The sequence below is a fragment of the Nymphalis io genome, chromosome 13, assembly GCF_905147045.1.
Source record: "Nymphalis io chromosome 13, ilAglIoxx1.1, whole genome shotgun sequence".
Classification (NCBI taxonomy): Eukaryota; Metazoa; Arthropoda; class Insecta; order Lepidoptera; family Nymphalidae; genus Nymphalis; species Nymphalis io.
The window spans coordinates 12,807,993-12,880,081 of record NC_065900.1 but is presented as its reverse complement, the minus strand read 5'-3'; the positions used below and the strand labels follow the sequence as shown (position 1 = coordinate 12,880,081).

Sequence of the window (72,089 nt, the reverse complement as noted above, 5' to 3'; positions counted from 1 at the left end):
AATTGGTTATAGAGGTATTACGTTGACTCATTGATAAATAAAGTTAAAACAACAACCGATCCAGAAAAGTTAATACACAAAAAAAACATAAGGGTTTATTGAAGCCCTGATATATTTTTTATAAATTCGTGTGAAACTACTGTATTTAAATCATGAATTGAGTATGAGATATCTTACACAATTTAATTAGAACCAATTATTCATAATACTTAATACAAGAGATATATATTACTAGCTAACCCTTGCCTACTTCGTTAGGCGGTAAAAATTTTTACTGGTGATGAAATTATGATTGTGGTTCGGATAGTACTGAGTGCTATGATTTAAAAAGTCACCATTTTCCCCTCTTACCTCCCTCTGTGGCACACCGCTGATGATACAAAGCAAAATCGCCATGCTGGGGATGGACGTTCGCTGCGACCTTAGTCCAAGGGATTACATCGAGGCTATTATAAAAACAGCTTCGCGGAAACTCGGAGTTCTGAACAAGGTGCGGCGTTTTTTCACGCCACAACAACTGTGCCTGTTATACAAAACACAGGTACGGTCTTGCGTTGAATATTGCTCGCACCTTTGGGATGGCTCCGCTAAGTACCTACTGGAGGCCTTGGACCGGTTGCAGCGACGTGCAGTTCGCATTATTGGCGACGTAAAGGTCACAAACACCCTTGAACCTTTACAATTGCATCGCGAGATAGCAGCACTAAGCGCTTTCTATCGACTGTATCACGGCGAGTGCTCTGAGGAATTATTCTCTCTAATTCCTTCTTCCCCCTTCCTTCTTAAGTCCACGCGAGCTGGTTCTCGATGTCACCGCCTAACTGTGACATCAATTCCATCGCGCACAAAGAAATTTGGCAACTCTTTTCTTTGTCGCACTACCAAAAAATGGAATTCCTTACCAGCTCACGTGTTCCCCTCCTCTTACAACCCGGGTTCCTTCAAACGAGGCGTGAAGAGGCATCTTGCGGGCCGGCAAGGCGGGGACGGCTAGTACAGAACATTCTTCCCGACTGTACTGGCCGTCGTCACGTTTGGACTCTACTACCCTTACCATCAGGTGCAGTAGAGTCATTTGCCATCCCGGCGCACATAAAAAAAAAAAAAAAAATTATTTCCTGACAAAAGTCACGTTGGCTACGACATTCGACTACCACGAAAACATCTTTTTATTTTTCGGGTTAAAATATTATCTATGACACTCACAAATAATGTGGCTTTCTATCGGTAAAAGAATTTTCTAAATTGGTTCAGTATTTCCAGAGATCACCCCCTACAACCCCACAAACTTATTAATATTAGTATAAATATTGAGTTGAATTTTTATGGTGATAGATTATACTTTTCCTACATAAAAAATGTAAAACTCTAAAACACGTACAGAAAATACCTTCACAGGTAGATTTATTGTTTGTTACGCTTTCACAACTCGACGGATCATCATGAAGTTTGACATACATATTCCCAGGGATACAGATCCCCCTCATATGCGGGCAAATCCGGGGGCGTACTAAGTATTAATTTATTTCTATTGAAACTAAAATTAAAATCGATATATCTAACATATTTCAAATCAAAGAAACGGTCCCTCAATCCTTTATTTTTATCAAATGACAGCTTAATATCTGTTAAATACCACTAAAGTATTATAAACATGTTATTTATGGCATTTTAACTATAAAAAAATGACCACTTTATAAATAACCGAGAAATTCGGGAGTCGTTAAAAAGGCACGGCTTATTTCTTATTAAATGTCTTTCATTTGTCAGCCATAACGAAATTGATACGAACGACATAATTATGCTAATGTCGCATTGTAAACGAATATTTAGGATTATATTTAATTACGTGTTCTGTGGAAAGAATATTTAGTTCTTAAGCGAAGATCGCAGGTTCACTCCAATAGTACATATTTGACAATCAAAAATCAAGCGTGTGTCACTTATATACGAGTATATATGGTAGACTTTGACTTCGAAATTCAAGAAAATGCTATTAAGTTTCTTGGTATTAACATAATTTGCATTATTAATGGCACACGGCAACAATATAAACACATTTGACGAGCCGGTTGGCGTAGTTGGTAGATACTTGCCTTTCACGCCGAAGGTTGTCGGTTCGATTCCCACCCAGTACAGACATTTGTGTGCATGAACATGTCTGTTTGTCCTGAGTCTGGGTGTAATTATCTATATAAGTATGTATTTACAAAAAGAAAAATAGTATATGTAATATATCAGTTGTCTGTTTTCCTTAACACAAGCTTTGTGCAAGCTTAATTTGGGATCAGATGGCCGTATGTGAAAAATGTCACAGGATATTATTATTGTTATTATTATATGTACATAATAGGTCTTATTCTAACAGTTGTCATACTTACAGGTAACTCGACGTCCATAGACAGATACACTGAGCACAAAAATATCATGAATTATTCAATTTAATTTATTTATGTTACTTGTGCCTAAAGTTTCACTGGCCAGAACACAGCAATACTAAGTACTGCCGTTTGACAATAGAATACGTGATGAGTGGGTTGTATTTACCCAGACGGGCTTGCCAAAGCCTTACCACCAAGTAATAACACTATGGTTTTTAGCGCATTGAAAAATATTGCTATTATAAATACCGTAACCGTAACCGTAACAGCCTGTGAATGTCCCACTGCTGGGCTAAAGGCCTCCTCTCCTCTTTTTGAGGAGAAGGTTTGGAGCTTATTCCACCACGCTGCTCCAATGCGGGTTGGTGGAATACACATGTGGCAGAATTTCAGTGAAATTAGACACATGCAGGTTTCCTCACGATGTTTTCCTTCACCGTAAAGCACGAGATGAATTATAATCACAAATTAAGCACATGAAAATTCAGTGGTGCTTGCCCGGGTTTGAACCCACGATCATCGGTTAAGATTCACGCGTTCTTACCACTGGGCATTATAAATACATCATAAAATATTTATAAACACAGACGACTGTTTGTATATATATAATTGTAAGACCTAACTTTTTGTAAAATCTATAATTGTTATATTCATGATAAAAAGTACTCGCTGAGTTTCCTTCGACGGTTCTCCTTAGGTCTAAAGTATTTATTTCAGGAGATTAACACTACTATATTGAATAATGCCTTAGAATTTACTTAGCATATCTATTTTCATAATACTATATTATCTGTATGAAAGCGTCCCATACGTCTCTGTCGGAGACAATTCTACATAATAAATGCAAGAAAACAAAAGTGCAAATTAGAAATCCCGTGTGAAATAAATATGATAACATCAATGCGATGGGTTTGGATTTACGAGATCAAGATGAGTGTGGACGGTCGCGCGCAACGTTTCAATGATATGAAGATTATGGCGACACAGATATGACACATTTGGTAAGTGTTTTAAAATCATTAAATAGATCTATGTTCCTCAATCCTCTATCTAGATCCAGTCGTTTTGGCTCTGTGTTGATCATCAGGGATCAACGACCAACGACTTTATATGTCAGACTAGTAAATATATAATTACTATTTGGCGGTAGAATGAAATTATGAGAAATATAAGCCCTTTCCTGGCCACTATTTTATGTCTCGTTCATGTGTGTTCATGAGTGTTCCTCAAACAGTCAGTATATATCCCATAGCCAGACAAGGGGCTCTCCATTCGAGATAAATACTTGAGGTCGCTGTATTGACGTTGAAGCATACACGTTCGGCAGGCTTACTCATTATATTTTCCTTCAAGCAAGCCTGTCTGGGTAGGTACCACATTTGCATCAAATATTCTACCGCTAAGCAGTAATAATTGTTGTGTTTCGGTTGAAGGGTGAGTTAGCCTAGTCAGTATAACTACAAGCACAAGAGACATAACATCTTAGTTCGTAAGGTTGGTGACGCATTGGCGATGATGAATGATTAATATTTCTTATATCGCCAAAGTCTATATGTGCGGTGGTGATCACTAACCCATCGTGGTAGCCCATTTGTTCGTCCGCCTAGCTATAAAATAAACACAAAATATTATTTACCACCAACATAAGCCATTAAATAATTTATTACGAATATATAAGCAACGCTTAATATACATATAGAAAAGACCTCATAGCAGTTATTTTGTATCAATGTTAGTGTGTTACGTTGAGGTGTCCAGATCTACATTACTAACTCTATGACGGGCCCGCGCCTCTCATCACTGTATTATTTTCGTATAAATCAAAAGTTTTTGTCCGCGACTTTACCGACGACAAATATAAAACTGTCAACCGTTGCCGCAGAATAAAAGATGTCCATATTTAAAAAGCCGTTTGAATCATTTCGAATAAAATATACCTCGGTTTTCAAATTCGGAATAAATTTCGTGTCACCTGCGCCGGCGCAACCGGAAGAAGTGCGCGGTTCCATCTCTGTCGCTCGTATTGCTCTGTCCTGCTCGCACGGGGAGCTCCTTATGTTTTATTGTTTGTTTCGCCCTGGCTCCCGATGAAGATTATTATGGAGATAACTTTTATGCTTCTTTTAAATGCGATAAATTACTATTGGTTATGTTCTCATAGATCTTTACGTTGATATCGACTGGCAATTTGTATCAAGAGACGTGACAGGTGATCTAGGCGCGGGCTGCTGACTAAACCTACTGCATGCAATTAAAAAATAACTGCCCGCACATATCCCACTGCTGGGAAAGAGCGTTGTATCATCTGACGGAGGAGGTGAACATATGTGGCAACATTTCGTCTGAAACGTACATCTTTGCGATGTTTCCCTTCACGAGATAGAGTATATAAACAAATAATTAAGCTTATAAAGATATAATGTTAAACTCCGTCAGAGATTGAACCTGTTACATTTGATTAAGACGTTCTATTGACTAGATCATCTCGACTAGAATCTATTTTATTCAAATATGTTTTGTTTTATGTCTTCGTCTTTCGAATGGCAAATCAGTTATGACAGAAAGAGCGAAATCAGTGTTGACTGAACAGCTGCTAAGCAACGTGTATAAGAAAGGCCTGTAGTGTATTTCCATATTTTGTCAAAGAAGTATACTTCTACGACTTACCCTGGAAACTAAAGGAGTCCTTCTTGTGTCATTTTTCTTTTTTTATATCGATTTAAAGACTAGTATTTTAAAGATTTTATATTAAGAAATATATAATAAATAAAATCTTCACTCATGAAGCACTAATCCGAGCCAAGACGAGGAGCTGGACCCACTTTACGTGATACCCTAAGCACTTGGGTGTTAATAAAGCTAACTTCGAAACTCCAAGATGTTACTAACAATTTATCCACAGAAATAAATAGTTTTTATTGGCCTCATTTGACAGCCCAGTTGACAAACTAATAAGGTTATCATTTTATGTATTTCTCCAACATCTACTCTCAAACCAAACATTTTTTTAAATTATTATTTTATTAATTAGTAAACAAGATAATTCAGCTGTTTCAATTTTTTTTTGTTATAGGTAAGCGGACGAGCAAATGTGCCACCTGATGATAAATGATCACCACTGACAATAGACATTGACGAGGTAAGAAATAATAACCATACCTTACATCGCCAATGCGCCACCAACCTTGGGAACTGAGATGTTATGTCCCTTGTGCCTGTAGTTACACTGGCTTACACTATTTCAACCGGAACGCAACAATACTAAGTATAGCTGCTTAGCGGCAGAATATCTGATAAGTAGGTGGTACCCACCCAGACGGGCCTGCACAATCATCAAAAGGGTATCATCAAAGCCTAGAATGCAAATCATATGTTTATCTTAACACGGTGGTTTTATTAAAACATCAGCATCATCCGTTCTGGTACCAAATACTAAATGAACTAATTGTCTTTTATGACTTATTGATACGAAATAATTTCTACTATAATAAGGAAATAATTTTACTAGTAATTAAGTGGGTTTGATATTAATCTCATTTTAATTTTTTTACGGGAACTTAGTTTTTTAAACTTTGTTTATTAATGGAGAGGACCACGCCTCAATGAACTTGTTTTTATTAATTATAATAACTTTATCATAATTCATTTCGACTACCGAATGGGTGGTGCTGTGACGTCATTATTTATTTTTTTAATTGATCCACAGGGAGAAGTTCCGCTATCGATGTTTGTAATATGTTTATTTTGGATTTAACGATTTGTATTTTTAACAGTTACTATGTATAACAGAATATGTTATTATATTATAAGCTTTCAAAAGAGAACGATTGAAAATTTTAAATTCACAACCTATGTATATATGTATAGGTACATATTATTAATTGTTATTTATAGTTTGATTCTTTCTTGAAATAAGCAAATATTACTATCTTAATATAATTAATTAACCATTTAATTATATTTGAAGTATTCCTTAGATTAGCTTTCTTTGTTTTTTTTAAAACAAGATGGCCTAGTGGTTAGAATACGTGAATCTTAACCGATGATCGTGGGTTGAAACCCGGGCGAGCACCACTGAATTTTCATGTGCTAAATTGTGATTAATATAATTCATCTCGAGCTTGAAGGTAAAGGAAAACATCGTGAGGAAACCTGCATGTGTCTAATTGAAATTCTGCCACACGTGTATTCTACCAACCCGCATTGGAGCAGCGTGGTGGAATAAGCTCCAAACCTTCTCCTCAAAAGGGAGAGGAGGCTTTAGCCCAGCAATGGGACATTAACAGGCTGTTACTATTTTTTTTCCAGTTTTTCCGGTAGAATATTCATTCTGAACTAGTGGTAAAATATAAAATATCAAGAAAATAATTTTAAATATTCGGTAAATTTATGTATAACATGATAAAAAATAATTCAACATATATATATTACGTTCCGTTTGAGACATAGTCACTAATATATAATTACTGTAGAAGTCTTTATTATATTGTTTTATCTGGGAATGCATTACCTTTGCTCCCAGCCGAATCAGTCAAAATAACTCCCAAACAATTTCGATCTAATTTCAACTTTTACTTGCTATAGTTTAGCCGACAGGGTAATTGCGACACATCCTGCCCGTCTGTCCGTCTTTGCGTCTGTAACTCGTGAACTCAAGATTAACTTTAATTTCGTTCGACCTTCCAAACGTAATTGTCTTACAATCGACCCTTATAAATTATTTCGTCTTAGTAATTACTTCGGTATTCAAATATGTACATTTAATCGTGAGCTTATAGCTTAGAATATACACTGTAACTACATGTACACTAAGCTCCTCTCGCTAGTATCATTGGTGCCAATGGTGGGCGGTACCACAATCTTTGGGTTTTAAAGGAACCAGCTTCACTACAACCACAATGACATTATAGAAAGGTGGACTGGAATATGGGACACGGATTCCGAAGACAAAATAAATTCAATTAGAAAACAATTAAATCTGAATGCGTTTCATTATCAAGGTTGTTATTATCTTAATTAAATGTTAAGCTATCATCAGTTTACAATGTAGATTACTAAGAAGAACCGACAAGAAACTTAGTAGTTACTCTTGTTCACAAATGAAATACATAATCAATACCAAACAATATATATATAAACAATTGACATATATATATATATATATATATATATATATATATATATATATATATATATATAATTAATAAATGAACAATATATATAAAACAATATGTATATAGTAGATGAACCTCTTTTTATACAGATGACGCATTGGCGATGATAAGCAATGGTTAACATTTTTTACAATGCCAATGTCAATGGGCGTTGGTCATCACTTACTATCAGGTGGCCCATATGCTCATCCACCTACCTATATTATAAAAAAACCCTTACCATGTACCTAACTATATAGTAGTTCTTAGTTTAAATAATATCAGACAGAAAGACTGCCTACGTCACAATCGTCAGAGTGACAGTACAATCAGTCAGAGCTATGCTAATTTCGCAGATGTCCTCCCCTCACCAATATTTACCCACCCTGTTATAAAACTCCTGGTTTTTTAACTTCAACCTTGTTCCCAAACAATAAGATCTTTTAGTTTTTTTAAATAAAATTTGTACGTTTTAGAGTTGAAACCAACTATTTCCTGTCTGATGCGCCTTTATTTCTTACATTGACTACTTATGTGTAAATGAAAAAAAAAACTTTTCGAAAAGTCCGTTGAAAGTGGACATTTACTAGACTTTTATTGGACATGATCATTAATAAGAATAAAAAATGCTTCATCCATCACAAGCCTGGAGTTGCAGATACAAAGTTGTAACTAAATATTAAAATTAGATAATTGTACTGAAAAACATTTATTAAATAAAAATTGAAACCACATGTGTTTTATAAAATAGAAAAGGGACCCGGCAGATTGGACATTTGGTGGTAAATTTTACCCATAACTTATAGTAATTGGCGCTGTAAGAAATATTAACCATTCTTTACATTGCTAATGCGCTACAAACTTTTGGAAATGGAACACAACTAATGTACAACAATATACTAAATATTTGGTTTAATATCAGATGAGAGAGTGGTATCTTCCCAGAGGAGTTGCACAAAGCCCTACCACTCAGAAAACGCACATAGGTACTCTTTGTGGCTAAGCCGGGGAATATTATTGCTTACTAAACCTCAGAAAATTGTGATACACTCGGAACAACCGAATTCTAGAAATAATTACTAGGACCCCTTTTATTTAATGGGATCCAAGATATTTTACAAAAGTAAAATGTTTAGTCTGTAAATGTCCCAATGCTAACCAATTGAAAAAGATAATTTAATAATCCTTTCTATTTGACACTGTTTCTTAATTAATTGATAGTTTAACCCGAGGCTTCACCCGCGGGGTGAGGCGAGGGTTAGGGGTAGGGCAGGTGTTAGGTACCCTATATCTTTTTTGGTACCACAAACAACATGTATGCAAAATTTAATAACGATCGGTTGAGTAGTTGAGCCTTCAAAATTTAACAAAAAAACAAAGTCACTTTTTCATTTCTAATATCAGTTATGTATTATTATAAATTTGAAGTCGAAAAGAAGTCCAGGGCATTTTTATGCTAAAATCGTTTCCAACTACCTAATTGTTCTTGCCTTCATTAATATTAACAAAGTTAATAATCCACTTTTCTAACAATTTTAGTAAAAATTTAAGATATCATAATTTATATTAAAAAATGGTTATTAACACCACCGTCCGTGTCCCGCTATATAATTAAAGCTCGATACGTGCGAACTTAATCAACGGTTCCGTATCGCGCCTCACGTCTTAATGCTGCGACTCTGACAGCTGTCAAGATTGAGAACTGTCAGGAGTGACAGCTGTCAAATCCGACGAGTCATACGCGATACTTGGTGTTTTTGATACGTTATTATTAGGATTGTCGTTTGCATTGTGAAATGCCGGTGGATGTCGAATTTTTTGCATGATAAGCACATTTCATCAGCGATGTGAATTGTTAAGAGTATCTTGTTAGCGCATCAGTTCACACTCTTTTTAATTCGAGAAAGTATTTATTTATTACTTTTTTATATATAATACATATAATAAAGCATGTGTTACGATGTTTATATAAATTGGTATCTAAATATGGAGAGTAACTGGATTTTTTTAAAACAAGGTTAAGCACATAGACATCTTATATTATTGTTTGATATAATAGATTATATAATTGACAAAAACATTTTTAATATACATAATATGTACGTATATTTACAATATAAATATAAAAACATTCAATATTTTATATACAACATCAAAAAGTTATATATTATACCATTCCAAATATAAACTAAAATATTTTTTGCAGTGATGACAATTTCTCAAAGCCATTATTATAAAGATCATTGTTCCTTTAGAACCCACTAAAGAAATAAAGCCCGCGGATCTTCAAAAAAAAAATGACATGTAATTGAGTACCTATTCAATGACTCTTTGCGCATGCTTAACTATCGAGTACTGGATTGGTGGACGAACGACCAATAAGCGTCGAGGCATAACGCACGCGCACTGTACATAGTGAATAATAGATTCATAGAGCTATAGATACGATTATTGTTGTTTTTTCAGAGAAAGTTTTCGAATAATACAAAGCCTATTTTCCAAAGTTTTATTTAGTACAGAATGTTTAAATTACTCTCAGCTTAAATTACATTAATTAAGAACTTTTGAATGTCAAAGATGATAAGGGTCTATTATTAACGCGTTATAAAACACTTTTTTGGATTCGATTGTTTTAAAAATAAAAATTTTTTTTCTACTTAACTCATAAAAGACAATAATATCTACTTACACATATTAGATAAGACGTACTAAGTTATAGCTATTTAAGTAATAACATTATTTTACTCGTTTATATGTAGATATATACAGAACTTGACTGCCTCGTTGGTCTAGTGGCTTCATGTAAGGCCGCAGACCCGGAGGTCCTGGGTTCAATTCCCAGGTCGAGCGAATAAAAGATTATTGGGTTTTTCTGTCAGAAAATTCTCAGTAGCAGTCTGAAATTTGGAAGTGTGTTCACTCCCGTACCTCGAAAAGCACGTAAAGCCTAAGATGAGATTATGAGAGTTAGGGAATAGAGTGCACCTGTGTTTGCGGCACACACTTATGTACACTATAATATCTCCTGCGTAGTGGGCTAATCTCTCTCATGATTGGCTGCCGTGGCCGAAATCAGTCTGGGGGACATTATTATTATTATTATATACAAAACTATGTTTATTGCTTTTTAGTTCTTTTTATATAATGTATTATATATATATATTATATACATCATAAAAAAGGCTTTAGACTGACTGCCTATTTAAAGCGTTTTTAAACGTATACATTATCATCAGTTTATGGTAAGCAAACACAAATGCGACGTAGGCTATATCTCACTCTCATAACTTCAGGAGTTTTACGTGCTTTACGAGGTACGGGATAGTAAACCCGCACTTATCCAACCTCCGAACTGCTATTTGGAATTTCTCGTGACATAATTTTTTTTTCGGCCTGACCCTGGCTATAACCTTAGATCTAGGGGTATTCAGTATTTTAAATCCAAAGACTAATATATAATTTCAGACATCGTACTAGTTAGCTTATCTCGATAATATTTATCAAGGACCAAGCTCCCAGGTATACATGACCGTTTAGGTTAACCCGTAATTATCTCACACGATACTTGGATTGGGTATGGATGTGTGGGTGTATGTTACAATTTATTTTTAACGCTATAACACTACCGATTTAAAAAGTAGATTATCAATAGAAGACATAGCTAAAAACCCAAAATTTGCTATTATTTGAATTGCGAGTATATTATGCATAGTATACTATACATACTATATAATTTAGTGTTATATTGTTTTATATATTTAGTAGATATATATTTCAAATTAATTCGGGTAAGCACCGTTGTATAGGCACGTACTTAAATTGTACTTATATATATTTTTTTTAATATAACGAGGCACTTATTATTTATCTTAAGCTCCAGTATAACTTACTTGTTGGAGTATTATAATAACAATAACAATAAATTCAAGTAAATAATAAAGAAATGGAATGGTTGGCGTTCTATGAGGGCTTTCGTCCAGCAGTGGACGGCAAAAGGCTGAAAAAAATAAATAAATAAATAAAGAAATGTCTGCAAATAAAACGAGAATGTGTGTGAATGTACTCAAAAAATAGAATTAAGTAAAAAGCGATACTTTAATATTTACTATTTAAATTATAAACCTATATCTAACTGGATAAACTTTTAACTTAATTTTAATTTCATACCTACTTATTATTAATTAATTATACTTATTTTTAATAAAAATACCTTTCTATAATACAATTAAAAATCGAATTTAAGTTTTTATCATTATTTACTACTTATAATTATTTAAATAAATAAATAAGTTATTAATTAAAAATGTGTGATGGTATTGGTAAAGGATAAGTATAGCCAAGGGGATAAGAATCGAATCTGCGAATACTACTTATGCTTCCGAGGCATGATAACCTTGTTAAAAACTTACTACCAATTTTATTTTTGAACATCTTTGTAAATCTTTTTATAATGAAACTATATATTTTTGTACATGTTAAAATGCAATATTATTTAATTTATTTGATTTGGTAATGATATATAATTTGAAATACCATAATTACTACTGATTAAAAATATATATAAACTTTAAGATACCTTATTTGAAATATTATTTACTTATAATTTTTTTATTGCATATTGTTGTTATATATTCATGTTTATAAGGAATGATATATATAAAGCATTACTAATACTTAACAAGAAGCTGTAATACCAAAATGTAATATTTGTAAAAAGTTTTTTTTTTTTATAATGCTTCATGCAATTATGAATAAAATGGCAACATTTATTTAAACATTCTTTTATTTACAAAACATTTTAATACAATAAACTGTATACTATCTAATAGTGTAATTTACATTTATTTACTAAAACTATATCGATACATATTTATCTATCGTAATGTACATAATACTTAATCGGCAAGATGCTTTAACTTAACAGAATAACAGACTCATTAAGTAATGTTTCATGTTATGTTACTCAAGCTAATAAATATTAGTACTTGAAATTAAAAAAAAAAAAAACTAAATAAATATATCGGTAGGACGGATTACATTAACTAATAATTAAGATTAACCGATTGCAAGGTCAATTTAAGCGTAAAAATTTTAAACACGATACGCGAAATAATTAAACTTAATCGACAAACGAAGTTATACCTACATGGTAACGAGCGCGGTACTTAAATATAGATAATAAATATCCCTGTACGTCACTAAATTCTAGAACAGATAAAAAATTTGGCAATATACCTAACTTAATGAATCTCTTTCGGCAGCTGAAATTATTGTTCAATAAATAACTCGTCATACATTGATCACTAAACATACCGCGTTACTATTGCAATAGTTCGTATAACGCAGCGATGTACGTCTGGGCCATTTGAAGGGTCTCGTATTTGGAGAGCTGGCGATCAGCTCCGAGGGAGGGCAGATGACCGCGCAGTCTGTCGAATGCTTTATTCAAATTCTGCATACGTCTCCTTTCCCTGGCGTTCGCTGCCAGACGTCGTCTTCTTAAAACCGCCGCACTAGTCGCCCGGCCTCGTCTCTTTCCAGAACCTTCCAGGTCCAAATCCTCTGAACTGTCCTCCAAGCCCAAATCGCTTGGCAATCCTCTGTACGCAATGTGAGTCGGTGACTCCTGGTTGCTGCCATCCATGGACGGCGTCGGCTCCAAGCTCGAACGCCCCGAGTCGGGTGACCTCGGCCAGGTCAAATAGCATTCCTCCGTAGAATATTCCAACATGACATCATTGGGAAACATGTCCTTCTCTGAATACAATACACGATGTCCGTAAGTTTCGGCTGCCATGTTGACGCGAGCGATATACAGGTGCGTTCACAACGGTATCCCGAAGGGTTCTGACGTTCCCGTTTACCTGGCCCCCTTATATATTTTCCAGGTTTATTAGAGTGAGTCGGGTGCATCTTTGTGCGGGGGTGGGAGAGAGATAGGTGTACGCTTCGAGAGGGTAATTTAAGGCCAATCATCATTAATTATTTCTTCCCCCGTGTGCGTGTATTCGATGTTGTTAGTATACTTTTGACTGAAGCCTACTGTTATAGCTTTTGTCATAGATGTATAGTAATATTGGCGTCATTTAGTACTTTGTAAAGGACGGGGATGAAGGGATGGAGCAAGGTCGCGGATGAAATACATTTGTAACAAAAGCCTTTTTTTAATAATAACAGTTTTTAAACACATATATAAAACAAGACAATATGTTTCATGTATAATAAACTTTTTTAGTAGGTTTTAATCTTTGATAAAAAAATATGAAGATTTAAAGACAATATCATTTACATAATGTGATATTTTAAAGAGAGTGTATTTGTTTGATTGATTTAATTAGGTGTAACTTTTAAATTTAATTTAAAGGGATATATTTTTTATTATATTATATATGACCTTTTTATAAAGGTATATATTTATATGCATACATATTATATTATATATATTTTGCAATATTGTAACGCCCGTTGTATTACGCAGCAGCTTGATGTAAAATTATAGTAATTTTTTTTTATAAATGATAAAATAGAATCGGTCTTCCGACATTGATATGCAGAATTTTATTAGATTTCGTCTGGTCGTATAAGCATGATGTATTTAGGTACAAAGATAAACATACAAACCGATTAATATGGTCAAGTAGAACTTGTAGATTTTAACCGTTCGGTTCGAATTCGGGCTAGCGCCACTGAGCTTTAATATCCATAATTTGTGTTTACAATTTATCTGATACTTGGTGATGATGGAATACATAAAGAAACCTACATTGATTGAATGAAATTTTACGACATGTGTATATAAGCGACATTGGAATAAGCTTATATAGTTTATAACTTTTGCCCAGCAGTGGGATGATTACAAGCTAACAATTTGACCACTTTTCAACCTTTACAATATAGTATTTCAAAGTACATTTAATATTTGTTGAACCTTTTGAATACAATATAAAATCATCAAGCTCATTATATACAGCCTTCATTCACAAAATTACAGTAAAAAAAAAACTTAAAACACAGGTAGGTGCAACTTAAAATTTTTCCCTCGCAAACCAGTCGGCATACGACACCGAGTGACCCGGGAATCGAACCTAGTGATATAGTTTTCACTAGGTGCTCGAGGTGGGTGAAACTCAACACGGGACTGTAGGTGGGCCAAAGTTACATTCATGTTAGGTATAATGGATGCGTTAATTAATTGTTTATATATTTTATATTATTAATAATATATTTATTTCAAAACTTGTAGAGGATTTCAGAAAAAAAAAATATAATAATTATTTAAATTGTTACTTACATTAAAAACAGTTTTTAGTGTGTTTGCTAGTATGACACAAATAATTTTGAAGATATTTTTCAATTTCCTTGAATATAGCAAATAAGATAAAAAATAGCAACAGATGTTTTTTTACGAATTACTCATATTCCTATTTAACCTTCCAATTAGTGAAGCTTGTGTTACGAGTATGGACCACAACAGCCTAATGAATCGGGATCGAGCCTGCACTTACATTTTACATATGTAATGTAACAACAATAATTGTTTTATCATCATCATCATCCTTTTCGCGTCCACTGCTGGACATAGGTCTCTCCAGCTACAATATTTATATAGTAATTGTTTACAATGTTTTAAAAATAAACCAAATGACTGTCACACTACAATTAATAATAAAATCACCATTAACGCAATGAGCTCTCTGATATCACTGTCTATAATGCCTTAAGAGGCTGTTACTGTTGCTGTTGCTGTTGCTGTTACTGTTACTGTTACTGTTACTGTATAATGCCTTATCCAAAAATGCATCAGTTGACCATCGCTCCATGTTGGAGCATCTTTCTTTCCCCGGTGGTCTTTCGGATTTTCAGAACTTCGTTCACTAAACGCAAAAATCGCGGATTTACGTTAAGTATTATTAATTGGATTAAATTTTAGACCTCTTTTTAATATTAGTTTAAATATGATACAAACGGAAACCACTATCTTATAAACAAAATCATTCATGATTTTTTAAAGAAAAAAATATGTTTTAAAATTTCTACTATGTTGTATATTAGGGATTAATGTAATGTAAGTATGTATGTAGTATATAATATGTAAGTACCACTAGCGTTGGTTTGAATTTAGCTTCTTTTCCAATCCCTGCCTGCTGTCTTACTCAACGAGAAACAGCCTGTTAATGTCCCACTGCTGGGCTAAGGCCTACTCTCCCTTGTTGAGGAGAAAGCTTAGAGCTTATTCCACCGCGCTGCTCCAATGGGGGTTGGTAGAATACACATGTGACATAATTTCAGTGAAATTAGACACATGCAGGTTTCCTCACGATGTTTTCCCTCACCGTCAAACACGAGATGAATTATAATCACAAATTAAGCACGTGAAAATTCAGTGGTGCTTTCAGTGAACCCACGGTCATCGGTTAAGATTCACGTGCTCTGACCACTAGGCCACCTCGGCTTACTCAACACTATAAATATATTATAAAACCTTTTTACATAAAACAAATTACAAAATTCGATATCAATAGTAACAGATTTGCAATAATCTGCTCAGCTAATACAATCTTGAGTCGTTAATAAATTCAACTGTTTGTGTTCAAATTTCTGTTTCATCAATTATGTGGAACTGGCTTAATCTTTAGTTGCAAGATTGATTCGCTCATACTAACATGTGGAACTATGAGAGTGTAGTTCGAATCGTTTTTAAATACTAATTCTATAATTACATTATTAAAAACAATTAACTTCTATATAAGAAGTTAACAATATCTATCACTATTTCAAATATATAATACATATTATTGTTAAAGAATCTAACATCTTTAGTTCCTTTTTTAATTTAAAAATTAAACGACTTATAACACAGATTAATAATATAAATTGTGTTGCAAGTTTTTAAATTTCTATTCGAAAACAATTCAAATTTGGAATACATCTCGCGAATTAATATAAGTAGGTGTGAAAGTACATGACCGTTGAATAAAAAATAAATCTACGAAAATATCGATGTATCAGTTCTAAGATCTAATTTTATTATGACATGACAGTCGACAGCGTGTAAATATTCGTCCAGTTTGTTTTTTAGCTTCGTTTCACGCACCATTAACCCTTCAACGACGCTCGGATTTCGCGCTGTGAAAAAAAAAACTCGGTCCGTACAGTTAGGTAGTTTTTTTATTATAATATGAGAAATAAGTTTAATTATCAACAGTACAATTGATTCTTAACATATACATAAAGAATTATTGGTTAACCACGTACTTAATTGCTATCACTATTTTATATTATAATTATTAAAATGAGAGATAAAATAATGCTTTTATGTCTTACTTTTTGCTTTTAATATATTATCAAGATATGCATTATACAGACAATATTCTACATTTTATCTCAATACAATTTTTATATAACATAATTTCGACCTTGTGAAATAATCTTGCTTGTTTTCTTTCTTTCTGAAGAAACGACGGAGCCGTACCTTTACTTAATCTTAATATCATTCAGATTGCTTTGTTTTAATCGGTTGTAATAGAAAACAAAACCATCCAACCCTTAAGCCTCAAAAGTTTATACCGCAATCAAAACGTTTTAAACGGGATACAAAGGTAAGTCGAGTGTAATAATTTGCTAGACCACAAAAAGCATGGGGCCGATTGTAACAGGATCCGCAGTGCACGGGTTGACCCGTTATATGTGATTCCGTTCCGGGTCGACTTCCGAGTGTCAAAATGTATTAGATAAGCAGTTTTGATGTCAGGTCGGATATTTTGACCAATTTGGTATAATATATCAGAAAAATATTTAGTTTGAAAGATTTATAGTTTCCTATTTAATCTACATGACCGACTTAACTGGTGGTAAGGAGTATTGAGTTTTTTGTTGGTATTTCTCGGTAGCGTCTACCGGGCAGGTTAATATTAGGTTTAACAAAGTAACATGTCGATTAACAAGTGACCTCGTCTGGGTAGATACCACCCATTCATATTCTACCACCGAACAGCAAGACTTAGAAAGACTTGGAAGTTATATCCCTTGTGTCGGAATACTACAATGGCTTCTACGTACGTTTATAGTCAAACGACCGTCCGTATGTATAAAAACTGCTTCGCGACTGATTAGGTAAACACTGATTTCTCTCTTTCTGTCATTACTGATTTAACATTAGAAAGAAGAAGACGCATTGTTTAACTAATCACCCGCTAAACACAGTTTATAAGTGAGGCCGTAAGTTCTCAAATTAGCAACGAACCAAAAACTATGTTCAAATATTGTCGGTCGTTAAGTTAATACCTAAATATTAAGCTATTAATCAAATTGCCTAAATGAAAAATCGCTACCTATTATGTTACATCAATAAATGCCATAATATCTCAATTTGTCTAAACTGTGTTGTTTTAAAACAATAGCATTTCGTTATAAATATTCATGAGCGAAAATAATCCCAGATTTCCTTTATAATTTTATCAAAATTATATGATTATGTTAATTTAATGTGCGGCCACACGCGGTGTATATGTTGGCGGATATTAAGGATTTTCAAAGTGATTATTCGCGACTAGTAATCGCATTTGGTTATATTCGTTACGAAATATAAACAGCCAATTTTTTAACTAACTTTAAACGGACATCACTGCTCTCTTTCTCTCACTATGTTTTAAAAAGGGATACGATACGAATTGAATTATTTCACTGTTCATGAACTATATTACCAGCCAGTCCATTGGGTATTTATGTAATATATATATGAATGTCGGTTTATGTTTGCGGTATAATATAAAAGGGCATTTAGTGAAATTGTTGTCAATACAATAGACTGTTTAATATAATAACAGAGCGGTCACGGAAGCTGTTACATTTGACGCGTCTGATGTATCTTCTTGTGGGGTTTATGATGTTATAGAGAAAATTATAGTTATCACGTCACCATCGTTCCGGTTCCTTAGATTATTTCCAATGAAATAATACATTTTTAGACATTATTCTCGAAATAGATATCAAATGTTTAGTTGCGAAATTTACGTCTTTCTTGTCTGTGTTTGTGTCACTACATAACTATTATTTAAATATGTGTGTGTTGTTCTTTATATATGTATATGTTTGGAGCTCTTGATATAAAGCAACGAGTGACTATTAAGACGTGACGTAACTATAGCATCTTTCTTAACAAAAATATGGTATGGTTTTTTATAAAGCGAGTCATATCGCTGACTTCTTTGAAATTTAAAATTATATATATATATATATATATATATATATATATATATATATATATGGTTAGAACGCGTGAATCTTAACCGATGATCGTGGGTTCAAACCGGGCAAGCACCACTGAATTTTCATGTGCTTTATTTGTGTTTATAATTCATCTCGTGCTTGGCGGCGAAGGAAAACATCGTGAGGAAACCTGCATGTGTCTAATTTCATTGAAATTCTGCCACATGTTTATTCTACCCGCATTGGAGCAGCGTGGTGGAATAAGCTCCAAACCTTCTTCTCAAAAGGGAGAGGAGGCCTTAGCCCAGCAGTGGGACATTAACAGGCTGTTACTGTAATTATTTTGCGTCTTTGTATTGTCGTAGTCGAGTACTTATGTGTTTGTGAGGCGGAGTACGGAGTACGTAACAAACACTATTAAGTATCCATCCATCCTGTATCGTCACATTTATCGATTCCTGTCAGCTTGTCGGCAAAAATAGCTCTTACCTGCTAATACGGTTCAATATTTATCCATAAAATCTTTTATGAATTAATTAATTTACTCAAATATTTTTTTCCGTAAAATTGTTTCAATATATATATGAAACATTTCTGAACGTTATAGAATTATCGCTAGCGATATTTGTATTTAAGCGAACATTCGCCTCCCCGCGAACCGTCACGCTCAGTTAACTCAAGACGGCGATCGTCTTCAATTTGTGAAGAATGTCATTGAGTGACTGATTGCTCAGGTAATAGTGTTAACGGGATCACATACCGGGGAGGACGGAAGTTAAATGGAATCTTATTATATTTCTGCTTTATTTATATACATTACTATTAAAAATTAGTAAAACATCAACTGGCTATCAGATTTTTCTTGTGTAAGTTTTTTTATGTCAAATCGTAAGTAATAAGAAACATTCAAATTATCCGTAAATGTCCCACTGCTGGTTAAAGCGCCACCTTTCATTTTAAGGAAAACGTTTTCAGTTATTCCACCAAACTGCTTCAATGTTCGTACAGATCAGTATTTCATTAGGGACCTACCTACACGTAAACTATCTTATGACAATAATTCGTTTCCTCGTTTCCGACGTCGACGGCGTTCTAAGCCGAGGTTCGGCCTCACACGCGCCCTTAGGACACACGTATCTGAGCTCTTAAGTGGGAACTCAACATCCGGCTGAGTATCTCAAAGACTCACCCCCGCCCGGTGATGCTGTGCCTTGGGTCAACAGCAACAAGTAATTTCGAAAAAAGAAATATACTATGATGTTTTCACCTCGCTGCGCACAAATGAAATCTCAGTGATGCTTGTTGTTATTCGAAATGGCGATCTTCGTGTTTTAAGCGCCTATATTTATATTTTCTTTATTGCACATCAAAACTTAATTAATATATTAATTAATATATACATAACGCAGAATTAGGTCACCCTCACCATAAAAATGCATTATCATAGGAACTGAACGAATATGTTAATATTCAACACCGTAGGATAAAAAACGTTCAAATTCGGCTTCCCATGATTTAACCTTAATAAACAAACAATGATTATTCATTAAAATACACTTTGACATAAATAACAGATGTATGAACACTATAAAAAAAACTATATGTAGGTATTGTTACTTTTGTGTTTCCATAATTATCTCAATATCTTCTCGATCTAACGATATCAATTTAACACAATCGAAGTTGCTTACCAATCAATTATTATAATTTTATGAAATTGATTCGAATCATTTTCATTGTTGTTTTTCAAACGAAGGTGTTGATTTTAGCCTCAAGCTACGGAGCTGAACTTAAAAAAATACGTTACATTTAAGTTGAATGTTCTATAACATTTGTTATGGAAATTGAATTGAAAGTAACATTTGGAATTATATTTAATCTGTTGCTTCTTAATCGTCACGTGATCGTTACACGAATCATAAGTAATCATAAGTAGCTTTTTTTAAAGCTTTTATTAACTTCACGCGTGCGTCAATATACTATACTTTTAAATAAAGCTCGAGATTTTGTAAGCCTCTTTGAAGTTATTAGGTACAGAATCTAGCATGTTAAAAAAAAAAAGCCTTAGACAAAAACAATTACAGACAACTAATTTTTAGTCGCGTCGTCCATTTTATTATATATTTATAATATATGTGAATATTATGTGAGTGCATATATTATAACCTAACTTTTAATAATGTGTAGCTTAATATTGTAATTCTTAAAAGTGACTAGATAACCTGAAGTGTAATTGAAGGTTACTGAGTAAACCCTCGCAAGGAGCACTGAGTTATCACGTGCTTAATTTGTGTATAAAATTAATCTCGTGAATGGTGGGGAAGGGGAACATCATGCACATCTGGACATATACAGGTTAATACTTTTCCTTAAACATTACATTAAATCAATTTTCTAGTGAGTAGTTATAAATATTTATTTATTGCAAACTTTGTTTCGGCATTTTCTTCTCATCTTGTGTCCCGTTGCCGTAACATATAATTGCTTAAGAAAAAACGTTTCGTAACAAAACTGGGTCATACATATATACATACACAAATAAATTGAATTTACTGACCTTTTTAAAATTTCCCGGTGAACGGTAACTCGCCCTTGCCACGGGTGAAGTGAAAAGAATTTCGATGAAAGGATCCATTTGTACGTTCCACAATGATCACGCGATGTTCGACAAAGAAGGTTTTATTTCACAAAAGTAAAGTTTTTTGTACGATTACCTGTGATTATTATAAAGTAGCTGTTCCTTGCGGCTTTGCGCGCTTGGAATCAGCCTCAGCCTCAGCCTCTGTTCAGATCTTGGTTGATACAACGAGCTAGGCTATTCATCAATACCCGATTCCTATATTTAAAGAATCGTTATTGTACCTCCGTAACTAATCATATTTGAGTTTTTTTTTATATATAAATACCTATTTATATAGGCAGATAGACAAATAGGTCATCACAGATCATTATGCGACTAAGATATTATGTCTCTTGTGCCAGTACACTGGCTTCCTCACCCTTCAAATCGGAACACGACAATGCTTCACTCTTGCTGTTTGGCAGTAGGATATCTAATGAGTGCCTGGCACTGAATGAATGATGAATCATGCCAATTGATACCATGGAACTCAATATGGTATATTTTTTTATTTCGGGTATGAAAACAGAAAGTCTTACAAAAACATTAGAGAATCTATATAAATTAAATATTAATATTTTTTATTTTATAACTCACACTTATGTACGTACAAATGACGTCATACTAATGACCGAAGTCAAGGAAAAATTCCCGATGGCTATTTTTCATTCATATATATACTTTATATAAATACTCACGTATAACATTTGTACTTATCATATTAAATATTTTATGTCGTAAATAAACGTATGGTCACGAAAATATTAACAATCATGAATACTCGCAAGTTTGCCCTTATACCAGGCAATATACCACGCCTTAAAATCAACCCAAAAACCAATTATTAGCTTACCAATTATTTGCCGAACCACTGCCAAATAATTAAGAATGTAAATAGTTTTTTTCTCACAAAATATCCCGATAGCAAAAAACCCACACAGGAGAGTCGGTTACAATAAACAACAAACTGTCAAAACTATCATTCGAAAATCATCCAGTTATGATTACCAGCGCTAGAAATAATATTTGCATTTTTTTTTCACAAAGTCCACCGACTAATTTGACAAATATCGGAAACAAGGATCCGCAAGTCAGTGCGCAGGCGCCGAACATAAGAAATAGTATAGAAATTGAGGACAAAAAGTGTCTTTGTCGCAAACCGCAAGAGGAACGTCACGACAAGATTCCTTTGTATGTATTCAGCGTAAAATGACTCTAAAGTTTCTATGTAGAGAGTTGAACTTTGAGTGACATTTCAATATCGACTTCAAATTTAAATTTGTCAAAAGATTGATGGTCAAAAAATATATACGTGCGAAATATGCTTTAAAACTATATACATAGAAGCTATTTCTTTGAGAATTTAACTCAAATTATGTTGGTTATAACGCGACTAATTAGGAAGCACTTCATTAAACAAATACTATTGTTCATATATAAAAAATCTCTTATATTATTGTACTATTGGTTTAATATTGTTACGATGCATTTTGTCAATATAGTTAATATAATGTAGTAGTATTACCTTAGTAATATACCAAATCAAATTTTTTTATTCGAATAGACTTTTATAAGTACTAACGAGTCGTCAAGCGCTACAACTTGTCCATTAGTTTGAATCCATTTTTACAATGTGATCAAAGGTTCTGATCGATTTCTGCCTCGTTGGCAATTCTCAACGCAGATTCTCCTGGCAGTAGACAAATGCTCACTTCATAATACAATTCGACGTCAAGTGGTTTTCTACGCACGGTACTAAAACTCTGCCCATTGTCTACCTCCAGCATGCGTCTACCGACCCTATATGATATATGATGAGATATGATATATTTGAGTATATTCACTTTTTTTTCAAAGCAGTAATACTTTACTATAGAGTTCTGGTTTGGAAGGTGAGCGAGCCAGCGTAACTACCGGCACAACATCTTAGTTCCCAAGGTTGGTGGCGCATTGGCAATCTAAGGTATGGTTAATATTTTTTACGATCCAATTGTCTGTTTGTCTATAAACTATAAAAGAATCACTCTTAAGATTAAAATTTAAAAGCTTAGATTAGCTTGTCGTTACTGTAAACTTGTACCTTATGTACATGTTGTGTAGTTAGTTAAAATATATTAAGTCTTATATAGCTTCAATTTGTTTAAAACAAATTGTAGGTCACGGCTCACCGCAAGCCGTCAAGAAACTAATCTTATGTAAACAAAATCAAAACAAACCCCGAACGAGGCGGCGAACGCTTATTATTTTTAATAATTTGTCCAAAAAATTTTGGAACGAAGCTATTACGTGTGATTATTGGGTGCATAGAGGAGTTCGATTCCCGATTATAGACATTTCGTTAAACTTGGCGCCTGACGTCGTCGCGTAAATAATGATTTACGTTGTTTAGTTTTAGTTTACATCATCGCTCGTTAGCGTCAAAATATTAACAGCTACTTTTTTATTTATTTAATGTAGCCGCTGGTTTTATTAATCTTGCTTATATTAAACACGTTTTTCACGTTCAATTAAATTAACTCGAGAGGAAACGGATTCTAATATTGGCATAGAAGTTATCGTTGAATAAATTAATGTAAAAATAAAGTACCAATCCAAGTTAATCTCCTAAAGCTAAGCAAATGCCATGTCATCTCATCTTATGGAAAAGGTTCCTCGTTGCTCCAATGCCTGGAAATAAATAGGTATTTGTGGAATTTGTCACTGGATATACAAAAATTATATTTAATTTAAATATATATGCAAGCCGAGATGGCCCAATAGTAAGAACGCGTGAATGTTAACCGATGATCGTGGGTTCAAACCCGGGCAAGCACCACTGAGTGGTGTAGTAGCGTGGTGGATTAAGCTCCAAACCTTGTCCTCAAAAAGGGAGAAAAGGCCTTAGCCCAGCAGTGGGACATTCACCGGCTGGTACTGTACTACTGTGCTGTAAATATTTATCTTATTTAATTATCTTCTCGGTCTCATACGGATCTTCATACGGAGTCTTAGCTTAATTCAATTTGTCCTGTACAATGACGATTTATAAGTATTTACAAGCCAACTTCTATAAAATATCTTTTCACTTATACTACAAGCTTTACATAAACGATAAAATCTATCTAGAAACAACATGGCCTAGTGCGTTTTAATTAGTTTCATAATTAAAAAAATGTACCCGATTTATTTCACATGCGAAAATTAAAAAACAAAAATGCAGCGCCGGTTTTTGATACCTAATTGAGTAATATTTTAAACAAACAGTGGGCGTGAATGATCTTCAGAAGCTTTGGGTTAACCGAAATTCCGGTAATTTGATCGTGAATTTTTATATATATAATAACTGATTTTGTCCGTCCTTGTACTTTAAATAGTTATTCTTTGTAACACAATATTTTTTTGTTTAACTATCGTTATAAAGTATCGATAATCTTTGTATAGTGTATATTGAAGAACAATCCAAGTTGAGTGACATCCATATCTGTCTAATAATATAACAAACAAACAGACATTATATCATTTGCGTAAAGTTACAACACGACTTCGCAACCCTAAGTATGTACATATACTATTGATTTTTAATTCATGTGTTGAAAGTGTAAAATCCGGTATAAAGATTTTTACAATTTTTAAATTGAAAATGTACAAACGAGTAATTCAAATATTTTATATTTATAATATAACGTCAATCCGCCATCATAAAACAGTAGCAGAATATTTACTTTGATAACAAACTGATATCTACGCGCGAAGCCGCGTGTTAAGCTAGTCATAAAATAATATTATAAGCATATTTGTAATTGTACATCAATTGTCACGGCGGTCGCTTGAACAATTACAATCTGTTGCATTGCAGTGCCATCTAGCGGCGAGTTACAGGAAGTTTGTACATAAATATCTCCAGAAAAAAAATATATGTGCCAACTTTCATGGGAATCTGTCAAATAATGCTGAAGTGTGATCTCAAATAATTATACCATCATTATAAGAATATGGTTTTCTTGCGCGGTGAGAGGGGACCGTGTGAGGGGAGGTGTTAGATAGCTTGTATATTTTGTCCTCCTTGTCTATACCTATGACAACGTACAGGCATTTCATGATCATCAGTTGAGTAGCTAAGAAAGCGTAACAAACAAACAAATTCTCTTTTCATTTATAATATTAGTAAGGAAACCATTTTTTAACACAAGATACAGAAGTAACTGCAGCTATAAGCAGTTAGCAGTAACTGGTTAAAAACGCCATTTTCTTTCTAATACTTAAGTGTGTTCACATAATTATAATCATTATAAAACATTCTGTTGTTCAAATAAAACCATTATGTGTAATAAAATAAACAAGGTTAGAAGCCAATAAGCCACGGCCAGTTTAATTGGATTGGCGAAATGCCTTGATGCGCGCGCGTAGCTCTGTCAAAGACTAACTAAACTCGAAATAACCTTACCTTATTGATAAATAAGACTTATGACTCGATATAGAGTTTTGTACATATATTAAATAAAAGCACTAACTTATTTCGTTAATTTTTATGAAGGATAAAACATTATATTCTTGTATTTAACGAACCTGTATAATTTACTTTCTGAAAAAAATCTTGGTGGTTGATTTAACAGTTTAATTCTGATTATTTTTATTTCTATTTTGTAAAAATATCAAATAAGAAACGTATTATTATAAAAACGATGTACTTATATATAAAAAAAATAGTATATAATAAACATAATTATACTATATAGACATTTCTGGTAGTTCATGCTGTCTAAGCCATGTATCCTCAAGAGGTTGCGTTTATGCCGTTACGTGTTTTATCTCCAAATAATTCCTGGCGTTTCTGCTTATCAAGTCTTTGCCACTCGATCCAATCTCCGATCGATGATTTATTGGCATGGATTCCACCGGATGTTTGCTTAGAACCCCAATTATGACGGTAGCCTCCACCATCACGCCTCGAGTGTGGCTCGTCGGCTGGTATCTTTGTTCTCGCCATTATTATTAGTCGAAAATAATAACTTATTTTGACCTGTTCGATGTTAAGGAAGTTTATCTGGATTGAGAGGTGAGGAACGTTCTTTACATACTAGCTCCCCATCGTAACTCCATCATATTTTTTAAATAACTATAATACATATACCTAATTTAATACATATATATAATTTTAATACAATAAGCATTCGGCAAAGCGATCAATCCGCCAGTACTGTGTTACTATTATTTTCTTGCTCTCCCCATTGTTTTTTTCCATGCGTTTATTGATATACTAGTTTTCGCACGCGGCTTTGCCTGCGTGTTAGAAGGGGGAAGATCAGGTATTAGTTATAAAAGTCTAGGCTGTGTGCTTCTTTGGGGTTCAAGCTTGCTTCGTACGAAATTTCAACAAAATTAGCCACCAACCTATGTATATTAAAAAAAATTACACAGTTTAAACTAAGTTATTTTTGTCTATATATAATTATTTATATTTCTATGTCTATCTTTTTATGTCTATAAATGCAAATGGGTCACCTGATGATAAGTGGTCACCACCGGCCATAGAAATCGGCGATGTAAGAAATAATAACAATTCCTCATACTCAACTAATATGTTATGTCCCGTGTGCCCGTAGTTACACTGGCTCACTCACCCTTCCAACCGGAACACATAAATACCTACTACGTATTTCTATTTGGCGGATGAATATCTGATGCAGAATGCACAAAGTCCTACTACCAAGTAAACATATTTATATATATGATTATTTTAATAAATAATTCGTAATTGCAAGCAACAACAGAAAGCGTTGAGTAATTTTATTTCTACTTAGCGTTCAGCCCCTAAAATTAAAATACCATTACATAGTTTAAAAGTTTGCATACATCAACCTAAGGGCAGTTTCACGGTCGGTGAGCGTGCCTTATGGGAAAGGTATGAGTAAAGATGGTAGTGACATACGGATAGACAGGTGGTTTGGTTCCCACGATACAGCTAATTATTAACTTTAAATTTCATTGAGTTTTAATAATTATGCAACTGAAATATTTCAAATTATTGTTGTTTCACTTGTACTGCCAACAAAATTACAGAAAAAGATAACAATAGATAGAAAAGATCTTACGTGCTTAAGGTTATAACACAATTAATGACTTTTTAGATGATTGCACCTTATACCTTGGGAATGAAACAATCGCCTCCAGTTCTGTTTCAAATAAAAAAATAAAATTTGTGTATTACGTATAATTGTAAAAAAGGGGATATAAAAAAATCCTGCTGAGTTTCTTCTCAGGTTTGAGGTGTTTATTTCCGAACCGTTGGTTAGATTTATGACAATCAATAAGTAACGCTTCTATATTGAATAAAGATTTTTGACTTTGACGTAAAATAACTATAATGATTTGACACAAATTTTGTTTGACGTAAATTTGCGATTGCTATAATAAAACTGTAAAAGCTTGTGAATATCCCACGGCTGGGCTTAGGCCTCTTCTCCTTTTTTCTTAGGAGAAAGTTTGGTGCTTATTTCACCACGCTGCTCCAATGCGTGTTGGTGGAATACACATGTAGCAGAATTTCAGTGAAACTAGACACATGCAGGTTTCCTCACGATATTTTCTTTCACCGTCAAGCACGAGATGAATTAGAAACATGAAATTAAGCACCACGTAATTTGAACCCACGATCATCGGTTAAGAATCACGCGTTCTAACCACAAGGCCATCTCGGGGTCGTCCTCCTCGCGGTGAGCCAGTTGTCTGATTTGACAAATCAATCAAATGAAACTTTATTGTTATAATTAATGCAAGGTATTTCAAAGTGACATGAATTTATTTATTTATTTATTTATTTCTAAAGACAACAAATTTAATTATTAATTAACTTAAGTCACATAAGAGTATCGTCATGTAAATATTCTACTAATATTATGTACTCTCAGTAGCTTAGCATATATTATGTATAAATACATATGTATATAACTTTATCTAAAATTAAAATAAGAGTAATAGCAATAACTTAGTTTAAACTGTGTAATTTTTTTTAATTACAAATGGATATAAAATTTAAAATAATTATACAATTATTACAGGCAATAATTAGGTTTTTTTATAAGTTATTCAATGTATAAATAAAATGATTGACGTTAATAAAAACTAGTCCTTCATTGCATTTTCTATATTAACCGTTAAGCGCCATACCGCACCGTTTATATGTTAATATGGTGGTCACCGACCGTGACTCATACGTTGAACATTACTGATGGTATGCGCGCCGAATGGTGGAGATAACGTGTCTTCAATTAACCCTTGTGGGAAGGGTTTCGTCAGCCCTTATTTTTTTACACATAAAAGGCGATTGAACGGTAAGTAGTGAATTTATTGGAATGTGGTACATATGTTTGAGGTTTCCATACTATTTATTTAAAAATTTAAAGTAATTAATCAAATTCTCGTATCATTCAACTGTATATATAAATATATACAGTTTTTTTTTATTTTTAGGGCTTTGTGCAAGCGCGTCTGGATAGGTACCACCCACTCATCAGATATTCTTACGCAAAACAGCAATACTTACAGTTTTGTCTGTTCCGGTTTGATTTTTGGTTGGCGTAGTTGGTAGATACTTGCCTTTCACGCCGAAGGTTGTGGGTTCGATTCCCACCCAAGACAGACATTTGTGTTCATGAACATGTCTGTTTGTCCTGAGTCTGGGTGTAATTATCTATATAAGTATGTATTTACAAAAGAAAAGTAGTATATGTAGTATATCAGTTGTCTGGTTTCCATAGCACAAGCTTTGTACAAGCTTAATTTGGGATCAGATGGCCGTGTGTGAAAAATGTCCCCGGATATTATTATTATTATTTGTTTGGTTTGGTTTGTTCCCAAGGTTGGTAGCGCATTGGCGATGTAAGCGATGATTAACATTTCTTACAATGCTTATGTCTATCGGCGTTGGTGACAACTTACCACCATGTCGCCCATATGCTCGTCCGCCTACCTATTCAATAAAAAAAAATACGCAATCAGTTTTAATAAAGGCATTCTTTACATATATACGATTCATTGGACATATCACAAACTGCTATTAGCGTATTTTGCGATTTATCTAAAACTATGGATTATATAGAGCACGAAATGCTTTTATATATTTAGCTAAAACATAAGAATATTAAATGTAAAGTTCTTTATCTCATTATTTCATGTTTATGTCAAAGAATTAAAAAATATTCATGGATAATGAATGAAGTGTCTACATCTGTACTATGTCCAATTCTATATTTGTTATGTATAAATGACCCACCTTTCAATGTTAAAGGTATTTGTACTATTGTATTGTTTGATGAAGTAATTTCTTTATATTTAAAAATTATCACATAACTATATACAGCGTTATTTTGCTTTTAATACAAAAAAAAAACAAATAGCCTGTTTACCTTACATTATGTAACACTGCAAGAAATAATAAGTTTTCAAATTATTGTCTATTGTTATACACTTTCCGTTTGTTATTAAAAAATATCAACAAATAACATCATAAAAACTACCACATCCCAACGTATCGTTTACGCTAATTCACCAAATTCCGGCATCGAATCCGCGACATCTGGCGGGACGGTTACCACGGGACACACCTGAGCGCACGTGCGATACGTATGCTTACAAAAAATATAGTTTTAAAGTTAATTAGATGGAATTAATCAAACAATCGCATTTCTGACAATATTGTAAATGAGAAAGTAACTCAGTATGTTTGTTAACTAATTACGACTAAACACTGAGCCAAATCTAATGACATTTGACACTGAAATATATAGACTGGAACCTGGATAAGTCCAGTAACAGCCTGTGAATGTCCCACAGCTGGGCTAAGGCCGCCTCTCCGTTTTTGAGGAGAAGGTTTGGAGCTTATTCCAACACGCTGCTCCAATGCGGGTTGGTGGAATATTCATGTGGCAATTTTAGTAAAATTAGGCACTGGCAGGTTTCTTTACGATGTTTTCCTTCACCGTCAAGCACGATATGAATTATAATCACAAACTAAGCACATGGAAATTTAGTGGTGCTTGCCCGAGTTTGAAACCACGATCATCGGTTAAGATTCACGCGTTCTTACCACTGGGCCGTCTCGGCTTCTCGGATAAGTACATTGAGATATATATAGAATAATCTATACTTGAGTTGCCACAAAGCAGGCTTCAAGTAGTTATAAAAAAATATCGTATCAGTAAAGCCTATTACTCTGTTCCTGAATATTCTGTAAGAAAATTCGTCCAGAAAAAACGATAAGATAAAACGTCAATTGTCAGATTTTAAGCAATATTATAATTTTTCTTATGTATATATATTGAATCCCAGCATCTTCTCTATCATATGCCAATCGTCTTGGCTTCGCACTTGGGTATATAAGACGCAATATGTATTTTTGATAGGATTTGCGTTAAATCCGTTCTTAATGAGCGTCTACGTCGGGGAAGGAGAAACTCTGACAAATTTCAAGTCAATCGCGCGGATAGTTTAGGAGATCTCGTGATAAATAATATTTCGCTTACATACATAGGATATGAAGGCTATTGCCAGTTCTTCCCTGTATAATCTACATACCGGTAATATCAAATTTGTAACAGAATAACTTTATCATGATGATTATAAGCGTAAAAGGGTCTGGGCAATGTAAGTATAGTTGTGTAGTCTATTATATATGTTATTATTTTAATACATGTTACATAGATATATTATATCTATGTAACATGTATTTAAAAAAAAACATTTTGTGTGTCTATATTGTAACAATAACAAATGACTGCAAAAATCGAAAGACTAATTAGAAGTTTCAATAATACAGTAACAGCCTGTTAATGTCCCAATGCTGGGCTAAGGTTTCCTCTTCCTTTTGAGGAGAATATTTGGAGCTTATTCCACCACGTTGCTCCAATGCGGGTTGGATAGAATACACATGTGGCAGAATTTCAATGAAATTAGACTTGCAGGTTTCCTCACCACGTTTGCCTTCACCGTTAGCACGATATACACGATTACTGGTGGTAGGGCTTTGTGCAAGCTCGTCTGGGTAGGTACCACCCACTCATCAGATATTCTACCGCAAAACAGCAGTACTTGATATTGTTGTGTTCCGGTTTGAAGGGTGAGTGAGCCAGTGTAATTACAGGCACAAGGGACATAAAATCTTAGTTCCCAAGGTTGGTGGCGCATTGGCTATAAGCGATGGTTGACATTTCTTACAATGCTAATGTCTGTGGGCGTTGGTGACCACTTACAATCAGGTGGTCCATATGCTCGTCCGCCTTCCTATTCTATAAAAAAAAAATGAATTATAAACACAAATTAAGCACATGTAAATTCAGTTGTGCTTGCCCGGGTCGGAACCCACGCTCATCGGTTAAGATTCACGCGTTATAACCACTAGGCCATCTCTGTTTTTATATCTATAGAGCGAAAAAAATCTAACAAAAATAAATTTTAAACTGATAAGAAACTGTGGTTAAAATGTGAACACAGTCACTCTATTTGCGAATCCGTATTATTGTCGTGTAAGTATTTACCCACGATCATCAGTTAAGATTCACGAGTTCTAACCACTAGGCCATCTCGACTACTTCATTTAATAATAACAAGTAGTCAAATATTTCAAACAAAGATGCGATGGGGATGTTTTACTATATACGTAATAATGTATAGCTAACAGAAGTGTATGAAGCAGTTGACGCGAAGGTCAACCATATTGTCCTCGATGACTTTGTTACAAGGGGTGAGGGGGCTGGGTGGGGAGTATTCTTTAACTCTTCGATATTGTAGCGTAAATGTATATGTGTATGAAATATTTATTTATCTGTAATAGGTATGTATATGTGTATGGTATGTGTATATGTGTATGGTATGTGTATATGTGTATGGTGTATGTATATGTGTATGGTAGAGCTTTGTGCAAGCTCGTCTGGGTAGGTACCACCCACTTATCAGATATTCTACCGCAAAACAGCAGTACTTGGTATTGTTGTGTACCGTTTTGAAGGGTGAGTGAGCCAGTGTAATTACAGGCACAAGGGACATAACATCTTAGTTCCCAAGGGTGGTGGCGCATTGGTGATCTAAGCGATGGTTAACATTTCTTACAATGCCAATGTCTATGGGCGTTGGTGACCACTTACCATCAGGTGGCCCATATGCTCGTCCCCCTTCCTATTCTATATAAAAAAAAGTATAGATACTGGGAGGGTTATTATGAGTCTTCAATGTTCTTATTCGATGAGGTAGTCGATACGTTTCCTGATCATTGATTTAACCAAGTCATACTAACAGGTGAAGATAAACGGCATATACGCACAACTCTCTGTGCTTTGTGCAAGTCCGTCTGGGTAGGTGTTATCCATTCATCATATATTCTACCAAAGAACAATTCTTATTATTTTTTTCTTCCGGTTGGAAAGGTAAGTGAGCCAGTGTAACTAGTTCTCATCTTAGTTCTCAAGGCGTCCTTTTGTTTTTTTTTACGCTGGAAAATGCACTATGCTTTTCCTCCATGGGAATAGTGGGGGGTATATGGAACTCACCTTTCTCCAAGGTGCCGAGTGCGCCCTGAACATCGGAATACCCACTAAAAAACTAGCGGTTCCTTTTCCGTCTTAAAGAGGAGCGCCAAGGGATCGCTTGAGTTCCCAAGGCGCCTTGTAGATATAAGGTTTATTAGTATTTCGTACTGTGCCAATGTCTATGGGCAGTGGTGACCATCAGGTGACCCATTGGCAGGTCCGTCTATCTATGATATAAAATAAATGCTAATTATATAAAACGATAAAAAAAATACATTCAACGAGATTAAATTTTAAATACGTACACAGGGAAGGTGTTTACGTTGAAAACCAAATTTTATTCATCCATAATTTCATTGAAGAAATTTAACATTAAAAAATCCATTCAAAAACAGTAAACAATATTTAACTAATGTAGTGTCAGAATAGTCCACCCCGTATCACCAACGAGGGTTCGTCACGATATTCCACGAACACCCCAACTTGTGCGGAATAATTTTAATTAGCCCCGATGCATTAACGTTTGACTTTTGACTTTAGCACGAAATAACACACACACACATAATTAAGAATGTCTGATTTAAAACGTTTGCATAGATATACAAATATTTCATTAACATAAATATCGTAAAACTATTATTATATATATTTAACAATAACCAGCGAATTCGCCAGCGTGGAATCGGCTTGTGAGGAAAATCCTTAAAAATATGTCGTTCTTACATAATACCTATTTGAATTGTTACACACGTAAAAATTTAAATTATTAAAATGGCTGACTCACAAATAACCATATTAACTTTAAAATAGACGGTTATTTGCAAATCAAAGTCGGACACATCATATTTATTTACTTACTTTTACTATAGATGTAGCTAAAAGATTAAATTAATAAATATATTTTCAATGACGTATTGCTTTCTATTTAAAGTTACCTGTGTAGATAGAGAGTTATATATATATAATTATATAATATATATTAGATGATATTCTTCCAAATGCATATCAACATACATTGCGTAGAGGAGTAATCTCCCAAAACCTCATTAAGAGGAAAAGTCTGTGCCCAGCAGTGAGACATTTATTGAACATCATCCTATTTATATTAATTTCACGCGAATATATAAAGTCAATACATTAAGATATCTTATGATAAATTACATAGGTAACATAGGTAACTAAAGACGGTTTTTTATGATAATTTACGTAATTTTTTTTTTATAGAATAGGGAGGCGGACGAGCATATGGGCCACCAGATGCTAAGTGGTCACCAACGGCCATAGACATTGGCATTGTAAGAAATGTTTACCATCGTTATGTGCCTTGTGCCTGTAATTACACTGGCTCACTCACCCTTCAAACCAGAACACAACAATACCGAGTACTGCTGTTTTGCGGTAGAATATCTGATGAGTGGGTGGTACCTACCCAGACGAGCTTGCACAAAGCTCTACCACCAGTTGCATTCGATCAACAACTTCAAACGTCTGTATGTATCACGCTGTTTAGTATATAATACATGTCAACGTCACATTCGTCGTGCCCTTACGACACCAACTAGAATATAGAATTTGGCTTAGAGATCTGAAAATACCAAACTGATACTGCTAATAGATAACATATTGTCATGAGCTATCAAAACTAACGACAATTTATAAAAATTTATACATTCTATTGTGTACGTAACTCCTAATTTAATATTATTAAATTATAAGATAGTTAGTTATACTTTAATGAATATTTTCATGAGTCAATTTTGATAATGTTTAAACATTATCTTTGCGCTGTAAAAGCGTAGTGAAATAATGTCGAAAACGTTGACCGTAGTTCCCTATTCGCGTTCGAACACATAAAAAAAGCATTCCTACCTGACCGAAGATCTTGGATTTTTAAGAAGTAATTTTATTTTTTTTAAATGATACCAAGCCGCTATTATTTTGTCGTAAAACGTTTATCAAAATGATCCGGGATCGAGATCCCGATAAAGCGTATTACACACTTTGACATGAATTTGAACACATAGTGCGTAATGATCCTTATTTCATATAATTTTTATTTGGCGTTAGATTGATAATTTACTGAGTTAATTAAAATAATTAAGTAGTAAAATATACTATGATTTTACTAAAATTGCGCGAATATTCATGTGGCTTTTGAATTTGTGAATGTCCCACTACCACTCGCTGGGCTAAAGCCTCCTCTTTTTTTTTTGAGGAGGAGGAGGCTTAGGAGCTTATTTCACCCCGTTGCTCTAATGCGGGTTGGTAGAATTTACATGTGGCAGAATTAGAAACATGCAGGTTTCCTTACGATATTTTCTTTCACCGTCAAGCACGAGATGAATTATAAACACAAATTAAGCACATGAAAATTCAATGGTGCTTGAACCCGCAATCATCGGCTAAGATTCACGCGTTCTAACTTCATCTCGGTTTTTAAATTTGAAATTAATTAATTATTATTACATACCCACTTAATTAAAAACTTGAGTTAAAAAACTACACCTAGAAACTTCGTCTAACAAATTAATACTTAAATATGTTTATAAAATTAAAGGAAAAAAAAGTATCTCACTATAAATACCAAAATATTTTTATTAATAATTAACTGTTTGAATTCTATTCTACCATTTCTAGTATTTCCAGTGAAGCTACGAGTAATTATATTGCATTCAGATAAATCTTCAAGCAATATGGCTGTTTAGTGTTACTACACATGGAGGCCTCTGGGGCGGAAAGGTTCTCGACCACGAACCAGAAAGCACAGCGTGGGCAAGCCCTCTACAAGGTGGACCGACGACGTAGAACGAGTCGCGGGAAGCCGTTTATGCGAGTGTGCAAGACCGGCCATCGTGGAAATCCTTGGAGGTCTTTCCCAGGTCCAGCAGTAAACGTTTTCCGGCTGATATGATGATGATGATGACTCACAGATTTTGATTTTTTTTAATATATAAAGAGTAAATAATTCTATTTTATACCAAATTGAAGCTTTGGTACCTAACCAGTTAAAGAAAACCAAAATCGCTCATAAGGCCTAGTATAAATTATACGATTTAAGGCACCCCCGGTCTCAATACTTTTACAACCTTGCAATTATATTTAAAAAAAATCCTAACAAGGTGACAAAGGGTTAACCTAATCTTGTTCAATTTAAACCGCATCGAGCTTAATCGCGAAATAATGAAGGTTCATTTGTCACCCTCAACCCTTTCACACCTAACAGTTGACAGTTTTTGACGACATGTTGTTAAGTTAAAAATTATAAAATAATGTGTGGAGCAAATACCGAACGTTGTTTTGGCAAAACAACGAAATATGCCTATTATATTTTGCTATCAATTCTTCATATTGGTTTCAAATACATACAAGTAATTAAATTATTTAATATGGGTAATTTAGGATGTAATCTTTCTTATATCAAGTGAAACTTACTTAGATCTAGAATTTTCACATAAACAATTTTTAACGTTTGCAGTTTTACTTGTTATTTATATGATAAAATGGTATTATACGTCAAATTAGACAAGTTTATCATGATCTCCACACGTAATTCACTGATTAATATAAGCCTATCCCAAGAAGCGCCGAAACCCCTTTGCATCATGCATGCAAAGTGCATCTGCATGCGACTTCTGCAGGCTTTCTTTTGATAATCTGTCTAGCTAAAGGGCGCTGCGTTGCGATTGTGAAACCGCTATCTCTAATCTAGGACTCCTTTCCAACAGCCTTCCCAACAGCCATCGATCCTTTATGTTTTTTTTTATTTAAATATTATTGTATCTCCATGAACGTGCTGTAATTGTCTTTGATATATCTTGTCTATAAATTGATTTTCGTTATTTAAATGTCCTTGCATGTTTTTATTGCCAGACAGCATATCAGGCAGGTTATCTTTATTTAAGGATTGCAAATTGATGCTTCTGAAATTGTAATACTGCTAGCAGTATTACAATTTCGCTAGATATATACAATGGCGCTAGCGCCATCTATATATTACTTCTAAGTTTATATAAATAATCTACGACAGCTTTTACATTTTTACAATAGCTGGCGCTAGTCATACATTATAAATATTTTTGGGTCTAAAGAATGAATGAATCCTATTTTCATATATAAAAAAATGCAATAACGTGTTTATTTACATAAATATGTACTTAATATTATATTTTTTATTGAATTGAATTTACTCCTGTAATAATTCATTCGGGTACATATAGATGGCACTGTAAGTCATTTCAAAATAAAACATTTAATATAAATAACCATAATATTTTATTATACTATAACGAAATAAAAAATCACAATTACGTTTATGTAATAATAATCAGTCTCATGTAGACGTAAATGGTTTAGGACTCCAGCGTGTAAAGATAGTTCTGAGATTACTTAATCTCAACATCTATCAGTATGATAACCCTCTCTGCTCCATTTCTTCTCTTATTACTTCGGGCCTCGGCCAAAACATTATAAGAAGCGTAGAGCCTGCACAAATTATAAAATATAATGTATGTGTTACCTACTTATTAGTAAATAATTCTAAGAAAGTATACATAATCTTTATGTCATTAGTATATTTAAAGTTTACATAGCATTGCATTAACGTACCTGCAGAAAAGACTCCGAACACAGAGAAGGCGAGTTGGCAATGCATATCCAATGTTGCACCCAACAAGTTCGATCCAACTGCCGCGCCAGTCCGGCCAACCATATACATCACGCACATGGCCATCGCTCTGAAAAAATATCGATTTTTATTTATTTAAGCGCCATTATCTTAACGTTATATTATAGAACTGTTCTGTACAAATAAATTGAAGCTCACAGCAGAACATGTACGCGAAATTTCATATAATAAATATTATATATAAAGGATACAAGCATCGGAATAGGGTATCACCGTAAGTCGGTGTCTAAAATTCCACTAGTGAGACACGAAGTGACTTCTTACGGAATAGCACTGCAGTTTGCCGGGCAATGTAATAATCGTAGGTTCTACCTTGAACTATACTACTGGTACATACACATGTCCACTACAAACACGCTTTGCTTGATGGTAAAATAGGTATACCAATAATATAATATGGGTAGTATTAGATATTAATAATTATACTAACTATTTTTTAATTATTTTCCTTAATGTTTTATTTTCTTTTGGCTTTTACATTCCATTTTATTCGCCGTATAAGTTATACATCATGCATTGATGGTTATAAGTTTTACTTTCCATATAACATACATTGCTAATATTATTTTAAATAAAATAACCAATCTCTTATAAGGGTCTTCCTCGAGTTCATTTTTTATATTTTACATTAATTGTATGAGAATTTCGTTTATATTAAAACAAATCGTTTTACCTTTAACATGCTTACCTCAAACATGTGGGGAAGACGTCAACAGCAATAGCAGCTAATATAGAGGCGGCACAACCGGAGCACAGAGCTAGGATCAGCAGAGCTGTAGCCGCTCCCCCTTGGGGGACAAACGCTGCTCCCACCGTGGCGAATCCACAAACCATCATTATACTTGCTAAGGGAATAACATAACGTAGTACAGCTTCTAAATATTATACTCCTCGTTTATTGTGAAGGTCGCTTCCAATTTATTCCACCGCATGATGTAATTGAATACAGTTACATTCCATGTATATATATATATATATATATATACATAGTATAGTTACATACATATATTTATTAACAAATTTCGCCCAGTGGTCGAACTTTTTTTTATATAGTATAGGAAGGCGGACGAGCATATGGGCCAACTGATGTTAAGTGATCACCAACGCCCATAGACATTGACCACATCGCCAATGCGCCACCAACCTTGGGAACTAAGATGTTGTGTCCCTTGTGCCTGTAATTACACTGGCTCATTCAACCTTCAAACCGGAACACAACAATACCATACTGCTGTTTCACGATAGAATATCTGATGAGTGGGTTGTACCTACCCAGACGGGCTTCCATAAAGCCCAACCACCAGCAAGAATATACTAGACTATAACAATTATTGGTGGTAGCTCTTGACGATTCATAAGCATACCATCATAGAAACCCATATAATATGAATTCGTATGTTTCTAAAAAAAAAACAATCTACTGTAGATTCTTCCAATTTTTTTATACACTAAAAGCACTGAGCACTGCAATAGCTAATAAACAAAAAAAAAATCTATTTAAAGCAGAGAATAAATTCGTGCTAAGCTGTTTTTTCTTAGACTATTTATATACTTATGTATATAATTAAGCTTACAGTATAACGTCTTCCTCCCAATTCTGCCAATGAAGACGCCGATCGCGAGATACGTGACAGCGAACACCGCCCCCATCCCCATTGATATCGGGAACACGCGCACCGCTACCTCGGAGTGACATGACCCTTTTGTCGTGGATAACTGAAATAAAACACAAATGAAATAGTACTAATTACATTATATTCTACCGCCAAACAGCAATACATAAGTGAGTAAGTGAGTCAAAAGTAAGTGAGCCAGTGTAACTGAAGGCACAAGGGGCATAACATCTTAGTTGCCAAGTAAGGTGGTGCCAATAATTTTGTATTAGAAAATAAGTATTTATTCGTAACAGCCTGTGAATGTCCCACTGCTCTCCTTTTTTGAGGAGAAGGTTTGGAGCTTATTCCACCACGCTGCTCTAATGCGGGTTGGTGGAATACACATGTGGCAGAATTTCAATAAAATTAAACACATGCAGGTTTCCTCACGATGTTTTCCTTCATCGTAAAGCAAGAGATGAATGTGTAATGGTCAGCATAGTTGCCTTCCAAGTATTTATTACCTTTTATAAAATACTATTTTCCCTATGTATGATCAAACTTAATCATTGACTACTTAACTACTCAAGTAGTTGCTTCTACCTGATTCCAAACCAGTCTAGTGGCCGAATCTCTGGTACGTACAGTCATAGTGTACGGAACAAATACAAAGCCTTTGTCAATGCGTTAGGAATGTTAACGCATCTCCCGAAAGCTGAAGAAAAGGAAGAAAGGCTACCCTGTCTCATTTTCAGGACAACAATACCATGCTGTCGGCTCTCTTGTACTGTTATCGGTTCCTACTCACTGTTAAGTTCCTAACGGTCTGGAATTTCTCGTGTATGATCTGACAGATTGTGATGCTGTCGCCGCTTGTGCTTCGAAGCATACTGTTCAGGATATCCGGCACCCAGACGTAAAGGCCACTGGACCTGCAATAATGTGATACAGTTAATAAAAGCCTTTGTTCATAATCCTCGTCGAATTACAAAGTAATTATCCCAGTTGTGGGCTAAGGCCTCCTCTTCTTGAAAAGGTTTGGAGCTTATTCCACGACGCTGTTGCGGGCTCATAGATACATGTTCAATTTTTAATCCGACCGTTTAGGTTTTGTTATTATTTTTTATCGCCAAGGACGAGATAAATTATAAACAAAAATTAAGCACATGTAAATTTAATGGTTCTCGCCCCGATTTGAACTCGCAATCTCCGGATAAGGTTCGTGTGTTTTTTCACCAGATCAGAAACTTAAAGCTTATTCGATATATTCTTCAAACAATCTTTATCAATAAATAAATAACATTTATCACGGTCGGTCGATTTGCTGCGTAAACAAGGGAACAACAAACAAACGAACAAAATCTTTCACGTTAAACCGTTTGATATATACAAATAAATTTAAATCTAATCTAATCTAAAACACACACAATTAATGATTGTAATGAAAACAAACTGTTTAAAAAAACATGAATGAATAAATAAATTAAAATTTATTAACATAAATTATAATAATTATTCACTCGCTTAATTCAATGTCGACGACAAAACTTTCAACATAGTTGCAAGAAGAAATTATATATAAATATATATAATTGTATATATACTTAACAATACAATAAAAACATTATTTATTAATATAAATTATTAATCAACGTAATCAATGCCATAGAAATAAAGTTACTTTATATTTAAATTCTTATTTAAATAATTCAGGATAAATTATCTTTATTTTTATTCTCAAAGTGATCCAATTTTATTATGTCGTCTTTCTTGTATAAAACTTAAAAAAACGAATGGTTGATTTATAAGAAGACAGTTTAAATATTCATTAAAAACCAGCTATTATCGTTCGAAGTGTTTAAAGTCTAGTAAGTGTTTTTTTTGTAAATTAAAGCGTTAATGAATTATAAAGAATTATAACAATGTCGAGTTACGCTAATTAAAAATATTAGAATTGTATTTGGTTTAATATAGACAGTAATTATTTTTTTACAATGACTAACGTTTAGTACAAATATTGTTGTTGTTTTTTTTAAATTATATTACAGATTTGATAACAATGAACAATAGAATTAACAAAAAACGAACGAATTGTCTTAGCGCCTAGTATTAGCTTATAAAAAATGTATTAATAATAATAATAATAATAATAATATCCTGGGACATTTTTTCACACACGGCCATCTGATTCCCAATTAAGCTTGTACAGAGCTTGTACTATGGAAACCAGACAACTGATATACTACATATACTATTTTTCTTTTGTAAATACATACTTATATAGATGATTACACCCAGACTCAGGACAAACAGACATGTTCATGCACACAAATACTGTCCTGGGTGGGAATTGAAGCCACAACTTTCGGCGTGAAATGCAAGCATCCATCAACCACGCCAACGGGCTCGTCTTATTAATAATTTATAAATTAAATCTTATATTATTATTATATATTTAATTGAATATAAAAGTGGCTCTAATACATTTATTACTAATACTTTATATTATTAAAAGTAAACAAAATGTCACAACATGAGGAGAACAGCTGCAAAAAATAACAATTAAAAAAAATATATAAATTACTTACAGCATGAAAATAGCAAACATCAATGTATGCGAAATAACCACACATCGTAGTAGAGGGGGGCGGAAGAGTAATGAAATATTCTTTATCGCGCCCACGAAACCTCCTGACTTCGAAGTGTCTAGACTGCCTGTTACTATTTTTTCAACCTGAAAATTTAATGAACGATAAAATTTAATAGCTCATTGCCGCTACAGAGACCAGGAGAGGAGGGCTAGTTAGTTGAGTTAGAGGTTAGTATCGCCTAGATTTTGACATTCTACGTGGAAACCCTGTCAGCATTTTTACGATCATTCCATAATTTGTTCAGTGGCTATTTTAATTTTAATTCCTTGATATCTAAGGTCTTAATATGAATAATTCCTATATAAAACAATTTCTTACGTAATCCCAAATTAGTTTATGTTATATAGACTATTTACATTTTTTTTTCAGCCTTTTGCCGTCCACTGCTGGACGAAAGCCTCCCCCATAGAACGCCAACCATCCTGATCTTGGGCAGTCCGCATCCATCCCGAACCTGCCACCTTTTTTAAATCGTCGGCCCATCTTGTCACAGGGCCACGTGTCATTACGTGTCAAAACGTAAATACGACATGAGATGATTTCACTTTGACCAAGACATTTTTATTATGAAATAGCAATTAATCCTACGATCGGCGATGATGATGACATTGTAAGGAAACCTACACGTGTCGATTGAGATGTGTATTATCTGCAGCTTAATACCGTGCAATCAAATTACGTGTAATCACGGCGAACACGAGATGAAATTGTAAGCCCAAATAAAGCACGTGAAAATTGAGCGGTGTTATACAAATATAAATCCACAATATTCGGTTAAGATACACGTATCAATTACTGTTTTTTTTTTCTAGGGGGAAATATTTGATGAGTATTGGACTTTTGGGGGGCAACGATGTCATATGAGACTTTTACCCACTATAATCCCTGTGGTGGTATGTCCTTTACATGGGTCGTACGGGAGAGGACGTGGAGTCACCCTGCACTTACGAGTACGTTATTGCGTACGTCACAGTGAATACTGGCTGTCGTCCGCCTCAAAGTCCGTCTGTGTTCTATCCACTGAACTATCTGTGCTATTAAATTGACGCTATCTGTGCTATTAATAGTGATCTTAATTACGTCTAATATCACTTTCATTTCTGACGCTTCATAAAAATAACTTATAATTGCGTTAAGATGGATAAATACAAATAAATATATCATGTCAAAGACTAAATGTATCTGAAAAAAACATATTACTATTAAAACCAAATATTTTTCTTACCGGATAGTTAGCTTCTCTGGTATTTTTGTTGTATGCGTACATTTTGGCAAGAATGGGCAAGGCTTTGTCGGGTCCAGACGAGGCGAGGAGGTACCTGGGACTCTCCGGTAGCCACAGCAAGGCTATCGCTGCTATCAGCCCCGGAGCGCACCACGACCAGATGAAAACGCGCCAAGGTACCATTTTAAACCCGAATAACATAAACGACCACTTCCCGGGTATTATCAGCCATGCTAAACCTGAAAATAATATCGAAATATTTATTTCTAGATAGTCAAGAAAATAAAAAATAAAAATGAACGGTTTCAGCGAAAGGTACTCAATAAAAATGCAACAGTATAAATAAATTCGACGAGAAATCTCAGACTTTAAAGACATAAACCTTTTTCGTACCGTTGTTGTCACAATGGTACGTAAAGACTAAAAAAATAAATTTAATGTCAAAGCGTTTACAATGAAGTCGTGAATAAATTTTATTTTAATTAAATATAAGAAAGCTGACGAGCTAAAAGGTCCTCTGATTGGTCACTTTGCCTATAGAAACATCAATGCACCCCAACCATGGGAACTTAGATGAACTAATATTTCTCATGTGCGTATATTTACTCTGGCAATACAAAGTATCGCTGTTTGCGGGTAGATTAATGGTGACTGGACGATACTTACCCCTAGACGGCTTTTCACAACCTCACAAAAGTATGTGTCTTAAATTTAGTACTCAACACAAATAAAAAACTCCAAACAAGTCTCCTTTGTAACTCCTTATTCGTTTATCAGTTTTATACAAATCTAAATTTCTTTTAGCCTCAATAGTTCAACGGTATACGTGCTGTATATCCATATTCCAGTCATAGATTCGGTTCAGTGTATGCACAAGCGTGACGTTGCACATTGATAGAGCGGTGTCACTGGTAACTTGGCCTTTTGACCCGTTAGTCCTACATACTTTGCATAAAAACATTTTTCAGTGACAAAAAGGGGTTGAATATCAGTCCTTCGTTTAACTTTTAAGAAGTATTTACTTGAATATTTCAAATATTCCGTCTTCAAAATTTCAACAATAATAAATTGTTCTTTACCCATTTTCCTAGTATGTATATAACGTATCTAATCATTGGATTATAAATTAAAAAAACAGCCTAATGCTAATGGCTTTTAGTCTTACTTTTACAACTTAGTTACAGTTTTACAGCAATTATAAGCCGCTGCAGAGTAATTAAATTAGTTCATCTTTTATAAAGGCAAAAAATATACCGCATGAATTAAGAGATTTTGTCTAATTATGAGTAGAACAACCGATTTTACAATGTATATAATAGGGACTTTTTTCTATCTACAAAGATTTCTATCTTAGTTTTGTATTTAAAATTTTTTTTTGTAGTCGGTTAAGAATAATACGCAAAAAACAAAACAACCTTATACCAACTCCTGCTATAGTTAATGTATGTTACGTTATGTAGCTACGGTATATATGATAGGTGTATTTAATATACATACTAATATTACAATACTTACTTTAATTATTTTCACATTATAATTTTAGTTATATCTATCTTTTATAGATAAGTCACAATAAATATTACCATTTATTTAAAACGATAACATTAGTTCCGTTCACATTAATGGTTTTTTCACGCCATAACTGTTCCTGTTTTACAAAACGCAAGTACGGTCTCGCGTTGAATTGCTCGCACCTTTGGGATGGTTCCGCTAAGTAGGAGGCCTTGGATCGGTTGCAGAGACGTGCAGTTTGCATTATTGGCGATGTGAAGGTCACTAACACCCTCGTGCTCTTATAATTGCGTCAATAGAGTGGCGATTAAGAGGGGCCGTGATGTCATGAAAACACGTCAACCGTCACGGTATGCTAGTCGGACTTAGCCCCGAGGCGTTCAATCATTTCGGTTTACTGGTTTAGCCGCGAAAGAGTGACAGACAGAAATAATTACTTTCACGTTTATAATGTTAGTTTTTTTTTTGACATTATTCACACACGGCCATCTGATCCTAAATTAAGCAAAGCTTGTGCCATGGAAACCAGACAACTGATATAGTACATATACTACTTTTCTGTTTTAAATACATACTTATATAGATAATTACACCCAGACTCAGGACAAACAGACATGTTCATGCACACAAATGCCTGTCCTGGGTGGGAATCGAACCCGCAACCTTCGGTGTGAAAGGCAAGTATCTACCAACCACGCCAACAGGCTGTAGTATGACAGAATATATTTGAATAGACGCATGAAGACCTACCTTAACATAATACCATTTATCTTATCTTTACTGATTTAATTATTTAAAAAATATCGATAAATTCTAATTATATCCGTTAGAACTCGGGCCTGATATATAGTATATAAATAAAATTAATTTTAAGTAGGTATCTCTGACATTTGCACAAATAAGAACGCGTGAATGTCCCAAATAGATAACGAAGGATAATGTTATGATAACGCGTAATAGAAACGCTATGAATTAGATAATTTATCCATCTTAAATTATTAGTAAGGTCAATACAAAAATTAATTTAGATTATTCTTAGATAAGGAGTTGTAGATTTTTCCAACCGTTACTATGTGCCGCAAGCTATTTATTTTAATATTATAATGCGGTCGGCATGTGTTTAGACGTATGTTAATATATCACTCTAGAATGTATCGGAAAATAAAATTATGCTTTGACATACGAAACCATATAATCAGAAAGTCCTATCTTTGTTATAATCTACTGCAAATACTTGGTATTGTTGTGTTGCAGTTTGAAGGTTGAGTGAGCCAGTGAACTGCAGACAAGAAGGACAAAACATGCTTGATCTCTTAGATTTACCCAGTCGCATATATTTCTTAACTACCTGTGTATATGTAGAGTCCACTTACTACCAAGTTGTCAAATAATCATTCTAAAAAAAAAACACAATATTATAGTGTTTCTTTAAATATTTATTTTATAAAATATGTAAAAAATAAACTAGATTAACTCGCAACAGGTCATTGTCCCTGTGAGTGTCAGTTCATTGTTAGGTCAGTAGGCTAACCGAGTTACTTATATAGCACAATGTTTATTTACTTCGGTCGTTTGATAATATATATAGGCTAAGGCGGTACGGCTTTGTGCACTATATATATTATACTACCATGGAACATAACGTTAGTTCCCAATATTTCTGGCGCATTGATGTTGTAAGTAATGGTTAATATTTCTTACAGCGTTACATTTAAATATTACGGCATTAATTAAATATTAATTAAAATTATTCATAAATATAATTTTCTTTAAGGAAATTTCAAGTGACGCAAATAATGAAATAATTATTTTTAATTGAATTAAAAACAATAGTTACAATTAAGGACTATTGATGATAAAAAAATATCAATTGTTATTGAAATGCTCCATTTAGTGTAAATCGATGTAAATTGATTAATATTTTAATTAAAGATTTTTCTCACGAATTTTATTTTTAGTTTTTATTATCCATTCATGACCTTGACTTAAGTGGAGCCTTCGGTCAGAAGCGTGTTTCGGTTCAAGGCTGCCAGTTCGTTACATCATATACCGATATTCTTACTAATTATAAAAGCGAGTTTTGTTACGCTTTCACGCAGTAATAATTCTTTCAACAACGGAAAGCTACATTGTCAGCGAGTAGCATAGGCTATATTTTATGCCTGTCGGGACGGGATCAGGAAGTGCGATGAAAAGCTATATTATATATGAGAAAGTAAGTTTATTTGTTTGTTCGTTAACTACTCTACCGATTACCATGAAATTTTGCCTACAGGTTGTCTGAGGTACAGAAAAGGTCATAGAGTATAACACCTTCCCCACAATACGCAGGCGAAGTCGCTGTCGGAAACTAGTAATTTTATAAGAAGGCTAACTGTCAATACTACACTCCTAGGCAAAGGCTGCCTTTCTTTCTGAGATGGTTTGGATCTTATTCCATTCATTCCATTGATCAAACGCGGGCTGGTAAATACAAATGTGGCAGACTTTTATACAACACATGCAGGCTTCCTCACGAAGTTCTTCTTCGCAATCAAATATAAGCACAAATTAAGCACATCACTCGGTGATGCTCATCTTGGTTTGGAATAATCTTCGTTTCAAAACGTGTGACAGCTAGTTAGCCATCTCGGTTTTTCTGTATATATAAAGAAGGGAACGTCTTCGTAAAGTTTATACTATTACATAGCAAAGCACATGATTATGCAATTTTGTAAAATTCACCAAATAACATACAAACAATACCAAACAACAATACCAAGTTATGCTATATTAAGCTATACGCAACATGTTATTAATGTTTATGTTATATTTTATGTTATATAATTTATGTTTTGCGTGTCTTTATGATAACATTAGAAATTTAAATTTCCTTGGTAGTAGGCTACCTATTTTAGAAAAAAAATATGTGCATTGGGTTTATCAGTCAATAAAATAATAGAAGCAAGCCTCTTTTGTGTAAATTGCATATTATTACGATAATACTGTAGCCAGCACTCTTAAACGGTGGTATTGGAGGATACGTTTATAACCACTGGAGCAACAAGATGGATTATTATTAACACAAATTAAGCACTAGAAAATCATGAGTTTTAGTAAGAATTTGAACCGGCGACCTCCAGTGAAGATCAGGCCGGGCTAGGCACTTTAACAATTAAGGCCTCTCCCATTCCGAGGAAAATTCTCCCATAACTAGGCATTCCGAAGCGGTTGAGGTAAATTTATATTACTTTTGGCTAGGTTTGGGCTCTCAGCTGGTGGAGCTCCTGGGCCAATGCCTTGTAGGCCTAGCCATATCATATGCCCATATATAAATTAACAGACATTTTTTTCAAATTGGCTCATAAAGGAACTTTCGACTCGTCATGTTAAATCAATACCTTAAAACGATATTCAAAAATGCTGCTCACCAATGTCTAAATTACGTCGCAAACACGTATGCATGCGTAAACCATCTGTGCAAACTAAGACAATCCACCTCTTTATCATTGAGCATAATTCATCTTCGTAGTTGTACGCATTCATCGCGTGCATTACCCTTAATGCAATTAAGCGTAAACCAGATGATACCAGTTCGAGCGAGTAAGTATATCAAGTTTCTTGAAAGGGATTCTTTATCGATACGAAATTTACTTACCAACCGACACTTTTTTTCAAATAAATTAATTTTGAACACATATAATCAACAAGCATAACTCGTGTGACCTACTTACTACTGGGACATGAATTATTTGTAGATGGTTATAAACACATTACTCGATTTATAAGCACATTACTCACACTTTTTTTATTAATAATTTCTTGTGGGTATGACCGACTCGCATGCCGTGACATCAAACCGCATGACACTCTTTAATGCCGTCACCTCTTACAGCTTCTTTGTTTCTTTTATGTGGAGCGTATACTATATGATTCGTTGCTATATATAATTATTATAATAATGTAAATATATATACTTTTATCAATAACTAATGTTTTTCATGTTTCAGATCTGCTGGCAACATTATATATTAATTATTTTAATGATTATGAGTAACTTTATTCTAATTAGACTAATGCCCTATCTTAGCTAGCGTGTCATATAGGGTGTTATAATATTGATTATTTTTGTATGTCATATATCTTGAACTAGATGATGATCGGTATGCTAATTAAGAAATACTTATATCTATTTAAATGTAAAAATAATATTTTAGGTCAAATACTTAAGTCTCCCCAAATATAATAAAGAGAATTATATTTTTGAGAGAGCTGAAACGATATAGTGGTTACAACAACAAAGATTCTTAACAAAAAATTCAGAACCGTGCACTTAATTTTCATATGCATGATTTGTTTTTGGAATAAAATTTGATGAAACCTGCACGTGTCGAATCAAAATCTGACACATGTGTCCAACAACCCACACCGGAGGAGGCCTTTACCCAGGTGTGGGACATTCATAGGCTGTTACTTTTATTGCTGCTATTTTTATATTTTGTGTGTAGAATAAGTAAATGTTAAGTTATATGTAGTTAGGACGTTATATTTATTTTTAAAAGATCTCGTGTCGTCTCAGTTTGACCGAGGGGTTCGCTGTGTTAGTAGGTAATATGGCAATCAGCCAGGAGGTCTATAAACATGCGCTTAACGTGGAGGGTATGTGAAAATCGTTAAGCAAAACAAATGGTCCACGCTAGAAATAAGTACTATAAACCGAATGTTTAATTAGTTTGCTTAATATATTATGGGTGGTCTTAATATATTCTAGAGCATTCCTATCACTAGCGTGTGTGTTGAATGTATGACGTTATTTCTTTTTTTATATCCTGGGACATTATTCACATAAGGCCATCTCAAACTAAGCAGAGCTCGTGCTATGGAAACCAGACAACATATACTACTTTTCTTTTGCAAATAAAAATAGATATACACCCAGACTCAGGACAAACAGACATGTTTGTACACACAAATGTCTGTCTATTTATTACTTCTTTTTTATACTTTTAAATACACCAAACTATATAAATATTTATATATAAGCCGATGTTATTTATTTCTTCATTAAACAAAAACAAACAGCTTAATGTTTTACAGTAATATATTTTTAGCATTTGCTTTAGGACTTTTTTAAATACTTTTTAAGCACATTTATCATAAGACATTAAATTTTATATACTTTTATATATAAGGACCCAGTTCATGTTCAATAGTTAATAGAACGATTATAATGAAACGAAGTTAATTTTTATCGTAATGTTTTTAGAATATCGTAATTTTAACATAGTGTAAAGTGGGTTCATTGAACGCTAAGCAAAGCCACAACGTTGAAAATTGTGTTGGTTATGTAACATATCGAACTTTCGATTATTTGCATTGGTAAATACTAGACACGGTAAACGCTACAGGCTTATTTTAAAAGGCTTACCTTCAAAATTAAAGTCAAAATCTTTTATTCAATATAGAAACGTTACGCTTGCTTATTGTTTAGTAAAAATCTACAATCGGCTTAGGAATAAATGATGATGATGTCATCCTGACCGATTTTGGCCACGCTAGCAAATCTGAAGAGAGATTAGCCTGTTGGATATATGCAGGATATGTTTTGTTCATGAGTGTTAGCGCAAACACAGATGCACTCTTTTTTGACATAGATGCACACAGATTCTCTCACTCTCATAATCCGATGGGACGGCAAACGGACACAACCGGTAAAAATTCAAGCGCAAGACCTTTCGACAGTAAAACCCAATAATTTTGTTTTGTCCCAACCTGGGATTGAACCCAGGACCTCGGGATCAGCAGACTTATATTTAGTCACCAGAATACGAGGCAGTTAAAGACAGTGCGTAAGCTGGAAACTAATACCTTAGAGATGAGATGGCGAACGAGACTCAGCGGGATTTTATTTTTATGTCAAATATGGTTAATAAATTTATATTCTAATTTGAAATGGTTAACGGATCTCCCGTTGTTTTATTCTCGAAAGTTGCTTATGAATTAATATATTATATAATACTTATTCACATACCTGGTAATATCATGAATGAGAAAGAGATGAAAGCGGATCCCCACGCGATGGCTGCTGCACGACGTGAGCTTGTGTGCATCTCGCCTAAATACGCGTACACCGTAGCACTTGAGGCTGACACCCTGGAACAAGGTGCAATATAGTAGTACAGTATTTAACAAAATCATCAAAAAATATCTCCTATTAAAAAAATATTTTTAAAAACAAGCTTTTTTATACAAATTTTCTTATCTATGGTATAAACCGCTGAGGAGTCTTTTGTTTGGATCCTATTCTGGATGTAGAATCAGGACATGCCCGTAAAAATATTATCATCAGAACTGAACCAACGTGTAAAATTTCACCTCCGTGATACAAGAGGAAGTGGTTCGAAACTAATAAACTAACATAGCAAGTTAAATGAAGCTTGTAAAGTAAAAAAAAATCTTTCAATTTTCTCCAAAGTTCCTAAGTTTCTCATCATAAAGATGAATGAGGCGCCTTAGCCTAGCAGTCGGACATTTTTTTACCTTATTACAAATTTGTTAAAGAATTCAATAAAACTATTAAAGTTAAGCAATAAACATCTCTTACAAACAACCAGTGAAGAATCTCAAGATCAACAGCATCCAAACGTTGGTGGAAAAGGACGATGCTATAGAGAAGGCTGCCGATACCACCATTGCGGGTAACATCACAGCTCGTCTACCACATCTGTCTCCGAGGTAGCCCCACAAGAAAGACGTACTTATTATGCCTGAAATACAATCAGCAATTAGATATTGCTAGCATAGTATATAATTAGGTAAATAACATTTGGCCTATGACTTTCCTAGGAGTTTGAGCTTTCTTCATTCCAAATATCAAAATCGGTTAGTGGTTTAACCGTAGAAGCGTGGAAGACAGACAGATGATTTCGCATTTATAATACTAGTATAGATTGGATCCCAATACTACGTATTTTATCAAGTTAAACAGATTCTGATAAAATGTAATACATATTTGTTTAGGTTCAATAAGAATTCTTGCATATATTATTATTAAAAAACAATTGTTACTTGTGGAAGGGCTTTATGCAAGCTTGTTGGGTAGGCACCACCCACTCGTCAGATATTCTACCGCAAAACAGTAGTACTTGGTATTGTTGTGTTCCGGTTTGAAGGGTGAGTGAGCCAGTGTAATTACAGGCACAGGGGACATAAAATCTTAGTTCTCAATGTCGGTGGCGCATTGGCTATGTAAGCGATGGTTGACATTTCTTAGAATGCCAATGTCTAAGGGCGTTGGTGACCACTTACCATCAGGTGGCCCATATGCTCCTCCGCCTTCCTATTCTATAAAAAAAACGAACAAAAAATTTACTAAACAAATCTGAAACTTAATTAATTTGATATTTATTGTAAACGATTCCCACGATTCAATTTATAATATAATTAGTTTATTAAATGTTATTGAGATTTAATATTTAAAAAATGAGCATAAGAAATATTGTTCTCACTTCGCTATTCACACTTATTAACAAAACAAAACAAAATAACTAATAGGATGAATGTTACACAATAGCTGTATTTATGTAAAAAAATATTTATTTCCCAAACAAATCCGGCGGTATTGTTATGATACTCGTGAGAATACAACGTAAAGATATAAATACGTAAATGTGGGACCGTTAATATCATATATATTAAGTACATACTTAATATATATATTTTTCCTTTATTATTTGTTTACTATCACACGCAGTACCAAACATCGGTCATAGGTTTAGTATATAATATACATATACATATATGTATTATTAAGTATTGCACTTGACACTTTAACTTGGTTTTAATTGAGACTTGACTTACTTTAAGGCTTTAAGTTTAATTTAGTGAATTTCATGTTCGTATATGTGCTAGTTTATAAGTATAAATTTGTATTAAAATCTCTTTGGTTGTAATGTTTGTATCTGGCTGGTTTTTATTACATTTAACAGATAAAGAAACGTTCTCCCGCCATTTCTCTACAGTTTTGCTGTCTGTTTTGCACATTATAATACAGTAATTAATGATCTTCTCACCAATAAAAGCAGCAGCATTCACCAGCCCCTTGTGTTCGCTGGTCAGCCCCAGCTCGCACTCAGCGGCTGTTATAACGTAGCTCATCCCGACAGACTCCATAGACACGTTCAGCATTATCATTCCGCAGGTTAACAGTACCAGATGGTTGAACTTTCCGTGACCTGGCAACATAGTTATGTAAGATTACATCAAATACAATATGATTTGAAAGTTAAAGTTATTGAATTCTTAAATCGTAATCTTATTAAACTTCAACTATTGTTTCTTGATTTATCAAAATTGTTACTGCATTTAAGTTATTATTATTGTTTTTTTAAACTTGTTCATTTCAATCTTATGTCTGATTCGTTACAATTTATTATACAATTATACAATATCTGAAAATATTGAAAATATTTTATCAATTTTTGTCCTGGGTGAACTATATCAAAGATAAAAAACAATATACAAAGATTACAAAGTTTTAGATTGTATTTCAATTTTCGGGTCGCAGATATTTGCTTGTCATTTATTTACTTTGTGTATTTAACTATTATATATTCATTGATCATTACTAACGGATGTTTTTGTATAACGAGTAACGAGCCGTTAAAGTACTATGTGACTTCAAATTGGCAATGTAACGAATGGTTAATATTTTATACAGTGACAATGTTTTTGGACGATGGTGACTAATTATTAACAGCTGTCCCATTTGCCCGTTTGTGTCTGGCCGCTGGCCCTTTTTGGTAAAAATAAAAAATATAAATAAACATAAGAACTTGATACAATCGTAAAGGCATATCGAACTGTTACCCGGTCACTTACCGAAGTAATAAAAAATTATTACATTTATTGAACTTTTATCGTCATACGACTGATAAATATTCCTTTCTCGTAAATAAGGAAAACATATTTATAAGTATGATTTATTTTTTTATAGGAAGACGGACGAGCATATGGACCACCTGATGGTAAGTGGTCACCAACGCCCATAGACATTGGCAATGTAAGAAATGTTAACCATCGCTTACATCACCAATGCGCCACCAACCTTGGGAACTAAGATGTTATGTCCCTTGTGCCTGTAATTACACTGGCTCACTCGCCCTTCAAACCGGAACACAACAATACCAAGTACTGCTATTTTGCGGTAGAATATCTGACGAGTGGGTGGTACCTACCCATACGAGCTTGCACAAAGCTCTATCACCAGTAATAAATGTAAATGTGAATATGATGTATTATGCGACTCATTATGTGAGTCGAATCAGCGTATTATGTTTATTCATATAATATATAAGAAGTTTATTGTCGGGAACACGTCTCAGCGCTAGATAGAGGTAAATAAGATTTCGAGCGTCAAGTGACGTCATATATTAATTACATATCAATTCTTCGTATCTTGGCACTTACACCATTCTTTTTTTAATTTTTATATTTGCATGTTTTAGTACAGGCTCTTTTGTTTTGGTTATAATAAAGACTTTAACCATTAAGAATAATTGTAAACGAGTCTTTATATCTTCTAAGCTATAATTTAAATACGAATAATTACCCCGAATCACTACCAACATACAAAAGGTACTTTACGCATGGATGAGAGTGAATGAGGTGGAGATGTTACTGGATATACGACGAGATTGACCTTGTACCAATAGGATGGATGAATAGAACCCTAATATTAAATAATGGCAAATTTTCTAAAAATGCTTCACACACGAATGGTTATTTATTCATAAACATTATTATTATCAAATATATAATTTAATATAATAAATAAATTAAATACACAATTAAGACTACCAAGGGAATTTTTAATATCGCAGGCAGATTAAAAAAACATGTGTTCGTTATCAATAAAGTGTGTGAGAAGAAAGATTAACGGTTGATTGTAAATTTATAAATTTTAAACGTTTTAAGAGAAAAACCCTTATTATACCAACTGACAAATTGCAAAGACTCCAACTGTCCAAGAGGTATTATAAACAAGTATGTGCGCAAACACAGTTATATTTTCCAATTTCCTCACTCTCATAGGCTTATGGTGAAGCAAACCAAAAAGACCAGAAACCAGGCAAGGGCCCAAGAAAAAAGTGAAATTTTCATTTCCGGGCTTGTATTGAAAATGTCTTCATAGAAGGACCTAATATTTAGTAGTAATACTTGGAAATTAAACCAAAAGCTCCGAAATATACAGCCTTATCTAAGTAGTCACTGTCACTAGACCAACGAGGTAGTTAAGTAGCCATTTAGGTAGAATATCTTTTCAAGAGTCTTCTAAGAAGTTAGCAAAGTAAATATCGCTGTAAATAAAAAGTCAAAGTCAAATCTAAAAATATTTGATACGTAAGAATAAAAACGATATATACTATAATTTATTACGATGAAACACAATCCTTATGTTATCAAGTATGTAAATATACTATCAGAAATAAGATTCAAATTAAACGTTGGAAGGTTTGTCGAATATAAATAAAAGATTTTATTAAACGTCTCTCGTATTAAGAAAAAAAAGTGAAAGTTAATTTATAAGGAAGACGGCTGGAATTAATTTTGTTTTTACGTATGTTTTTTTTATATATTGCCTTCTCCGGCGTTCAAAGTGATGGACCGACAAACAAATCTATGCTTTCGTATTTATAATATTTGAAAATTTCATAAGCTACCTATGAAATGATAGATGTCTGTCGAAAAGTGCTAAGTAAACGATTATATAAATGATGAGTAGCCGACTGAGCAGGATGTTTTGGTGTACAAGAGTTTTTGGTGGTTTTTCCAAACAAAAACACACTCTCTAATCCAATAGATATCCACGATCTCGGAGAGTTTAGACCAGGACCAGGAATGGCTTTCCGAATATAACGAGTTTTTTTTTATTATTTGCTAGCTTCCGCCCGTGACGTTCTCCAAGTGGGGAGGAGAGGTTTTCTATACCCCTTACCCTTATCATTAAAATTTCATGATGATCAATTGAGTAGTTAAGAGCAGTGAGCGTAACAAAAACACAAACAATAAGCAAAATCATCTTCGCATTTATAATATTATTAGGGATTTGTTATGTTTGTATCTCCACGGACGTGCCGTCGTGCTTGGTGTATCTTTAATTTATCTTAATGTTATGTTAATGTACCCGCACATTTTTTATTATTAGGATATTAGGCATCATCATAGTCCAAGGCTTAGGTTACCGAATATTAATATTGCCGACTTCGATTTCTCCAACAAAAATCCTAACGTTTTTTCCGCTGGCCCAGAACTCGGTACTTGATTTTATAAGATAGCCATAAAACCAAACACAAGAGATATAAATAAATATAACTTAAGTTAAGTTAATTTGCTAAGTTAATTAATATATAAATATTTTTGTAAGTATTTGAAGAATAAACTCGGCATTGACAACACTGTCTGTGAACTTGTATGCGTTGTAAGACGAGTTTTTGGTAACAATTACAACGTCAAACCAGTTTTATTAAGCGCCGGATCTACCATACATACAATAATATTCTATATAAAAACTATATGAATAATAAAAATAATTTCCAAGCAATTTAATACACAATGATGTAGTAGGTACTATGAAAAAAAAATGTTTAATTTTAATTAAGTAATATTTAAGCAAACTTTTTGAGTTGCATACACTTAGCGGCACAATAATAAATCGCCCAACCTGTTTAAGTGGTCTATGTCACTTTTTGCATTTTTGAGATATAGAGCGAAAGTAACTGCCTGTGAATGTCCCATTGCTGGGTAAAAGCCTTCTCTCCTTTTGAAGAGAAGGTTTGGAGCCTTTTCCACCACGCTGCTCCTATGCTTGCGGCTTGAAATACAGGTTTCCTCACGATGTTTTTCTTCACCGTCAAGCACGAGATGAAGTATAAACACAAATGAAGCACATGAAAATTGAGTGATGCTTGCTCGAGTCGGAACCCACGCTCATCGGTTAAGATTCACGCGTTATAACCACTAGGCCATCTCTGTTTTTATATCTATAGAGCGCAAAAAATCTTACAAAAATAAATTTTAAACTAATAAGAATGTGGTTAAAATGTGGACACAGTCACTCTATTTGCGAATCCGTATTATTGTCTTGTAAGTATTCATACTATCGATTTGCTCTGAAAGTAGTGTTTATTTTTAATTATAATAACATAAATGATTCCGGCATATTGTTAAGCCAACCGTTCAATGGACTTCCATAAAGTGGCACAAGCTGTTGTTTTAATTGACGAAACGCTTAATCAACGTCGCTTGGCACGTGTGTGAAATATTTGAAAAAAGCATTATTAGAGTTTTTATCAAAATTAATGGCGGTTGATTCTGCCGCTAGTGTATTTAATAAGCATAAAAATAATATAAATAAAAATTTAATATGAGTTTTTTTATTTGGACGTCACACTATAAATAAGGATTCAACAATAAATTGACGAATGTAAACGAATAATAAAAAAAGACATATCGTTAAATGTATTTAATTTATACGTCTATTCCAATAAAGAGGAGTGAACATAATAAACAACTCTGTCATTGAATTGTATTGGTAATTAATAAATCAATTATCTATATTATTCACTATAGATTCCCGAAAAATTGCATTAAATGTCGCAGAAGTTAATATAGGAAATTTGGTAGTAATATTAAAGTGGATATGAGAAGTGGTGGAATAGTGTTGTGTTATAAATAAATATATATTAATCAAGACTTTCTTCTAGTGCACAAGCTAGCAGAGGATTTAGCAAATCACATGAAATATGTAAATTTAAGCATAGTTTTATCTACTGCTTCTTTGATTGGAATAGAATATATATATACGTATATATATTATTTAAGGAAATTGCTTAATATATATATATATTAATATGTAACTGCGCCTTAACACAGCTATGTAAGCGATAAAATTAAACTAAATAAAATTTTGTCTTTAATGTGTTCATTTTGTATCTTATGAGGTCAGCAGTTCGAAGCATTTAATTTTAAGAAAACTATATAATACATTTTTGCTTTTGTTTTCTCATATATAACAATTTGTGTTTTTGCTAGTAATTAGTGGTACTTTTTTATCATAACGGAAGAAAATGCTTGGCTAATGAGCGCTGAGATCGACCAAAGAGATAGAACTTGTGAATATTAGATGAAGATTGTGGATTCGTGCAACTATTGAGTTTTCAATAAAGAAAACACCGCGAGGAAGCCTGAATATGTCGGCTGGAAATCTAGCACAAGTATTCCGCACAACCCGACATAACCACATAACCCGCGTCGTTCAGTAGTATTTGCGAGAACGAGTAATAAAGATAAATTCACCGTCACAAACATAAATATAAAATATTAAAGGAGTTTTGTGTATTTGTTTCATAAAATTATTAAAAAAACGGTGCTCATTTACGTGTATCCAATTATTCGTTTGTAGATTTACTAATGGTTGAGGAAATAACGCTCAGACTATATTGCTAATGATTTGAATGATTTGTTGATTATATATGTATATATATAGAATCAAAGTTAACAGTATATTAAATATATATATTAATATATTATTTATATACAGAATTGTATTTGCTGGAGTTCTTTTAACCAATTATAATAACCTATCTCTTAAATAAATTACTTTTGGCTTCAGATTGAAACAGTCGAATGAATTATTTGCCCAAGGTTGTTGAGCTCCACCGGTCTTAATTCCCGTCAACGTACTCGATGAGAATAAAGACCGGTGTAGCTGTAGAATAAAGGATCCGCAGACTAGATAAAATCCCATAGCGACCGATGATTTAATTTGTAAAAAAGACAAACTAAAAACATTCCCACATATACGACACACAAGACATGTATTCGAATTATCACTTGACCAATATACGATTTGAAAAGGACATCGAGAATCGCCCAAGCGATCGATCTCTTTGACATTGTCTTCGACCACTGGAGAGACGATTAATTTAGACGCAAGCGAAGTTCCCAATACTTTAGATAATTATTGAATGTGCTTAATCTGCCCTGTGGGCTCGTCCACACTGACGGCGACCTTGTAAATAGCCATAAATCCATCTCATGCTCTAGTTCATTAGTAGCCGTATAGTAACCTGATTTTAAATCTGATTGAAATGAATTATTAAATACTTATTATACAAGTAAAAATAATAACGGCATTCCTTAAAACTTTTTTTGTGAATATTTAGTAAAACAATGGTTGTCTCTTTCTATAATTACAGATTTGATATGTAATAATAAGACGCAGTATTGTTAAACGAATTTTTCTCTGAACAACATTTATAGGTAAAGCCGTAACTTACTGATACAAAAGATGCATTATAGAAATAAATGGATTTGGTAATGGGATATTGTACGTATTTCCAGGAAATATCAAAGTACTGGAAACAATAGAATTATTAAAACTGCACATAACGACTGGAGTCCAATAAAAAACAAAGAATAATCATTTTGCGAGTACAGCAATAAGTAGAGTTATTCTTTAAAAACAAATCGAAACTCGTGTGACTTCGACTGTAATACTTATAACATTTAACCCAAAGTAAGTAAGTCGTAATTCAAAATTTCTAAAATGAGATACGAATTGAATTTTTTTAGATTAGAACTGTAATGACAGGAAAATTTACTGCTAAAGTTTCTTAACTATATTCTATATTCGTAAAATTAGCGAAAAGTAAAAGAAAGAAATAAATTTTTGAAGACTACTTCTTCATCATCTTATTTGGATCCATTTGCATTTAGGGACAGGAGATTTGGCAGTTCAAAGAGTTGTTTTTTTTAAATAAACATTTTTTCACATAAATGATAACAGAGCCTTATTGCTGCTTTTTACTTTCTAGCTAGGTTAATAGAACCTGGCTATCATCAAATCAGCATATCAGTTGGAAAACGTCTACTATTGATAGACAAAGGCCTTCCTCAAAAAATCGACGATGGCTGGTCTTGCACTACCCGCCTCAAACAACTTCCCTTGCAATATCGGTCCACCGAGGGGGCTGCGCCTTCAGTTTCGTGGTCATAAAAAATATTATCATTCACTGAATCACCTCATCCCGTGGGAGGCGTAGAAGACGTCTCGAGGGGAATATACACGGGAACGGGCAGCAGCGTGTCTCTGAATTTTGTTACCATCTTACTGCGATCGCCTACCCGTCTGACAGGCGTGGCGATGATGGCATAAAAATCCCCCAACGATAGACACAACCAAGCCGGTTCTTAATGTAGTGTGAAATTAATCCTAATTGTTTTTTTTTATAGTTTAGGTTGGCGGACAAGCATATGAGCAACCTGATGGTAAGTGGTTATCAACGCCCATAAACATAGGCATTGTAAGAAATGTTAACCATCGCTTACATCGCTAATGTACCATCAACGTTGGGAACTAAGATGTTATGTCCCTTGTGCCTGTAATTACACTAGAGCCAGTGTAAGCCTTTAACTGGAACACAACAGTACCACAAACTGCGGTTTTGCGGTAGAATATCTGATGAGTGGGTGGTACCTACCCAGACGAGCTTAGACAGAAAGATAAGTTATTGTGTTACCAGGTTTTGTTTGTTCATACCTATTTTTAGAAAAGATATTTGACTATTCGTATCTTATGCAAATTTATACTAATACTATAAATGCAAAAATATTTGTCTGTATGTCCGTTATGCTTTCACGATTAAATCACTAAAAAATAATTTTGATAAAATTTGCTATGTAGCAAGCTTTAACCCCCAGGAACTAAAATAGTACTTGTAGGTACTTGTATACCTGGGCAAAGCCGCAGCCGAAAATATATATAAAAAAAAATATATAAATAATTCATACTGCTCGCGATATCAACTCAAAACCTCAGGCCTCTGCAGAGCGTTATAAACTCGCATGTAAACCAACGACGGGCTTTTTATTTTATGTCATATTGCCGATTTACGTATTTTTTATTTCTCATTGTCTTTCGTCATATTAATTGAAACTCGAGGTCTTCTGGCAATCGAAGCGGCTTTACAACGCGAATATACATGGAAAAAGATTGTTGACTGTAATATATTTCAAAAAAATACGTTAAAAGGTCAAATTCTTTGTGATGTAACAAAAACTTGTAAAGTATGAGAGTAACCATAGATCCATGGCTATTTAGGATATTATATAAATTTTATTTGTACTGTGATATATTTTAAATGCATTGAAGTGTAATATTAATAAAATATTTTTTATACTGACCTGATTGTAAATGGTCACCACTATCACCTTGGCACCGTAAGAAATATTTCCCTATACCGCCACTACACCACCAATCTTTGGATCTAAAATTATGTATCTTGTGCTTGCCCTGGCCTCGGAATAGAACAATATTAAGCTTAAGTTAGTAAAGATTTTAGTTAAGATTAAAAATATATTAACTGTATATTTCTAACACCATTTAACATTTTAAGTAACATTACTTAATTAATTGGCAAGCAATGTCGATAGGCTGTAAAATATGTGGTTTGGTAGGTTTTATCCGACACATTTCCCTTGAACTATAGGCACAATTTAAGCACATGAAAATTAATTGCACAGGCTTGGAACCGCGATCTTCGATCTCCTAAGATTCAATGTTATGTCCTTGGCTACTGGTACATCGCATCACAATTTTCCTATTTATTAATATCAATTAATTCTTTACATTCATTCACGTATAATATTTTTATTCTGTTTGCTAAATAAAGCTTTATATATATTTGTGAACAACAAGAATCATGTTTAACGCATTTTAGAGTAGAATTAAGTAGACTGCAATTACGCGAGACCGGTTCTCACTTTGTGCGAATTAGGTTTATCTGAACAAGTTTTTTATTTGACAAATATTTATTTTTAGTTTTGTCTATATTTAGTTAACGTAGTTAACTTTGTATTCAAAATATTTTTGAATAATAACGTATTATTTGCTTATTAATATAAAACAACAAAAATTAACGTAAAAAGTATAATTAAAATGTGTTTTATTATTTATGGTAACGGTCACCTTTTCCTATAGACAATGGTACTGCAAGAAGTATGAAGTTCTATTCTATGACTATGTGAGTCAATGCTACCATAAGACGTCTAACGTCGGCGAACTATTGTATACTACAAAATAATTACATTTAAACTAAATACTACAACTATATTTGCATACTGGATTTCTAAGTTAATTTTATTATTATCATTCTCAACAACTTTCACTAGCTGTATATACAGTAATACAGTAACAGCCTGTTAATGTCCCACTGCTGGGCTAAGGCCTCCTCTCGCTTTTTGAGGAGAAGGTTTTAGAGCTTATTCCACCACGCTGCTCCAATGCGGGTTGGTAGAATACACATGTGACATAATTTCAATGAAATTAGACACATGCAGGTTTCCTCACGATGTTTTCCTTCACCGTCAAGCACGAGATGAATTTTAATCACAAATTAAGCACATGAAAATTCAGTGGTGCTTACCCGGGTTTGAACCCACGATCATCGGTTAAGGTTCATGCGTTCTAACCACTAGGCCATCTCGGCGTATATAATGTTATATAATGCAATGTAGGTGATTCAATCGTTTTTATTGCTATTTTGATTTCAGATGTAAAACGTCATTTACCTGTGCCTGTAAACTGGCTCACTCAGCCTTCAAATCAATACATAGGAACACAACGTAATATAGCTCAGTATGAATGACTAGCGCTTTCGCGACTTCGCTCGCGATAATTCATGGTTAGTTAATACCAAATTCCATAGCCCTTTCTTCAAAAATGAAGGATTTTCATTCAAAATTTCATCCGCTTAACCACTACTTTAGGGGTTAAGTTGTCAATTACCCTTCTCAAATTGTAACCTACTGTAAAAAGAATCCGCCAATTTATATGGTATTACAGTCCATCGCATCTCAGTGGGTGGTGCCCACTCCGAAGTATCTGCACTGGTGAAGGATACCGGTATTTCATTGGTTATAAATTTTTTTATTATATTATGTTTTTTAATATAACATAATATAATATTTTTTTTAAATGTTTATTTTTATATGCCAATGGAGTCTGAAAGAAAATCATTAGATCGGATTCTTTAATGGGGAAGGTAAATATATGGCACCAATATAAATACTTTTTGTTTGGGATTTGTAAATCATCTATCTTATCTATTTATCTTAAATAGATAAATGCCCTTCTATTTCAAAACCATCGAATATTTCACTATCAGACCTTATCAAAACAAATGGAATTGAAATTTTAAGTACTTTTCAATAACATCCAGTTTCTATAACGCTGATCAAAGTCAGATTAACTAATCTGAATGGTCATTGGTCGATGACAGATAAGTCATAGATGAATGAACGTTCAGTATTTTCTTAGATAAGTAAATCTGATGCTCATCATGCCAGAAACTGGCGGTTAACCTTCGCAAAAATGGATCAAAATATATAATAATAATAATATGAGAAAGTTAAAATTGTGGTTTTTTCATCGCGACACATTTCCATAATGGCAAAAACGTTTACCTTGGCGTGCCAAAAAGATTGACGTTTTACACACCTCGATTAAGCAAATTTGTAAAATTGAAGGGTGCAGTGCTACCAAAAGCTACAACTTCGCAGAACTATTCTAAATAAATATTGTCCACCATTAAACATTCAAAAAAATTCATGCGTCTATCTCTTATATATTTTTTGCTATGTATGTAAATGATGTTAGACTTATTTTTCTAATTAAAATATTACATCATTACCTCAATAATAATAATTAGATAACTTTTACGTTAATCGTAAAAAGTATAATTAAAATGTGTTTTATTATTTATGGTAACGGTCACCTTTTCCTATAGACAATGGTACTGCAAGAAGTATGAAGTTCTATTCTATGACTATGTGAGTCAATGCTACCATAAGACGTCTAACGTCGGCGAACTATTGTATACTACAAAATAATTACATTTAAACTAAATACTACAACTATATTTGCATACTGGATTTCTAAGTTAATTTTATTATTATCATTCTCAACAACTTTCACTAGCTGTATATACAGTAATACAGTAACAGCCTGTTAATGTCCCACTGCTGGGCTAAGGCCTCCTCTCGCTTTTTGAGGAGAAGGTTTTAGAGCTTATTCCACCACGCTGCTCCAATGCGGGTTGGTAGAATACACATGTGACATAATTTCAATGAAATTAGACACATGCAGGTTTCCTCACGATGTTTTCCTTCACCGTCAAGCACGAGATGAATTTTAATCACAAATTAAGCACATGAAAATTCAGTGGTGCTTACCCGGGTTTGAACCCACGATCATCGGTTAAGGTTCATGCGTTCTAACCACTAGGCCATCTCGGCGTATATAATGTTATATAATGCAATGTAGGTGATTCAATCGTTTTTATTGCTATTTTGATTTCAGATGTAAAACGTCATTTACCTGTGCCTGTAAACTGGCTCACTCAGCCTTCAAATCAATACATAGGAACACAACGTAATATAGCTCAGTATGAATGACTAGCGCTTTCGCGACTTCGCTCGCGATAATTCATGGTTAGTTAATACCAAATTCCATAGCCCTTTCTTCAAAAATGAAGGATTTTCATTCAAAATTTCATCCGCTTAACCACTACTTTAGGGGTTAAGTTGTCAATTACCCTTCTCAAATTGTAACCTACTGTAAAAAGAATCCGCCAATTTATATGGTATTACAGTCCATCGCATCTCAGTGGGTGGTGCCCACTCCGAAGTATCTGCACTGGTGAAGGATACCGGTATTTCATTGGTTATAAATTTTTTTATTATATTATGTTTTTTAATATAACATAATATAATATTTTTTTTAAATGTTTATTTTTATATGCCAATGGAGTCTGAAAGAAAATCATTAGATCGGATTCTTTAATGGGGAAGGTAAATATATGGCACCAATATAAATACTTTTTGTTTGGGATTTGTAAATCATCTATCTTATCTATTTATCTTAAATAGATAAATGCCCTTCTATTTCAAAACCATCGAATATTTCACTATCAGACCTTATCAAAACAAATGGAATTGAAATTTTAAGTACTTTTCAATAACATCCAGTTTCTATAACGCTGATCAAAGTCAGATTAACTAATCTGAATGGTCATTGGTCGATGACAGATAAGTCATAGATGAATGAACGTTCAGTATTTTCTTAGATAAGTAAATCTGATGCTCATCATGCCAGAAACTGGCGGTTAACCTTCGCAAAAATGGATCAAAATATATAATAATAATAATATGAGAAAGTTAAAATTGTGGTTTTTTCATCGCGACACATTTCCATAATGGCAAAAACGTTTACCTTGGCGTGCCAAAAAGATTGACGTTTTACACACCTCGATTAAGCAAATTTGTAAAATTGAAGGGTGCAGTGCTACCAAAAGCTACAACTTCGCAGAACTATTCTAAATAAATATTGTCCACCATTAAACATTCAAAAAAATTCATGCGTCTATCTCTTATATATTTTTTGCTATGTATGTAAATGATGTTAGACTTATTTTTCTAATTAAAATATTACATCATTACCTCAATAATAATAATTAGATAACTTTTGACATTTTAATTTAAATATTTAAATAGAAATTGATAATATCATAAGCTGTTATTGATTCTAAGAAATTAGAGGTCGATTTTGATGGTACATTTATTTACTTTATTATATTCTTTTGGGATCATTTTAAATATCAGAAATCTTCCGGGCCGAGGTAATGTGACGGTGAAACAGATGTTACACACATGTAACCTCGGGCAAAGTATTCATTTTATAATAAAATGTCGCTGATATATAATATTAACCTATTCATACATGTATTTTAATATTATCATAAAAACATTATTATATAAGTGATAAGTAAGTCCGAGTTACGTATTTTTATATAATACATCACGCGGGATATATAAATTCAATTGTATATAATTAATATATTTAATTTCTTTATGAATGAGAGTACGGTAATCCTTAGCTCCGGTAAATCTATGTTCCAGTTATAGGTTATCATTTAACTTAATCTTTTAAAATAATAATTCACTAGTTCTTTATTGCACTGAAGTATAAGTTGATTGAAATTTTTATTGAAAGCAGTAATTATTTTTTTTAAATCAAGAAAAGCCATATTATTCCCTATATTTTGTGATTATCAAGATCAGCTCGAGTCGATCAGCAGACGTTTGTCTGGAACGAGTTTAGAACAGAACATCCAATGGTATTACCACGATGAAGTAGATAATAAGCTTACCGGTTATCTCGAAGGCATCTTCGAATACGACTTCATTGAGCTTCCCCAAGTTTTTTTCAGCATCCTGCATCTCATCTAACTTCTCGGCACTTCGTTTGCTGGCTTCAATGAAAGCTTTGACTTCGTTTAGTCTTTCTAAACTCCTCTCTGAGGAACTAGGGTCGTTATCGTGAGACATTTTAGTTGTATAATTATTTTATGAAGAGATTTTTATTTAAAATATTTTAGTTGAATTGCTTATTGCAAATCGCTTTATATTTTATTTCAAAACCATTATATTATTCTTCGTTTTAAATTTAAGTAGTTCAATACTTTTTATTATAACTAAAGATTTATTTTAAAAGACCTGGATATAGTATTTTATTATTTTAATACGAAATATAATTCGCGTTATCTTTTCTTAACTAAAACCTCGTCCGCTCTTCACGAGGCATCGGTATGCACTAACTAATTATAGAATCAGTTAACTGTGTTAGTTCAGGAGCGTGAAGTGAATGCTTGGGTGAATATTATCACATTATTATGGCCCTTATATTGAACAGCGTAAGTATACTTATCGTATGAATTAATAAAGCTATAATGTTGTGGCAACGTCAACTGATAAAGTCTATCGACCTTATGTTGGCAGCAGTAAGGACTAAATTAGATACAGTCAGACATTGGTATCGTGATAACAATGTAGTTTTGCACAGATATTTTTTTTTATGTAACAAAAGCTGCTGTCTCGGCTTTGGATGTGTCTGTTGGTTTATAAAACGCAAACGTTGGACAAACTATTGGATATGAATACGATAGCAATGTGCGTAATAAAATATTTTTATTGTTAAGTTAAATTCGACCAAAACATTTTTTTTTTATTTGTAATTGTTGTGTTAAATTAGTGAAGTTTTTTTAGTTTTAAAAAATGGAAGGTTGTAATGTAAATTTGGCTGTTCTACTTTTAATCAATCAAATTTTTTTTTTTTTTTATAGATTAGGAAGGCGGACGAGCATACGGGCCACCTGATGGTAAGTGGTCACCAACGCTCTTAGACATTGGCATTGTAAGAAATGTCAACCATCGCTTACATATCCAATGCGCCACCAACCTTGGGAACTAAGATTTTATGTCCCTTGTGCCTGTAATTACACTGGCTCACTCACCCTTCAAACCGGAACACAACAATATCAAGTATTGCTGTTTTGCGGTAGAATATCTGATGAGTGGGTGGTACCTACCCAGACGAGCTTGCACAAAGCCCTACCACCAGTATCTTAATAGTAGTAATCTTTCAGATGAGTAAAATATATGAATAAAGAATCAAAATTGTAAATGAAAATGATCCAACCCGCAGACGAATAGGTAATAGGCGATAGTGGTGGTCACTATCGCCTATTATCTATTCCTCTATTCTACCGCCAAACAGCAATATTTATTGTTAGTATTATCGTATTTAACTTTGAAGGATGTGTTTAACTACAAGTAAAAGATTCATAATATCGTAGTTACCAAAGTTGGTGGCACATTGACTATGCAAGGGATGGTTACAGTGACATGTTTCTATCATTCGTCTATGGCGATGACCACTTATCATTCTAATTGCGAATTTGCCTATTATCTTCAATAAAAAAATATGTAAAAGTAGCTTACCACGGTGTGTGATTCTGCGGATTATTCACGCACAGCCGATGACTACGGACAACAACGCACCGCAACTGAGACTCGTCCAAATGTGCGTATCGGTCTGTGTCGGTCTTGAGATTCGATGACGCATCGCTGCCGCTACAGCTCTCGCAATGCACCTTTACGAAGTTACCGACTCGCAACGGCTCTGACGGTGATAGATTTATGACAATCGATAAATACTTTGACGCACCGCTACGGACTTGTCCGTGATTCCACAGATAATACTCCTCCCACGGTGCGTCGCTACGGGCTGGTCGGCCTCTGTTCGTAATATCACGCACCGCGGGAACTTACCTTAAGATGCTTAATACGGGGCTTATTGGTTAGTAGTGATCTCGTCTAGACAATCTTACAGGCTCGAAACAAATCAATATAAATTTAAACGTGGTGGGAAATATATACATTACATATACACACACATACATACAATAACATTGATTCATACATACACCGAAATGTTTTGCTATATTATATTTAAATGACTTCCTGGCCCGAATAAAAAACATAAAAATACGAATAAAAAAAAAACAAAAAACATAGTTTATCTTAAGGAAAAGTTAAGTAAAGTCTGAAATGTTTCACGGCTGGGCCAAGGCCAGCTCTCCCTTTGAGGAGAAGATATTATAAGGAAAACTAAGTTAGTTATAAAATAAAAATAAACTTTGTAAGGAAAAATTTAATTAAAAATATTCAACAATACCAAAATTATTGGTATAGTTGTTGATAACAATGATCTCAGCTTAATCGTAAATATAATATAATCAGAACCAAAATACGGATACAGTTTTACCGGCGGCTTTGCTCGCGTCATAACCCAGAGTCGTTAAATACCAGTTTCCGTGTAACTCTTACTTCATAAATGAAGGATTTTCATACAAACTTTTGTCATCTTTATAAAATATTCTTAAGGGCTTAATTATAAAAACTCCTTAGAGTTAACCTACTATGTAAAAGGAACTCGTGTGTAAATATTTTCAAATTTCAAGTCAATCGGGCGGATATTTTACGATATCTCAGGATGAGTGGTATTTCGCTTATAATTAAATTAAAGAATAGGAAAACGGATAAACGGCAACGATAACGCTTCGATTCGATTGTGATAACGTGACAATTTGTTAGTAGAATTTGGTCTCCTGGTGTAGTAACTACTCAACGATCAACAGCATAAACAGGAAATGTTGTGGATGAAAGATAGTTTTTAATAATGCTTCTTCCTATTCATTTATTATCATATACTTCGAAACATATCCCGCTGTGTTTCTTTCGCCGGTTCTTCTCAAATTTGAAGTGTTTATTTCCGAACCGGTGGTATATTTATGACAATCAATAAATAAGTGTAACGCTTCTTTATTACAATACCAAAGATTTTTTAGGCACACTTTTGAGTTACGTCTCGTTGACAATCAACCATCATGCATAAGTAAAATACTACACTTACATAACTACGTATATTAAAAAATACTTGTCATTTTAGGAAGCTGTGATTTTGTAATTTTAAAACAATGGTAAATTTATATTAACGTCATAATTATTTACATAAGTATATAAACAAATTAAAATTGAAAATAGCTTCTTGAATTGTGACAAGAAAGCTAGCGGCATTTCCTCGTAATCATCTGTCCGAAAAATAAACCAGCCTTCCTGTCACCAGTGAAAGCAATAAGACGGGGTTAAATGTTTTATAATCACAAAATTTTATATTATTTTTAATATTTATATAGAGGTGTATAAATCGCGCAAATGAATTTGAAATCTATCTTAAATGAAGGAAAAAGAATCTTTATATGTGTATCCGCTATGCGTTCCTAAACTATTCATTCGATTGTGATTTAAATTTTACGAGTTGTTCTCCATACGCCCAAGAAGGTTACTGACCCAAAAAACAACATTATTTCTTTGTATGTTTGTCCTTTAATATAAACGTTCTATGTAGACACTAATTCTGCCCGTGTAATTAGCTGATGACTAATAAATAATAATTATTATAAAATGGACAAAATAATACTTTATGATAAAGTGTATATTATCTTTGGGTCAATGTTGGTGATAATAAAGACAAATAATACATAAATTATCAAAATAGGTCAGTAACTTACATTGACCTACAAGAAATACTATTTATTTGTTAAACGATTTGAGAAAGTCATAGCGTGACAAAATATAAATACAATCTTATTTTATATTCTTAGATAAACGATTATTTAGCCCTTATAATTTTTTATTTATATATTTAAATGATGAAAATTATTAATAAATTCATTGTCATTTCATTCAGACTATTTAATTTATAAATATTAAAATGCAATTATCTTTGCCCGCGAATTATTTCGTGGACAAAGACAATAAATATTAGATCAATGTCGAGGACCAAGAATAATAGAGAAATGCTGTAAAGTCTTACATTATTCCAATAGCTCTCCTGTATTCAAAGATTGTGGATTTATTCGCTGTACATCTGTGGACGTATCGTTTATATATCAAGAAATGTATTAAGGGTATTAAATCGACAGAAAATTGAATGAATTGTTTATGTTAGGCTGCTTTTCGAAGCGGTACAGTTAATAGTGACGATAGTATTTTTTTATATCATAGTTAGACGGGCAAATGGGCCACCTGATGGTAAGCTATCACCACCATTCCTTATATCGCCAATGCGTTGTCTTGGGCACTTAAATTTTATGTCCCGTGTGCCTGTAACGACACTGGCTCATTCACGCTTCCAACCGGAATACAATAATAGTATTCAAACCACGATCACATCTGAAGAAAAAAATTGATGCGTCTAAGAAGGTGCCAACATTATAATGCTTAAAAAATACAGTCTACTTTACAAAAAGTCCACGTGATTTATTCTGACGCCAAGCTCTCACTTTTATTGGGATTACTTTTGCTGGTGGGTTAGTTCCTGGACACCATGCGATGGTGGATGCACTTAACGATAAGACTTAAAAAAAACTGTTAATCAAAATCCATTATGACATATAAAATATACTTTATTAAAATTCAATAGCAGTTTTTAATTGTTACGTAACAAGATTAAATTGTATATGAAACTACCGAGGAGGAAGAACTGAAAAGAAACTTATTGTTTACTATTTATTCCAAATGAAATTATATAATAAGCATACAACTACACAATATACATTATTTTAATAACTTGCAAAATAATAATGAGCAAACAAAAGAACACAATATCCAAAAGAGCCAATAACAGTAACAGTAACAGCCTGTTAATGCCCCACTGCTGGGCTAAGGCCTCCTCTCCCTTTTGTGGAGGAGGTTTGGAGCTTATTCCACCACGCTGCTCAAATGTGAGTTGGTAGAATACACGTGTGGCAGAATTTCAATGAAATCAGACACATGCAGGTTTCCTCACGATGTTTTCCTCAAGCACGAGATGAATTATAAACACAAATTAAATTTTTTAAATATAAATTTAAAACGCAAAGCAAGTTTTCAATCTCCAGTCCAATAGGCCCCTTAGCTCAGTTGGTTAGAGCGTCGTGCTAATAACGCGAAGGTCGCGGGTTCGATCCCCTCATGGGCCACAAAACTTTTATTTTTTTATAGCATCGGTAGGATGTGTACAAATGTGTATATTTATTGTATTGTATATTATTATATATTATTGTATTGTATTATATACGTATAGATTCAAATCGAAGAAAACGCAATTAATTTGTGAATTTTTGTTCAAATAAAATTATTTCGTCTAGAATTCGTAAAATCAGAATGAGATAAATATTTATTGCTTAACAATACTAAAAACAAAAAAAAATTATATATATATATATATATATATATATATATATATATATATTCCTACCTGATTCACTGTTGCAAAATACTTTATATAGATTTCCCGTTGATCCTGGCGTCTTTATCCTCGGCGAGCACTTGGAGTATCACGGCAGGGGCAACCAGTTGTAAGTTTTCAGCGATGGTACTCTTATATACTTGAGTGAAGGTCACGAGATTGTTGTTTATATCCAGCATTATGTATGTATTTTCGAAAATTATCATCATTTTTATTTATTTATTATGTATAAATATCTTATAAAATAGGGTGTTGTTTACGCTTACATCCAATCTATATATTCGACCTTAAAGACAAAATAACATTTACTTTTTGTATATAAACCAATACCTTAGCTGATATACAAGGTACACACATTACAATTTCATTTGAGGAAAAGAGAATTACTCCTTCTTACTGTGTGTCTTGTTGGTTTTTCTCTGTACATTTAATGTAGCAGTCAACTGTGTCTGTAAGAGTATAATTGAATAAAGTGTATCTATTTGGTTGTGTATATATATAACGAAAATACTACTTTTCACTATAACTATTGCCTTTACAATATTTTTTTTAACATTCGCAGTTTGTTCAAATTACATACACTTTTTAATGATGTTAATAAAACTGACGAACTAATATTTTACATTATCCAATAACATACAAAAAAAGGGTATTTAAAGTTATAAGCAAGAAGTCTCTGCATCAAAGGTAATGTCAACGAAGGATGTAGATGCGCTTGTGAGAACATTTCTCTTGACGATTTCATCACCACTCAGCGTCGGTGCCTTTGATCATTTATAACCGATATTCTAGACGGCCCATGGAAGGAAAAGACAATTTATCTAAGAATTT

General features: G+C 33.5%; 2 protein-coding genes and 1 non-coding gene across 3 annotated transcripts; 1 reads left to right on the top strand and 2 right to left on the bottom strand.

The window, feature by feature from the left end:
* Positions 1–12,854: 12,854 nt before the first annotated feature.
* Positions 12,855–13,331, bottom strand: LOC126773039 (protein atonal-like). Its single transcript, XM_050493663.1, has one exon. It carries the CDS (start codon positions 13,329–13,331, stop codon positions 12,855–12,857), a length of 477 nt encoding a protein of 158 aa, XP_050349620.1.
* A 23,788-nt stretch (positions 13,332–37,119) lies between these two features.
* LOC126773007 (4-hydroxybenzoate transporter PcaK-like) lies at positions 37,120–66,205 on the bottom strand. The gene is made up of 11 exons (XM_050493621.1): positions 65,776–66,205; positions 52,579–52,740; positions 51,111–51,273; positions 50,538–50,659; positions 43,016–43,254; positions 41,728–41,873; positions 39,948–40,071; positions 39,119–39,260; positions 38,233–38,389; positions 37,466–37,593; positions 37,120–37,342 (listed from the first exon to the last, which is right to left on the bottom strand). Exons 1-11 carry the CDS (start codon positions 65,951–65,953, stop codon positions 37,263–37,265), a joined length of 1,641 nt encoding a protein of 546 aa, XP_050349578.1. The 5' UTR covers positions 65,954–66,205; the 3' UTR covers positions 37,120–37,262.
* Positions 66,206–70,915: 4,710 nt separating this feature from the next.
* On the top strand, positions 70,916–70,989 carry Trnai-aau (transfer RNA isoleucine (anticodon AAU)). The gene has a single exon. It is a non-coding gene; the product is annotated as a tRNA-Ile (tRNA).
* Positions 70,990–72,089: the final 1,100 nt, after the last annotated feature.

Excerpts from the sequence above, each read along its gene's own strand:
- LOC126773039 (XM_050493663.1), bottom strand. The coding sequence starts at position 13,331 with ATGGCAGCCGAAACTTACGGACATCGTGTATTGTATTCAGAGAAGGAC.
- LOC126773007 (XM_050493621.1), bottom strand. The coding sequence starts at position 65,953 with ATGTCTCACGATAACGACCCTAGTTCCTCAGAGAGGAGTTTAGAAAGA. Across the intron at positions 50,660-51,110 it reads AGATTCTTCACTGGTTGTTT|GGTGTCAGCCTCAAGTGCTA; the intron begins GTAAGAGATGTT and ends ACCTTGTTCCAG. Across the intron at positions 40,072-41,727 it reads ATGTTTGCTATTTTCATGCT|GTCCAGTGGCCTTTACGTCT; the intron begins GTAAGTAATTTA and ends ACATTATTGCAG.